Source organism: Talpa europaea (assembly GCF_964194135.1).
Source record: "Talpa europaea genome assembly, chromosome: X".
Taxonomy (NCBI): domain Eukaryota; kingdom Metazoa; phylum Chordata; class Mammalia; order Eulipotyphla; family Talpidae; genus Talpa; species Talpa europaea.
The window spans coordinates 2,647,186-2,708,133 of NC_140081.1; the positions used below are offsets into that span (position 1 = coordinate 2,647,186).

The following is a 60,948-nucleotide window of genomic DNA, read 5'->3' on the forward strand; positions in this document are numbered from 1 at the left end:
CCTTGGTGTCGCTGGCACGCGTGCCGTGGTTCTCCCGCCCATAAGTGCTTTAGGGTCTAAATCTGAAAGGATTCCTGTATTTACGTGCAGGATCTGCTCGGCATCGGCCTTTCTGCGGGTTGCCTGGATGCCTTTGTTACCCTGTGTGAGTTTCTTCTGGCTGCTGTAACGAATGTCCACAGTTGGGTGGATTAAGATGAGAAATTTAGTTTCTGGGTTCACGAGGTCAGGATTCTGAAATCGGGGTGTTGCCAAGGTTCGTTCCTCCGGGAGGGTCCCAGGGTGTCTAGTCCAGGCCTCTCCGCCAGCTCCAGGCCCCCAGGTGTCCCTCGGCTCGCGCGCCATTCCCCTGGGTCTCGGCCTCCGCCCCCACGGGGCTTCTGTCTTTGAGGCCCGCTTTGGGCGTCTCCTTTGTGTCACAGAGATGCCAGCCACTGGCTTTAGGGCTTAGGGCTCTCTCTGATCTGCCGTGGTCTCCTCCTGACCCCACCACACAGACCTCAGATCTCCATTCCCCAGTAGAACAGTCACCGAGGTTGTGCAGGCACAGCTCAAGCCGGTGGTGACTGTGCTTTCTCCCCAGAGTCAGCTGTTCGTGTTACTGTCATCAGACTTTGGTTCTGTTTCTCTGAAAGTATCATCAGGTGGAAATAGGTCCATGCAGAGTGGGAACTATCGAAACATAGTTGTTTCTCTGTTAAAAAAAAAAAAAAAAATGCCCTGAAATCCGTCTTCACGCAACATCTTACTTTGATCCCAACGGGACGGGCTAGAACTTGTTTCCCGCTGGAATCTTGTTTTTTTTTTTTTTAAGGAATTTCATGTTGCCGAGCTCTCCTTAAAAGGAAGACCAGCCCCATTCAGAACCCACTCTCCTTTGAGTGCGTTGGAGCTTGTGCAGCTTTTTTTCAAAAAAGATTTATTTTACGTATGTGTGCATGCAAGAGCTGGGGTGCAGGCAAAAGGTGCGGGGGTGAGAGGATCCACCAGAGAGAGTGGGGAGCAGAACAGGCGGATCCACTGAAATCCACTGCTGAGGGGAGCAGCGGGGAGACAGGAGAGGTCTGCTGCGTCCTGTGGGTCAGCCCCTGGCCGGGGATGGAACTCGTGCTGCGGTGGCTGCGGACAGCTTCGTAGATTGCGTCTTAACCCCTTGCGCCCCAGGGAGGCCCGGTGATGGGCATTGGTGACCCCTGGGAAGCACTTGTTCCCAGCCTCCCAAAATGGCTCACCGCTACCCCCCAGCGTCATGGGGCTGGATGAACGCTGGTTGGTGTGACCCGCTGGGCTAGGGCCTGAGCTCAGCCCACCTTTGCACGTAGTATCTGCAGGGAGAAAGAGCCGGCCTGGCCTGGACCTGCAAGAGGCTTGGGGACGGCGCTGACGCTTCAGCTGGGCCTTCAGGGAGAATGCACTTTGTCCAGAGAGAAGGGGGGGCCCTCTTGGGGCAGAACAGAATGGTGTGATGCATCCGGGTTTGGGTTGTTCCTTTGTCTGTGGTGGGTCTCTGCAGTGAACTAATCAGAGACAGAGTGGTGGAACTCCGGTGGGTTCAGAGCCTTGGAGGGGCCACCTCTGTGCCCACCGTCGGCCACCACCACTGCCTGTCCACCCGGTGAGGCTGCACAGACATGTGGGCATAGCGTTGGGATGCTCGTGACCTTAAAATGGGGTGAGGGTAGGCGTTTCCAGGTAGGAAGAAGCACCTGGTACCGGGTCCAGCAGCAGTTGAACCCCTGAATTACCGAGATACGGGGATGGCTGCCCGCTTTGGGCGTCTCTCAAAGGTAGAACTTGCTTCTAGAAGCGCGTCTGCTCCCGCTGGTGCTGGAGTACATAGAAGCAGCGGGTGTGTCCACAGGAGACCGGCGCCGTAACTCCAGCTGACCTCTCGGTGTTCCTTCGTGTCATTTCACGCGGGTGCTCCTTGCAGAGGGCAGGGCCTGTTCCGTTTACAGAATGAATGCTCCAGCATGGCGCAGGTGGCTGTTGGCGCTCAGCGAGAGGACTTGGGCTCTGCAGCTGGCAGTGGCCCTTCAGCATGATGGTGCCTTCAGCTTCCTCCTATCTTGTAGACCCACAGCATTTCACCCACAGCTCAGCAGACACCAGTTTTCTCGTTTCCTGGCCAGGGGGCGGCATCTTCTGCTGCAGCTCGCGCCCCTCCCTCCGGGTTCCGAGAACTCCCGGCTTGGGAAGCTTTGCTGTGAAATCGAAGCCTCGGCAGAGACAGGCCCGCAGGTGGACGTCATCTGTTTCCAGTGTCTGGCTTTGGAGTTGAGCGTCAGCGTTTAAGTTTTTAAACGGTTCTTGAATAGTTAGACAAAGTCAGGACGCAGGTGATTTCTGTCACGCCGGGTGGGTGCTAAGTGTCGGGGTTGACTAGCTGTCTCCTCTGTGGGTGCACGGAATTTCAGTTCTCGTGGGATCAGAGCTGTTGGAGACTCTTCTCCTGCTGGCAGGTCTCAGGGATGTTCAGTCTCTGGTAGTTGCTAATAATCGGTGCTGGTGGATCCAGAAATGGAGCAATAGAGACTCGGGAAGATCTAAAACCAGGCTCGGATCTTGATTCACCAGGAGACATTTGTCCCTGGCCCACGAGAGGTTGACACGCGTGTTCTTGAGAAGCCCTCTGCTTAGTCCTCGGACAAAGTCCTGGAGCCGTGGCAGAGTGAGTGGGGCTCCCTTCAATGCAGAGCTCCCCAACGGTGAGGCTGCAATCTGAACCTGGTGAGGGCCCGCGCCCCAGAGGGGGCTGCTTACTCCCTTCTGGAGAAACTGCCGTCTGTCCTGTAAGGGAGCCAGTGCCAGAGGCCTCCCAGGGATGAAGAGCGAGCAGGACAATGGCAGTTGTTGCTCGTCTGCTCTGTGGTTTGGCCGCCCTGCCTGGGGCCTGGCCAACTGGAAGTCCAGGGAGTCTCGCTGGTCTGAGGCCCACACACCTCCTTTGTGTTTGGAATAACCATGCAGCGGTGGGAGACGCTACCAAAGGGCGCTGTCTTAAAAGACCTCAGTGCTTTGTGACCACGTCATGCGTCCAGGTCTCAGGAGCAAGTGTTGGTGTGTGTGTGTGTGCGTGCGTGTGGACAGCGCTTCGTGACCTTAAGGTATCAGGTCCGTCCTCTGGGGTCTCAGCATCTTCCCCGCCGCCCCGCCCTGCACCCCGGTTTCTCCCAGGACGCAGAGGAACAGGACGGAGGCCCGTGTGAGCGAGGCTGGGCTGGGCTGGGCAGCCCGGAAGCTGCGGGCCGGGGCTTTATCCTCCCCCGGGGACCCCGGGAGCCCACTGGCCTGTGTCCCTGGCTCTCGACCTTCCTGTGAGTGACTGTGCACGGGCAGGTCTCGGAGCTCAGACAGTGTGTGTCTGCGCGCCCCACGGCGGGCTGGTGACGCTGACCTTGGCGTTTCCTCCCCGCTTCGCTGGCGTCAGGAGAGAACCAGGAGCCCCCTGGGTGTCCTGTCGCCAGGCGGGGCTCGGAGCCCCCGAGTCGGCTTCGGGGCGGCAGGGGATGCAATGCCGCGTGCTCACAGCCCGGGGGACCGGCTGCAGCGCGTGGCCCTGGGCTCGGGTGTGAGGCTCCTGACCGCAGCCCGGGACTTGCCTGGAGGCGGCTTGTACTCGCCGCGTTTGACGCTTTCAGAGCCAACCACTGACCACGAAGGCCCTTCCTCTGGGCAGGCGTCCGTCCGGCCCCCACGGTGATTTGGCCCCGCGTCCCGGGGCCTCTCCTGGGCTGTGACCCATGTGTGGGGTCCCTTGGCTCCGTGTGTGGGTTGGTCGTCCCAGGACCCTCGTCAGCCCTGGGGTGGGAGGGCCTCGGGCGGACCCAGACCACAGAGGTCAGAGCCTCTGAGCCCTTGGTGTGAAGGACACACGCGGTCCCTGTGCCTCATGGGATGCCCTCACGGCCCACGTCGGCTGGGGTCCCTCGTCCTCCCCCACCCCCGCTGCACGTGTCGGCGCTCGAGCTGGTGACACCACTGTGCCCACGTCTGCCGAGATGTGACTCTGCCTGCGGCTTCTTGGGGCCGCCTGTCAGGAGACTGTTTTTCTAGAACAACACTTGCAGGGAAAGCACAGCTACGTACGTCAGCCAGCGAGAGACTTTTCAACAGAACGGTCAGTTGGCAGGCCTGCCCGCTTGCCTCCACGTAGGAGAGTGTGCTAGCAGAGTGCGTGCTCCCCCAGGGGGTGCGAGTCTGAGCCTGCGTGTGGGGGGGACACCTGTTTCCCTGGCAGGGGAGTTCCCTGGCCGTTCCCTCGGGCCAGGACGCGCCGTCCAGCTGCCGTGTGTCCTGCGCTCCCGCAGCTTCCTGACCCCGCGCGGGGAGCTTCCGAGTGTCCGCGTCTCCTTTAGCGCTTGGTTTCTGTTTTGATTCTTTTACAAAAACTTTCCAAACCTTGAAAGGAAACTCATGAACGGGGAGGAAGTGATGATTCAGACATTCTACCGACATTGCTAAAAACAAACACTGTGATAACTTGGGGGGCAGCGTCTGCCTCGCCGCAGCCGAGCGAGCGGAGCCCCTCGGTGGTGTTTGCACTGCTTGCCGGCCAGCGTGTCAGCAGGCCGCGGGCAGGCGCCAGTGACGCCCTCCTGCCAGATTCCAGCAGGTGATGAACTCGCGGTGCGCGTGCGGCTGCCGGGCACGCGGCCTTCGGGCGCCTGGGGTGCCGAGGCTCAGCGGGGTGTGTGCTGGCAGAGCCGGGCAGGTGGGTCTGCCTTCCCAGCGCCTCATCCCCGAGCTCCTGCCGCCGTGGCCAGCGTGTGTGCAGCAGGACTTGAGTTTCCGAATCGCGGCGCGTGTCTCAGCTGGAGAACGCGAGGCTGCGCAGGAGGCGGCCAGGGAGGTCTCAGTTAACACTTGCGTGGGGAGCGTGTTGCGGTGATGCTGCCGGAGCGATACCTGGCCGGACTGACGTGTGCCCGGCGCTTCATCCGCTGGTCTCCGCGATTTCTTGCCTTGTGCTTGGTGGACAGCACGGATCTGCTCAGCGAGGGGAGCAGCGGGCGAAGGGACAGCCTGGCCTTGTGGCGCGTCCTCTCTCAGCCTCTTGAAGCACCTTGTACGCGCACGCGCCAGTGAGCCGACGTGTACGCCCCGGGGAGCTCTTTCCAAGCTTTGCCTGGCCTCTGCCGGGGCCTCTGGGGTGAAGCCAGAGCCGGCCCTGACAAGGCAAGACTCCCTCGCTGCTGGGGGGCAGCCCCCGGTCTGTGCCGTTTTTCTCGTCCCCGTAGCATTCGCCTGGGATATGTGGTTGTCCCCACGGGCGCGTGAGGGGAGGGTGTCCACGGCTGGAGTCATGGCCACGGCGCAGGGACAGGCGCCGCCAGTCCTGGGTCCAGTGGATGGCGCCTCTGACAGAGCGGCTTTCTCGAAGCCTTGGCGATGTGGTAAAAGCCTCACCGGGCGGCACAATGGAAATTTGGCTCCAAATCCAGAAAAGTTACGTGACAAAGTGGAGCAGCAGGTGACGCGTGCTGGAATGCGAGCAGGCAGCTCACATACACGGGTTCTGACCAGAAGCATCATTTCCACTCCGTTCACCCCGCCCCCTGCCCTCCAGGAAGCCCTGTGTTGTGTGAGGTTAGTCACAGGTTGTCACCTTCCTCGAGGGAGCCCTTGGCAGCTGACGGCTGAATTAGTTCCGCCAGCTCGTGGCCTGGGGTGTGACTTTCTGTAGCTTGGACGGTAGAGGATGAGGGACCCCGCCTCACGGGGGGGGGGGGGGGCGGCACCCAGTGTCTGTCCTGTGTCAGAACGGCTGCTGCAGCTCCTGCCATCACGCCACCTTCCAGCCCGAGAGGACCGGTGGGTGGGCAGGGGGTGGCAGCTTCATTCCCTTGCAGAGAAGGGTCGTGAACCTTTCTGTCTGACCTCTGCTCACAGCTCGCTGGCCAGAAGTGCCCCATGTGGAGGACTTGCGTCGGGGGATGGTGCAGCCGTGTGCCCCCATAGGATTCAGGTGTCCTGTTCTGCAGGATGAAGACGGGGAGGGGATGAGCACCCTGGTCCCTCCCGGCCCTCCCTGCGGCCGGAAGGTGGTCGTGGTGAGACTCTCCCACGGACACACGGAATTCTAGATGGAGGGAGAACCAGCCGCGTACGGTGCGTCGAGAGCTTCCCCGAAGGACATCTTGTCCCGTCTTTTCAAGCCCCCGGCTGTAGGCCCTTCATATCTCACCCCCTTTCTTCCTCGAGTCTTGGCGGGGTGACAGTGGCTTCTTTCTTGTCCTCAAAGCAAGACGAGATGACCTCATTGGCTGTTGGAAGTTTCCCGGGAAAGCACTTGGTCTTGGCCTTCTGTCTGCATGCCCCTCCTCACGGTGCAGCGCGGTGCCTAGTATCTGCACAGTGAAGCTCATGGTAAACACTTTGTTTTTCCATCGTAGCCATTCACGTCATCTGTGGGTGCGACAGACTCCGCTAACTCAGCACGTACCGTGGTGTCAGAAATGATTTTAGAGGCAGGGAACGTAGCTGTAAACAACCCCAAAAATCCGTTCTAGTATATTTTAAAAATGCGTATTACAAAGCTTCCAGCAAGAGCGTAGGGAGTTACTGTGGTATTTGCATTTGTGTTGCATTTGGTGGCAGATTGTAACAATCACTCACACACACATACGCAGACACACACCAGAAAAATACAGTGAAAGCACTGAAGAATTTGCGGAGTGTTTTTATTTTTTATTTATTTTTAATTCTTTTTTTTTTTAATATTTTTTTTTCTTTTTAAGATTTATTTATTTTATTTATACAAGCACTGGGTACAGTCAGAAGCGCGGGAGGGTGAGAGAATCCACCAGAGCCAGAGCGGGGAGCAGAGCAGGCAGAAGGACCGAAGGACACTGCTGAGGGGAGCAGCGGGCGGCAGGAGAGGTCTGTGCGCCATGCGGGACCCTCCTCCGGTGGCCGGGGAGCAGCCGGGGATCAAACCGGCGCTGCAGAGGCCGCAGGCAGCTTCGCAAGCCAGCGCTCAACCGCTGCGCCCCCGGGGAGGCCCTCGCGGAGTGTTTTTAAATGTCAGCGTGGTATACATTTAAATTATTTTGTAAAGTCATTTTCAAGCATGCAACTGGAAAACCAAAGTTCAATTAAATTCCTGTTTTCAAGAAAGAGTGGTAAATGCCGTGTCCCTTTACATAATCATAGTCCTTTTTTGGAAAAAGTCTCTGTTGGCATACTTCTGCCAATTAATTGCAAGAGAACTTGGTATCCCCTGGGGTTGCCGTAGAAATTAGCAAGCAGGATGCTTCTCCCATTTCAGCTGCGGAGGACGTTCTAATCCTGCAGCTTGAGTGGGGTGAAGAGTGATTTAGGGGAGAATGGAGCTGATTAATAAGAAGCCCTGGTCCTGTTTTAATAACACGTTCTGACCCAATGAAGAGATGTCAAACTCGGTTTTCTCAGCCATGCTGTTAAATTATGCAGACGGAACACTTGACTCCGACTGAGGCCGTCATGGGATTCTGCTTTCCAGGGAGCTGTGTGCCTCGGCGTGGTTGTTTCCACCCAGTGTGCTGGTGCTCGGCCCCGGTGAATTTCCATGAAGCGAGAATCACCTTGCTAAATGGAGGGTTTGCCCCGCAGATGACGGAGTGATGAACGCGGAGAGCAGGGCCCCGGGCTCCCACGCGTGGCGATTCACTGCCCTTCCGCCCACACCCCGCCCGTGGGGGCACAGCCGTTCAGACGAGTGCTTACCCGCAGACTCCCGCAGCTACAGCTCTGTAGCCGAACAGAGGCCCTGCGGGCGGAGCAGAGGTCCAGTTGGCTGTGACCTGGGACTCTCACCTGCCCGCGCCCCGCGCAGTCCCAGTGTTCTTGGCCGCGCTGCTCACAGCTAACCCCACCTTTGTTAACACGACTGCCCCAGCTGGAAAGCACTGGGCTCCATTCCCACTTACAGTTACCCCAATAAACCAGTACCTGCCCTGCGTGCCACTGCTTCCTCGCCGGCTGCAGCCCTGGGATGTCTGAGCTGGCCGCTCCAGGGCAGGGGCAGCAGTTCAGGGACCCCCGCATCTAGGTGTGTGTCAGACCGGCTCGGCTGCAGGATTGTTTTTTGTTTTTTTTTTTAAGATTTATTTATTTATAGAAGAACCGGGGTACAGACTCAATGTGAGGGAGGGTAAGAGGATTCAGCAGAGACAGAGCGGGGAACAGAACAGGCAGACTGACGAAATACACTGCTGAGGGGAGCAGCGGGCGAGGCTGGACAGGTGTGCCGCGCCACATGGGACCCTCGCTGGCTGGCAGGGATCGAACCCGCGCTGCAGAGGCTGCGGACCACCAGGGAGGCGCCTCAGCTGCAGGTTTTATGTCAGGGTGACTCAGAAGTCTCTGTGCAGCTGGCTTGGCAGCGCCATCTGCTCATGACTGTAAATTCGGGGGGGGATGCTCCGTCTCAGCTTCCACGCCCACCCTCCCCACTTCGTGGCCGCAATTAATGCTTATTGTGAAAGACCTGCCAGAGAGCTGGCTGCTGGGTGGAGGCGTGGGGCGTGGGGCTCCCCTAGGGCCCCAGGCAGGGAGGCATGTCGTCCACACTGGCCTAGCGCTGAGCTGGGAAGGAAAGCACAGGTTGTCCGTGGACAGCTCCGGCGGCCCACATGTGTCCTGGCCGGAGGGGGCAGGGGAGCCTGCTTACTGCTTGGGAGGCGGGCGGGGGGTGTCCTTCTCGGCGGCGTGGCAGGTAGCCTGGAGACTGGTGCGTTGGTGTGAGTTGTCCCCACTAGCAGTACCTGCGGACGTGACCCCGCAGCTGAGAGCCGCGTCCAGGCCCCTCCACGAGCACTCACTGATCACTCCCGTAAACCAAGGGCATTAGCAAGCCTCCCCAGGGAGTCAGAAGCTTGCATGCCCCCAGACACCTGCCTCGGCGTGTTCACGGCAGCTGTAGTCTTCGTTGCCACAACGTGGAGGCCACGGAGATGCCTTTGGTGGCTGAGTGCCCATCGGACAGCACAGGGTGTTCCATCGGAACACGTTACTTGTAGGATAACTTAAGACATCATGTTATGAATTGGACACTAAATGAAAGCTAAACTCACTTTGCGGAATGATGATCAAAATCACTGTTTTAGGGGTTTGTGGGGTTTTTTTGTGTGTTTGCAGCTCCCTGGGATTTCTTGGACCAGGAGGAACTGGAGGCCTTACTTGCTAGTGGGGAGCGTGTGGAGACCTTGTTAGCGTGTGGTGTGGCGTGGGCAGTGGCTGGCTAGCTGCCAGCTTCCTGGGCACGCTGCAGCGTAGCCCTGTGCCCGTCTCAGACCATCCTTTCACATCTCACGCAGTAATAACCCATTGCACGTCTGTGCAGCGTCAAGGAAAATGGATGGACACGTAAGGTTCCTGCCCACAGATAAGCAGCACTGACGGGTTAATTCCCAAAAACAACAGTTCCAAGCAGAAGTCCCGTAGGCATCGGACAACACATCTTCCCACCTCGGCGGCACAGGCGGCTTTACGAGAAGAATCCTGAGATGTACCTTATTTTTCCTTTCGGCTTTTTGGTGTGTTTCTCTCTCTTGAAAGCACAGTAGAGGTTGGGCCCTCGGAACTTTGTGTAAGATCAGCCTCCAAGACTCCTCTACGCATGCAGGTTGGGGGTATAGCGAAGGTGGATTCTTGTGAAGAGGTGAGGCGTTCCGAGGAAGCAGCGCTGTCACCTTCCACGCGGGGTTCCCGCTCTCCTGGGGGTGAGCAGGCCAGAAAGGAGGACGTGGCGTGATTCTCACCGCCGGTGGATGGAGGCCCGTGCCAACGCCCTGCTTTCTGACGCTGCCATGGTAGCCAAGTAACATTCGTTTCTATCGGTCACGTGGCACACACGCGTTGGTCTTTGTCAGCAGAGACATCCTTGCATCCAGGCTTCCAGAGTCCGCCCCTCCACCCCCGTCCTCGGTACGTCTCCCCGGGAGAACAGTCTTCCTGCAGCGAGCCCTCTCCCGGGGCGACGTTTTCCAGCGCCGTCGGAAATGGGCCTTAAGGTGCTGACAGTGTTGAAAAGTCTGCCGGAGAGGGGTCTGGACGCGGGTGGGCCATCTCGTGCGCCCCTGGGCCCCGGGTGCGCTCCTAGCGTGTGCTCGCGGGCTTGCTGTCCTTGCGAGGACCGCTCAGCAGTGATGAGCCCTCCGAGGCTGCGCTCTCCTTCGTTTGGTGTGTGCAGCCGTGCACACAGCCATTGTGACACGTTGCGTCACGAGAATGGCGCGAGCCAGCTGTGCTTCCTATTTTCTTGGCTTCCATGACACCGATGATGCTCATTGTCGCTGCTGAGTCTCACAACATAGATGGGAGGTAATCTTCGCTTCTGAGGCTCTGGCTTGTAAGAGACTGTCAGTTCTGGAGCCGAGGAGGCGAGTTGGACTCTGAAGCTGCCTCGGAACAGCTTGGAATAAGAACTCTTTCTCTGTTGATCACTTACTGAATTATTGTGGATTTTAATGTTTTAATTTTCAAGCAATTTGGGGCTCTTTGTGGTGACATCTGCTCATATTTTGATATGGTATTTAGCGATTGCATCCTCAGACGATTGCCCCTGTGATTTACAAGCCAGTCCTGAGGACAGTCGTCTGCTCTCCGCTTGGGCTTACCACGAGGAGTATCGTTCGTTCACTTTCATCGCTGCTGCAGAATTTCTCTCATCACAGAATGTATTTTCATTTTATAAGCTAAATCACTACTCCCTTGTGCCTGCTTCACTCCGGTGCCCTTGAGTTTCTCTTCAAAGAGGTGTGGGCAAGTTTTGCTTAAATCTCATGATTTTTTTCCCAGTGGTTGATTTTTTTTTTAATTACTTGATTAATAAATTCTCTGTGTCCTCATGATTTTTAAAGATGCGCGGTAATGAAAGTTAGCCAGCTCTGCACCTGCAGAATCCTGGCCTGTCCTCTCTTCCAGCGGGGTAACCGCGGCAGGACTCTGGGGATAATTCACTTGAATTTCCTTGAAGCATTTCGTGAGGTTTTGTAGAAATGGACGTATAAGGAAGATCCCCTCCCGGCCGCGCGTGTGGACGTGAGCTGTGGTCCCTCTGCCACCCTCTGATCCTCTCCCACGACTGTCGATCCAGGCTTTAGAGAAAAGGACGGTGTGGCCTCCTCCGTTCTTGAGTTGCTCGATGATAATTTCAGCTCTGTGGGAGGCTGGATTCATTCGCCGCCAAGGAGATTTACCGGGAAGGAGGTGTAAATAGCATTAAGCCGCTGCTGGTCGGTTAATTAGTGTATCCAGTGGCAGAAAAATCAAATTAAAAGTTGGGCGAGGAAGGGTTGTCTTCCGAGATGCAAGCCGGACAGCCGAGATGAGAGCCAATGGCCCTCCCGGCAGGCGGACATCAGGGCGGCCTTGAGCTCCCGGGGCTCTCTTGGGGATGCTGAAGGGTGGGGTGGGGCAGGTGGTTGTGTGTCTGCTGTTACGGGCTCCGCGCAGGTGTGCGTGAGGACTGAACATGGCCTTTCAGCTGTCTCAGGAGCAGGTTCTCTTGCCCTGTTTAATGCATCTGGGAGACGTGCGTGTGCGTGTGCGTGTGCGTGTAAAATCCTTAAAACGAAGGTAGGCCACTCGGGACCTGGTTTGTGATGAGAGGCATCAACAGTATCTCCACCAAGATGATCCTCCTGAGAGCTTCCAGAGTCAAGCCCGCTGACCCTTGTCACTCCCCCTTTTCAGTTTGCAAATAAAGCCGCAGAGGTGCCGTCCAGGGCGGACACGAAGCAGCAGTGTTGGGTTTGACTTGGGATGAGGCGTGACAGTGTCGTGGGCTAGATGGTGCGGTGACTGTCACTGACCAAGTAGCGGGGGTGGGGGGAGGTGTTGCGCCCCCAAAGGTCTCTAAGGTTCTTTTCAAAGCGCCTGTTTCTCACCAGGCAGGTCTCCGGCGCCCCCCTGGCGGAGTCTGTGACTGGATGCTGGGGAGCCTGCTGGTCCGACGGTGTGCGCATGCAGTCGCCATAAAGGTAAGCGCCCGCCTGCCGGGGCTCCGGCCTCGCCCCACCCCCACCCCAGTTTTATAAAAGTTGCCTTTCAGGAGATGGCATTTTAAGGTTTTATTTTAGTGCTTTTTGCTATTTTTCTTTAATGCTTTTTTAGGGGAAAAGTGCAGAAGGTTTATCCTTTGAAAACATGAAAATTTGAGGAGGGTTTTTGCTTCACTGTTATGAAAGACCAGAACAGAATGTAACTAAAGTCAGACCCGTTTACGTGAGGTTTTTTGTTTAAAGCCAGTTATATACAGATTGCTTTAGCCGGTAAATATGCATAGGTGTTTTAGTGCTTTACTCAAATATTTGGGACAGTGCAGTAAGGAAAACAGTAGTTTAGAAGTTGTCAAGTAGTTGAATATGGGATTGCTTTGACTTGGCTTAATATTTTTAAGACTTCTATGTTGTCGCATGAGGTTTTTTTTAAGATTTTTATTTATTTATACACGCACTGGGGTACAGGCCAGATGTGTAGGAGGGTGAGAGCGTTCACCAGAGACAGAGCGGGGAACAGAACAGGCAGATCCACTGAAATCCACTGCTGAGAGGCACAGCGGGCGAGACAGGAGAGGTCTGCTGCGCCCTGTGGGACCCTCGCCAGCCAGCCGGCCGGAATCGAACCCACACCGCAGAGGCTGTGAATAGCTTCACAGGCTGCGCTCAACCCCCTGCGCCACCAGGGAGGCCCAGCATGAGTGATTTTTAACGGCCGAATCATATTCCATCCTACGGAAAGACCCACATTACTATATCGATGCAGGAACTGGTGGGCACCTGAGTTGCGGCCACCTTCTGGTGGTTACACTAGATCTTGTGAGAACTGCATGTTTGGCATTTGCGGGACTGTCAGACTTGACCGTGGTGGCTTCAGTCGGTAGTTTGGGGGATGCAGTTTAATCAGCTTCTGAAGGCCACAGGGAAGGTGGGGGCTGAGACAGGCTGCTCACCACGGGTGACTTACAGAACCCCAGCTTCCGTTTCACCGACCTGACTGCAGACTGCGTCCCCTCTGTGCGTGAGGCCTGGGTGTTCACTTGGCTGTAGTGGTGGCTTTCGCTGTCTTTCGAGCTTTCGATAGAGGATGGCCGTGGGGTCGTGCGAGATGGACACGGCTGCCGACCGGGGACGGCACAGGTGGTGCAGTGCTGTGGCTTGGGGGCTGCCTGTCGGGAAGCAAGGGCCGCTCGCTGTTCTGTGAGCTGGCGGAGCTAGCACGGCATATCCTGGGCACCGGGACAGCCGCTCGGAGCAGACCGTGGCGGCTGCACCGTCGTGGGTCAAGGTTGAAAAGTTGTGGGGTCACGGTGAACATCTTGGGGTACAGTACAGCTTTATCCAAGTTTCTCGGCTACCCTGTCCCGTTTGCCCAGTTCACGCGGCCCTCCCCGCAGCTGCTTCCTCTGGCTCCCCCTAATTGACTAGTCATAGAGCCTGAGCGATTATTTCTTCCAATTAGGTTTTTTTTTTTTAATCTCTACATCCCACGGGTGTTTCTGTTTCTCTGCCTTACTCCGCGGAGCATCATGTGCTCCGGTTGTGTCCATGCTCTTGCAGCCCACGGGCCTCCATCTTTTTCACGGCTGAGCAGACGCCATCGTGGCTCTAGGCCACATCTTCTGTCTCTCGTCATCGGTCCGTGGCTCTCGGGGTGTTTCCAGTGCTCACCTGTCGTGAGCAGTGCCGCGGTCGACGTGGGGGGCTTTGAGTTGGTGTTTTGCATTTTGGGATAAATCCCGAAGCGGGATCACTGGGTGTGGCTTGGTTTCTCATTGGTTGAGGCTCCTCCTTGTTCAGGCGGGAATATTTCAAGTAGGCAGCCCGGCGGAAATGGAGGTTTCAGGCGAGCTGGGAAGGCGCTGAGCAGGCTTGGCACATGGATTCCGTGAAGGCGGAGAGTCGGGCTTGGCCCGTGGCTGGGCTCCGCCGCTGCCGTGGACAAGCCTCTGCTGGCTGCGTGGACGCTGAGCGTGGCTGCGTGCCGATGAGGCTTTATTTGCACACGCTGGAAACGGCGTGGCGTATTAATTTTGTGGGTCACAAAGCAGGACTGTGGATTTTGTTTCCAGCCCTTTAAAAATGTCAAAACCATGGCTTTGCACAGGCCTTGAGGAGGCCGCAGCGGCGGGGAGTCATCCTGCGGGGCTGCTGGTGGCTCGTCCCGACCTAGTGTCATTTCTGCCGCTTCTTCCTGGCACCTTTTCGGCAGGACGGCGTCTGGGGGTGCGGCTAGGGAGCCCCATGGTGTGGTCGAGACAGAACCCCTGTCGTGGGTAGTTCACGCAGGTGCTCGGGACCCGAGCTTCTCGGGCGTTTGAGGGCTTCCCGCCACGGACTGGGCATCTCTGGACCTGAGGATTGGCCCCAGCACAGTCAGTCCTGTCCCAGAAGACATTCGGCCACATCAGGGGGCTCCCCAGGGAGGGCTGCGCGGGGCAGGAGCGGTGCCAAGACCCGCCCTCCTGAGACTTCAGGGTCTCCCTCCATCAGGAGGGGCCGTTGTGGCATTTAAGCAGGAGCATCGCCGGGTGTGGGGACACTGAGGGTTATGTGAGACCCCCTTGGAGGCGGAGGCCGAGCCACAGGGTTCCTCTGTCAGGACTCCAGAGACGTCTGCTGTGACTGGACGACCTCCCTAGGTCCCCCCACCCTTGGAGGTGACCAGACGCCTTTCCAGTCACGCTGGCACCTGCCGCTGACAGCTCCAGGGCTGGCTGGAGGCCCGGCCAGCTAGTAATGGACCCAGAGGGCAGCCCACAGGAAGGGCCTCTGTGGCCTCCCCAGGGGAGGCTTCTCCCGCCTCTCCATCCCTGCAGCTCATTTCCCACTTGGAGTGCTGAGTCACTCGCCCGCTGATTATTTCTGAAGGCGCTGCCAGCTCTGAATTACACGCTAATGAACGTGCAGACAGTTCGCAGGAGGAAATCTGGAAAACACAGAACGGCACACGAACGCGAGTCTAAGTGCCACATAAGAGCCCCCCAGAGAGGCATGAGTGTGTTTGGGGGCACCTTCCATCCCCCCCCACCCCCACGTAAAACAAAATTTGCCCTCAAGCACATCTACGCGGAGAGCCGCTTCCCACAGCGTTAGCGCGTGGCCGCCCGTCACCAGGCCGTCTTCTAAGGGCCGCTGCGGTTTCACTGCACGTGTGAACGCTGGCGGCTCCTCACAGCAGTGCCGCGGGTCTGTTGATGAACAGGAGCCGCTGGCGTGCGCGTCAGTGCACACAGCCGCGACACGAGGGAGAGTCTGGTCTCGAAGGGGAGGCTGTGAGTGCGAAGAGACACGCGTGTCTGGCTGTAAACGTGGACTCTGGTGGCTGCTGCGGGGTCTGCGGGAGAGCCGCACGCCCGGGCACCCCCACATCCTCACGCCCGTCTGCCCGGCCTTGGCGGCGGCGGGACGCTACTCCCGCGTCCTGGCCGTGATGGACACCAGCCCCGAGGCCCCAGCCCGCTCCAGAAGGGGTGGGTCGGCGCACAAGCTGGTGGCCACGGCCGGGAAGGGGCACACGGGGCCCTCTATCCCCGGGAAGCCGAGGGCTCCTGGAGTGTCTGACGCCCTTTCACCCTGGGGTGGTCAGTGAGGACGTCAGAGCTGACATGAGCCTGCCCCCTCCCTGGGCTGGTGCCCTGCGGGCGAGCAGCATCCCTCAGCCTCCAGGGCTTAGTTCAGGCTGGGCTGGGCATCCCCAGGGGAGCAGTTCTCCGTAAGAGGTGCCGGTGAGGACTTCACAGGTGCCCAGTGAGGTGGCACCTGGTGGTCTTGGTGACGCAGATGTCTGGGGGCGGCTTGAGGACCTGGTCTCTCTCTCGTGGGCGTGTCTGGCTCTGCTGCAGCGGAGAGGCCTGAGGGCGGCCGGTCCCTTCTTGTGCCTCTGGCCGTGGACTCCAGGACCACCTGAGGGTTCAGCCAGCGCATGGATCGTCCGTGGTGCCATACACGGTGCTGGCCGGTGGTTGGCTGTGTGTGAGCAGTTCCCAAGGATTGGCACCGCACCATCCCCGCCGTGGGCTGGACGTCTCTCTTCTGGGGCACGAAGCCCTGGCTCACGCGTCCCGGGGCGGAAATCGGGGAAGGACTGGACAGGACGTGGCTGTGCCCGAGCAGGCCCAGCCAGGAGCGCCCAGCCAGCTCCTGCTCACAAACCCACGGTCAAGGTCCAGAATGTTCTCCCAACACCTGTGCATCGTGGGTCTTGGCAACCAGCCGGGTGACTCTGTCCAGCGAGATGGGTAGATTTCGGGGGAGTTTGTCTGAATCAGCTCTTGCCCCGGGGCTGTTGCGTGGGGCAACGTTTCCGGGCGAGCTCCCCCAGGCTTTGTAGCCTCACGAGTGGAGATCGCCTCGGACTCGGCCTGCAGGCTTCCTCCGAGCGCTCCCGTCGCCCCTAATATTTGGGAGGGTTTTGTCCGCCTGCCGCGGGGTGTGCTGGCGGGACGCACGCATGCTTTTCGTGGACTCAGAACCCAGCTTGAGCTTTTCGCCGCCTGTGGCCCCCGAGTCTGCCTTCTGGGTGTCGTCCGCACCTTAAGAACTTGGGGGTGGGGGTGGGAGCGTGCTCCCGGGCGTGCGTCTACACACCGAGGGCGAGTCCCCGCGGCGTCCTCACACCCTGTGGTCGGGCCGGGCGTCAGGCCTCCCCATCGGGTATTTTTCTCCCGTTTGTTTCTAAAAGAACGTGGCGGCGTGGAGAGACTGTCGGGCAGCGTCTCAAAACTCTTTGCACTTTCTCCTCTCGCCTTTCTGACAGAGGGTGGCTGCTGCTTCGTCAGGACCTCATCGCCGGAGGTGAGGGTAAGATGAGCATCACCAGTGACGAGGTGAACTTTCTGGTGTATCGTTACCTCCAGGAGTCAGGTAAGGGCGCTGCTCGCCGGCGGAAACTCGCCTCCGCCGTGGGGGCCGAGGAGGCCTCTGTCACCCCCAAGGTCTGGGCCCCACCGCACGCTGGGGAGGCCGACCCCCGAGCCCTGGGCCTCGCTGCACTCTGTGGACACTGCCCTGGCACCCCCAGGGCAGACCAGACAGTCAGGGGATGCTCGTGGTGCCGTGAAGCAGTCTTGGCGCTTCTTAGCCGTTAAGATCGGCCTTTTCAGCCGCTGGCTTGCTCCTCTGGCTCTGTACGTGGCTCCAGGGTCACCTGCTGATTCTCTTCAGTCAGTCCTGACTGAAGAGATGGTCTGAAATTCGTGCGGTTTTCCTGTGACGGTCTCCTGGGGGACTTCGCTATTGTGTTGGTTTTCTCCGTACAGGGAGCCCGTGTGGGCGAGACTCTCTCTGCATCTTGCAAGGATCCACACGCTGGCTGGCGCGTAGGGCCGCCCGGGACTCGGCTGTCCGGCTCCGCGGGGGCCACGCCATCATTTCCCCAGCCCAGGGCACGGGGGATCCCTGATGCTCTTTCCCTTGGTGTCGAGGGCAAAACTGTTTTTCTAATAATTGAAAGACATTGTCGAGACGCTGCTGGCGTGCGGCACGGCATGGGACGCTTGGAACAGATGAGAACAGCGAACTCTGTCATTAATGGGGCCTTCAAAAATGTGACCGCGTGCCGCTCTTGCTCAGGATTTCATTGTCTTAAAGTATGTTATCTTGTTGCATTAATCTGATCTCCCACCATCTCTTTCCCTCCCCTTCCCTCAGAACGTCAGAGTGTTTTGGTTTTTGAAAGTGCTTTTGTTACCAAATTGTCTGCTACGGAAATGCCCAGGAAATGCCCAACGTTTGCTTTTAATCCTTCTGACTTGGCTGACTTTGGGGTACATGATAATCTCAGATCCCTCCATTTTGTTGAAAATGGCAGCATTTCGTCCTTGTTAGTGACTGCATAGTACTCCACGCCGTGCACATACCACATCTTCTTGATCTGGTTGCTCGCTGACAGGCATTGAGGCTGCTTCCGCGTCCCCGCTACCGTAGACCGTAGAACCACAAGGTTTTGCGTTAATGGCTTTGTGTTCTGTGGTTAGATGCCCAGAGGGAGTGCTGGGTCAGACCGTATTCCCATTTTTAGATTTTTGAGGTAAATCCCGATTGCTTTCCATAAAGGTTGCCCTGGTTGCTTTCCCACCAACGGTGTAATGGGGTCCTTTTTCTCCACGTCCTCCCCAGCACTTGTTCTGGGGGATTCTTCTAATACGTGACATTTTCACAGGTGTATTTTAATTGTTGAATTGAAAGAGTTTTTTACTCTGTGTGGATTATTAATCCCTTGTCAGTTGTGTGTTGTATGAGTGTTTTCTACCGCGTCTGTTCAATCACCTTGTATTTCCTTTCGCTGGGCAGCTTTTGACTTGAGGTCATCCCGATTGTTTGTTTTTATTTCTCTTGCCATAGGGGTCGAGTTACCAAAAATACCTTTGTTGTTGATATTTAGAACACATCACCAGCGCTTTCCTCTGGGTGTTTCATTGCTGCGCGTTTTATATCTGAATCTGGAATCCATTTGGAATCACTGTTGGTGGGTGGAGTCCGTGATCCAGCTTCCATCCCGCGCGCGTGTGGCTTTCCCATGTGCCCAGCACCGGTTGTGAAAGAGGCTCTTTTCCCATTTTGTGGTCTTGGCTGCCTCGTCGTGGATTAGGTGCTGCTGTGCATGTGGCTTCATTTCTGGGCTTCTGATTCTCCGCCTTTGGTCCACGTGTCTGTTTTTGTGCCACGGCCGTGTAGTTTGCGGTGCTACTGCTGTGTGGGGAAGGCTGAGGGCCGGGTAGCAGACCACCTCCACGTCTCGCCTTTCGCCCGAGGGTTGACTCTGCAGTTTCAGGCCTTTCGTGCTTCCGTATAACCTTAGTATGTTCTTCTTCAGTTTCTTTGAAAAACTCTGCTGGTATTTTGATGGATATTGCGTTCAGTTTGGTTATCATTTCCAGCCCATATCGTCAAGCAGGGGATGTCCTCCCTATGCCACGGGGTCCTTTAATGACATCTATTGTTTTTAGATGTAGTTCCTACCCAGTAGATCTTTTTACTCTTTCATTAGGTTGATTCTTGATGCAATTACAAGTGGGGTTATTGTTTCCCTTTCTTCTGCTTTTTGCTTGTTCTAGTGTAAGCTGGCTGGGGGATGTTGCATGTTATTTTGTGACCTGTTTCATTCATTTTTTATTTCTAGTACGGTTTTTGACGGGGTCTGTAGGATCTTCTATCTGTGCTATTTCGACTGCCAGTAGCGATAGTTTCACTTCTTTTACCGTTTGGAGTCCCTTTGTGTCCTGTGTGCGGCTGATAGCTCTGGCCAAAACTCAAGTGCCAAGTGAAACACGAGGGGCGGCAAGGGGCCGCCTCCTCTTGTGCCGGATCTTCGGGGGAAGCTCTCGGCCTTTGACGCTGGGTATTCTATTTATTGGCTGTTGGTTCGCGATGTGCAGCCTTTATTATATCGCAACAGGTTCCTTCTGTCCCCATCTTGTTTCGAGTTTATCACAAATGGTGCTGAATCTTGTCGAGTGCTTCCCCTGCCTCTGATGCTGCATAACTTTTGCCGTGTTGATGTGAGTTAGCACACTGACTGGCTTCATGCACAGTGAGCCATTCTGGCATGCCCGGGACGAATCCCATTTGAGCGTGGTGTAAAACACTGGTAGTAAAATGTTCATTTCACTTTGTTACGGCATCATAAAATGCATTGAGGCGCTTCCCTTCCTGCATTTTCTTCCGAAGATTGATTGATTTATGCATACAAGATCTGGGGTACAGCGAGCCAGGCGGGCAGTGGTTTTCTCTAAAAGTTTGATAACATTCGTGTGTAAAGGCATCTGCTCCTGGGCTCTTGTCCTTGGGAAATTTTCGTCACCATTTCTGTTTCCGTGTCTGAGGCTCCGGCTGAGGCTGGTGGTACATGGCGGACTCTCTGTGTGACCCTCTGGAGGGTCTGGTCTCCGCTGGTTTTGTAGGGACACGGTCCGTGTTGGGTCTGGGGCTCAGCAAACTCCACCATGTCCTCGACTGATTACATCTGTGGTGACCCTCTTTCCAGTTAAGTCACATTCTGAGGTGTGCTGGGCGTTGGGCTTCACCTTGAGCGTTTGGGGGAGACAGTCCAAGCTGGAACGGTTGGTTCGTGTGTGTTTAAGCATCGCACACGTGATTGGACATCACACGTGTTGTTCAAATTGATACTTCAAGACGGAATCCAGGCCCCCACCTCCCAAAGGTGCTAGGATGGGGAACCAGCTGTGAGCCCCCGAATCTGGACGCTCTCAGAGCAGCTGGGAAGGGGCGAAGGTCGGGTATTGCAGGCGACCCCCGGACTCTGGTCCTGAGCAGGTTATTTGCCCCACGAGCCTCGTCTTTTGCTGCGTGGTGTTCTCTCCCACCAGCACCCCAGTCGCCATGCCCTAGAAGCTCTGTCTACATTAGATCCTGTGGATTAGCTGTCGCCAGAACAAGCCAGAGAAAAATGGATACACCATGCCCTGCCTCACCGCGGTAAACCCGAGAAACAGCAGTGATGTTCTCGCACCTGCACCCAGCGCCTGGGGCCCGCTTGCCCGGAGCACAGGTGTCCCCCTGACCTGTCACAGAACAGGTAGATTCCTGGAGATGTTTGCACATGAGAGGGCCCGTGTTCCAGGCTCTGCTCTCCGCGGACCTCAGCCTGGTGGTTGGGGTGCTTCTCGGTGGTTGGGGTGCTTCCGGTTCAGAGACAACTGAGGTGCAGAGCCAGGTGCAGGCCAAATGAGGAACCATCTCCAGCTGAGCTGGCCGCCCCCCCCGTGTTTCTGGGGATAAATAAAAGTTTCTGTGTGAGGGGAAGGCTTGGGAGCACCCCTGGGGCCCTGGGCCTTATTGAATAAACACAGAAATCGCTTTCCCTCCCAGAAAGACGCAGCTCCTTATTCAGTGTTTGTTTATACTCGTCTCCCTGCGTTTGATCGGGTTTCCGTAACCAGGCAACCGAGCCGGGCGCTGGGGAAGAGCAAGGTGTAGAATTCCAGCGGTGTGGACTCAGATTTTACGCAGCATCTACACTGCGTGTCCAACGAGGTCACTGCTGGTGCCCCCGCAGGACGTACAGGAGGAGGGAGGAGAAATGTGCAGCAGGCGTTCGTCTGTGATGGTGGAAACTTCCCCAGTGCCCTTCTGTGGGAGTCGGCGCCCCTGTGGTCTGTCTGCGCCCCAAGTCCCGCTGAGCGGGGACAGGAGGGAGCTCGCGGGGTGCCTGAGCGCTGGGAGAGATGCGGCATGGACCCGGGGAGGCGGCCGGGACCTGTCGATGAGATCGGGCAGCTCGCGCGCCATCCGGTGGGCCTTGGTTTCGATGGGGGCGTTGTTTTGTTGAAGGGGCTTGAGTTCCAGTCATACTGTACTGACCCAGAAGTGGGGGCCGCACCAGCTGCCGGGGCTTAGGACACCAGTGGGGCATCCTGCCACCTGCCTCAGTGAGTCTGAATTGTTTCCGAAGCATCCCTTATGACGGGGCTTGAAGGACTCTGTGGCAAGGGGGCTGCCCCTAGGATGCCGGCTGGCTGAACGCCTGGACTCAGAACCAGTGCCCGACTCGATGTTCTGCTTGGGTTTTTGATGGTGCCGGGCTTGGGGCTTGGCCGGAGGTCGACCTGAGAGGCGGGCACAGCCGAGGACCCTTCACCCCTGGGCATGTTCTGAGCGTCTGTGGCGTCTTGCAAGCGGCTCCACCCTCTTAGTAAGACAGGCCGGTGAACCCAGCCCTGCTGGTTGCCTTTGGGCCGGAGCCGGTCCTGGTTGGGAGGTGCAGCCGTCCCCCGTGGGCTCGGCCGGGTCTCCGGGCACCGGGAACTCATCCCGCGACTCGGGAAGTGGCTGGGGCGCCGAGCTGTCCCGGCAGAAGCAGCCGTTCGGGCTTATTGTTCAGCCGAGTGTCTAAAATGCACTTGGGCTGCCGTGGCTCTCTGCGCTGCCCGTCCATGCCGCCGTTTGACAGCAGCTTTGTGAGCTAACAGCGGCCGCGTGCTTGGGCGTGGCGCTGCCGGTGCTCGAGATCCGGCATGAAAAGGAGAGTAACGTCGCGTCGTGGCTGAGGCGGGCCTGGGTGGCCTGTGCACGTCGCTGGAGAGCGAGGCTGACATCTGCTGAAGAGCGTTGTGCGAGGGGTGCATTTGCGGAGACATGACGGGGGCCCCCAAAACCCCCATCGGGTGATTTGCTACAAGAGTCACAGCTCCCATCAGAGGTCGGCAGAACCCCCGGATTGCAAGGTCCGGCGCGGGGGCTGGAGTGAACGGTAATGGTTTGTGCAAAGTCTTGAGGTTGCTCAGCCAGGAGGTGGCGAAAGTTCTCCACGCACAGGAGAGCCAGGGGACGGAGACTCCCGCGCACCTGCGGGCGTGATGCAACGTGCGTGCGCACATGGGCGTGCACGGTCAGGCTGTGTGTCTGGAACTTGCACAGGGCACACAGCAGGTACAGCTCAGCACAGCTGTGGGGGGAGGGGGAACCCGTAAAAATCGGCAGAGGACAGCTGCCCCGTGCCCGGTCCAGGAGAAACCAGGGTCCCCTCCCCAGGCCAGACGCTGCGGGGGAGCCCTGTTTCTCTGGGGCCCCTCCCTGCTATTCCTCCGGGTGTGCCCAGCAGCTCCCTCCGAGCTCAGTCCCTCGCTCCAGCAGGCCTGGGGGTCCCCCACCCGGCTTCTGCAGTGAGCTGTGGACAGTGCGCTGGGCGAGGAGGGCCAGAATGTTGATGGGGGCCCGGGGTCACGCCGCCTCTTCCCTTCTGGAGGCCCCTCGCGTCCTCAGTCGCTCACCCGGTCCCCCTTTGCGCGGCCCGGAGGGGTCAGCCTCGTCCCTGGCCCCCACGCCGGAGGCCGCGTGTGCTGACGGGAGCGGTGGGTGCTGGGGCGCTGCTGACGGGCAATTTACTGCCTCTTCTCCTGGGGATGCTGTTGGGGATAAATCTGGGGCGTGTGTGCCATGGGGTTGAGAGGTGGCTCTCGGGTCAGCCGCTGGGCCCCCAGGGCGTCGCTGGCTTGCTTCGTGACTCGGTTTCCCCGGTAGTGACGGGTCAGCTCTGGCTTGTCCGTGGCGGGGCCGGCTCACGCCTGGTGTGGCGGCCGCACGGTGAGGATTTCCCGCAACGCGGGCGCCTTCCGTGTGGCCCGGGGACACGGGCCTGTGGGGCGGTCGCGCTTCCCCGTGCTCTGCGGCCCCGCAGCCGCCGTGTTCTCGCCCACTTCCCCTCGGTCCCCCGTCACCGCCCCGTCCCAGTTCCCAGTGACCCGTGGGCCACCTCCCTGGGGCTCTGCCCGGCTCGTGTATCGCGTGAGGACCCCAGTCTTTCAGCTTGGCCCCCCAAAGCGTGGTCCTTGTTTTAAACCCGGTTTATGGTGCTTGTCACCCCTCTCTCCCTGGAGTCTTTTCCTCTCAACTGATTTAGAGTCCGGATCCCGGCCCAGCCCTTTGGCAGGGGCTTGGGCCTGCGGGCACCTCCCAGAGGAACAGGGGGACATGTGTGGGGCCGGGGAGGCTCAGGGAAGTCCTTGCAGCACGGCCTGGCTCTGCAGGTGCCCTGGGGGCGGCGGGGGTGCAGAGGGAGGGTACGGCCTGGAGAAGGTGGCTCGGCCTCAAGGGCCTTTGCCCGTGTCCCTCCACGCCCGGACGGTGGCCTCTGGGGCTCGTAGGCAAACTAGTTAGGCCCACGTGGGTCTGTGAAGCCTCGGCGAGGCCGGCTGGCTCTAAGCTGCCCCGCGCGGGCCTGTGGCTGGCTGCTCTGAGGTCTCCGCGCGGAGCGGACCACGCTCTGTGCTTGTGCCCGGTCCCGGGGCCTTTCACGGAGGGACGCTGCCCCCTGCTGGCCGCCGCGCCCACTGCGGCTGCTCGTCTTGGGTCCCTGCCAGGCGCAGCCGTGTGGTCAAGCCCCGTGCAGCCCCGCACACCGGGGAGCCTGCAGTGGGTGCTTCTTGCAGAGGAGGTGCCTCAGGGCTGGGCTCACCGGGACCCCCCAGGCGAGGGACTAAAGAGCAGGAGGGAGATTCGTTCCCATTCCACACCGTAGACTCCTTCCACCGCACCCCGCCTGCCAGAGAGCCAGGCACGGGGGTCCTGGTTACCCCCAGGGCCCCTCAGCCCGACCCTGAGGAGTCCCTGCTCCGGTGCACCCCGGGCAAGCCCAGAACCAGGCAGGGGGACACTGAGCCTCCGGGCTGGGCTGGCAGTGGGTGACCCTCAGAGGCTCCTGTCACACTGGGAGCCCCTGGGGACCCCCAGTGCCCCCGGCCCAGCTCTGTCGCCTTTTCTGCAAACATGTTTTCTTTCCGCCTGAACCACCTGTTCTCCCTCCATCCAACCTGCCGCAGGGCCCCTTTCAGTCACGGTCTCGGTCACCAGCTTCTGAGGCGGGGGAGGCAGGGAGACGCCAGCGTCTCTTAGGAAAAGGCCCGTTTTCTCGGTGAAGGGGGTGGGTGGGTCCAGAACAGCCTCTTGCTTCCACTGCTGTGCTTGTCTGTCGCCCCCGGGGGAAGAGGCTTCTGCAGGGACCGATACGAACCCAGGCCCAGCAGGGCACCAGGTCCGTAACAGGTGGTGCTGCGACGGTGCCGCCTCGAGAGCCGTCTGCGCCCGTGCGGACTTGGGTTGGCCTCGTCTGTCTCAGGGCCTGGCCCCCGGGGCTCTCACGCGCCCCCTGGACTTCCCTCCTTGCTCAGGTTTCTCCCACTCGGCCTTCACGTTCGGGATCGAGAGCCACATCAGCCAGTCCAACATCAACGGGACGCTGGTGCCGCCCGCCGCGCTCATCTCTATCCTGCAGAAGGGGCTGCAGTATGTGGAGGCTGAGATCAGCATCAACGAGGTGGGGCCCAGCTCAGCAATCCCCCCTGCCTTTGCCCTTCCTGGACACAGGGCCTGTTTTGCCCGCAGGTCCCCACCCCAGGGGAAGTGCAGTCCCACCTGGCTCATGCCCTGCAGAGCCAGGGTGTGAGGAGAGGGGCCGCGCCCCCCAGGGGCCCCGCCAGCTGCAGACCCTATGGAGCCTGGCTTCCACGCACGCCCCGTGTGGCTTTCTAGTGTGGCTGACCGCAGATCTCCGGGGAGGCATCCCCCAGACACGTCCTGGTTCCTGGCGTCATTCAGGGAGCCCAGCGTGTCCGCACCCCTCTAAGTCAGGGGTCGGCTCGTGTGCCCCTAACGCCTGGGTTGAGCTGGCTGGGGTTCCCGGGGTCCCCTGAGGTTCCTGCACAGCTGACACCGCCCCTCCCCCAGGACGGCACGGTGTTCGACGGCCGCCCCATAGAGTCCCTGTCACTGATCGATGCTGTGATGCCCGACGTGGTGCAGACGCGGCAGCAGGCCTTCCGGGAGAAGCTGGCCCAGCAGCAGGCCGCGGCGGCCGCAGCAGTAGCAGCCACAGCGGCCGCGGCCACCCCAGCAGCTGTTTCCCAGCAGAACCCACCAAAGAACGGAGAGGCCACCGTGAACGGGGAGGAGAACGGAGCCCACGCCATGAGTGAGTGCGGCCACGGCCCCGTGGGCGTCGGCTGGTGCCCGGCCAGGGACGACAGCAGAGAAGCGTCCGTGTCCCTCGGTCGGGGCCCCTGGGAGGGCGGGGAATGCGGCAGCTGCTGTCCTTCGGGCCCAGAGGGGCCTCTTGCCTCTCCTGCTCCTCAGCTCCGCCTCCTCCCGACAGATAATCACTCGAAGCCGATGGAGATCGACGGGGACGTTGAGATCCCGGCCAGCAAGGCCACGGTCCTGCGCGGGCACGAGTCCGAGGTCTTCATTTGTGCCTGGAACCCCATCAGCGACCTGCTTGCTTCGGGGTAAGGCAGGAGGGCCGGGGCCGTGACCCTCACCCCAGCCTGGGGGGCGCCTTGTCCCCTCCTGGGTGGGTGGGCGGCCCCCGGGCTGCCGGGACTGACCGCCAGTTGCGGCTCCCCCCGCAGGTCCGGGGACTCGACGGCCAGGATCTGGAACCTCAACGAGAACAGCAGCGGGGACTCGAGCCAGCTGGTGCTGCGGCACTGCATCCGGGAGGGCGGCCACGACGTGCCCAGCAACAAGGACGTCACCTCGCTGGACTGGAACGTAAGTGCGGGCGCGCCCCCCCCCCCCCACCACGGTGGTCGGTGGCACCTGCTTGTGACCCTGCGTGCTCCAGGCAGCCCGAGGAGGGGGTGCCGCGCCTGAGCCGCTTTCTGTCCCTCCTGCCGCAGAGCGACGGGACGCTGCTGGCCACGGGCTCCTACGACGGCTTCGCGAGGATATGGACGGAGGACGGTAGGTGTGCCCCGGGCCGGGGGGAGGCGGCGCGCGGGCCTGGGCACCAACGCGTGCTGTTGCTCTTCCCCAGGCAACCTGGCCAGCACCTTAGGCCAGCATAAAGGGCCCATCTTTGCCTTGAAGTGGAATAAGAAGGGGAATTACATTCTGAGCGCCGGTGTAGACAAAGTGAGTATTGGCTTAAAATCCCCGCCGTGTCTCCAGACGGCGCCTCTTTCGTCCCCACATAAATCCGTGGCGGCTTCGCGTTCCGGGAGACGTCAAAGGGGGGTTTGGGCCCCGTTTGCGTTCCTGGTTTGGATGCCGCGAGCGCACAGCAGCTCGCGCTGGGTGGTGCCAAGCTTCCCCCCTCCCCTGAGGCCGAGCGTTCCGCGGGAAGAGGCATCTCCAAGCGCGGGGAGGTGCTCGGCGCGGACTCTCACCCGCCGGAGGGAGACGAGATCCTTGGCTAACATCCCGCCGGCGCTGGCCCGGGAGTCGGTGCCCGCGGCCCGCGCGGCGGCGACTGACTCCCCTTTCTGCTTGTGGAGCGCAGACGACCATCATCTGGGACGCCCACACCGGGGAGGCCAAGCAGCAGTTTCCTTTCCATTCCGGTGAGCGTCTTGACTTGTCTTTTCTCCTGGTAGCGAGACGAGACCCAGAAGCCCGGGAAACACTTCCCAGCGTCGCCGGAAAGGCGGCCCTGGGCGCGAGAGGGCAGCCCGGCGCACGCGGCCCTCGCTCCAGATTTGCAAAACCTGGCTTCGCTCGGACCTTCCGCAGCAAGGCCGGGAGCCAGCCACAGGGGCGGGGGCGCCTTCCCCCAAGAGGGCGGCGGTGGGGGCGTGACCCAGGTGACATGGTTCTCGGAGGCTTTGAAGCCGTCCGCAGCGTGGGGGTCCCTTGGCAGAAAAGGCGGGGTCCTTGCCGCCCCGCACCCGCGCCAGTCTCCTGAAAGGGGCCAGGTGGAAGCAGGTGGGAGGCGGGACGGGGTGGCGGCTGAGCTGGCGGAGTCACCAGGGGCGCGGCCTACAGGCAGTGAGTGAGTGTTGGGCGAGCGCAGGGCCTGGGGTGAGCGTGGGGAGCAGCTCTCCCACTGGGGTGGCTCCCCAGGCCGTGGGACTCGGGGACACATGCTGGTGCAGAGCGGCCACCCCCGCGCAGCCCCTGACCGCCGCCGCCCGCTCTCCCCCCAGCGCCCGCGCTCGACGTGGACTGGCAGAACAACACTACCTTCGCCTCCTGCAGCACGGACATGTGCATCCACGTGTGCAGGCTGGGCTGCGACCGCCCCGTCAAGACCTTCCAGGGACACACGGTAAGTGCGGCCGTTGGGCCTGCGTGGCTGACCGGGCTGGTGGCTGCATCCTGCGGCGGGAGCAGCCCGTCGTGGCCAGAGTAAGAAAAACACGGCTGGGGTGACGGATCGTGCCGCGACTACTGTGAGAAAGCAGATGAGGACAGGAAGGGAAGGGCGACAGCGAGCGAGCAGACGGCTGGACGGGCCTGAGACACCAAGACTTACTGCCCGGGGCCCCGGGAAGCCGCCTAGCAGGGGTCGGGGACGGGAGCCCACGGTGGAGAAGTTCCTGTGTGGCCAGGCTCTCCCACACGTGCTGGGAAACGTCCGCATCCAGTGCAGGGAGCTGCTCTGTCCCGTTTTCCCTCCGAGCCTGGCTACCTCACTCTGGCCGTCCAGTAGCAGCGTGGCCAGTCCATCTGCTCAGTCCCCTCCTGCGAGGCTGCCCAGGGTCTCTGGCCGGCTTCAGCACCCGCCAGCTGCAGGCACACCTGTTCTTGACCCAGTCCCCTCCCGTGGGCACCGAGGGGGTCCCGTGCCAGCTGTCGGCCGCCGCCAGCACCGGTGCGCGTGGCGTGTTGACTTAATGGTCTCGTGTTCTGGGGTCGAGGCCCACGAGGGGTGGCCAAGTCGGGGGGTGTTTCCAGTCTGATTTGAAGGCGAGCGCGGGTCACTCACCGTGGCAGCTAGGTCGGCCGCCCTCCCGCGAGGTCTCGGGTCCGAGGGGGCGTCTCCGTCTCGTCCCCAGAAGCCCCTGGCTGTCCCGCTCGGACAGGCTTGAGGGGGCAGCCTGCTGGAAGCCCTTGGAGCCGCCCCAGCCCGGCTCTGTCCCCACCTGACCTGCTCAGCCCTCCGGCCTCCCCCGCAGCAGCCCCGGCACTTCTCTGCCCCCCGTACTCGCAGCTCCGGGTAGTGGTTGCTGCCCCTTCTCCATCCACGCTCCCCACCCCCCAGACAGCCGTCCACGGGCAGGAAAGTCAGTTTCCAAGCCCGTTGTGACCCTCCTGTGGCCTCCAGTGCTGCATTTCCGTGGCAGGGAAACTCATTTCTGCCCTGGGAGAAAGAGCCGGAGGGGAAATAACCAGGCGGCACCTGTTTGCAGCGAGGACGGGGCGCTGCTGCCCCCTGGTGGACGCTGTCCACGGCGGGCGCTGCTGCCCTCCGGTGGCTGCCGTGTGAACGGCAGGCCTCTGCTGCCACCTGGTGGATTCTGTGCCCAACTGCATCCCAACGCTTTCTTCTCCGCAGAACGAGGTGAACGCCATCAAATGGGACCCCTCCGGGATGCTGCTGGCATCCTGCTCGGATGACATGACCTTAAAGGTAGCCGGGCTCAGCGGGCGGGCGGTTCCCTGGTGCTCACGGTCACTGCCCGGACGTGAGCCCCCTTCCCGGCCCCGGCAGTCTCCCCAGCGCCAGCCCACGGCTGGCTGTGTTACCCAGTGGGCAGCCAGGGTCCTGCTGGATCCCTCCCAGGGCTGTTCTCACCGACACCCCCTGGCCGTGACAGCCCTGTCCAGCACAGCCTGGCCGGCCAGCCCCCAGCCAGCAGGTGGTGGAGGGGAGCTTGAGGGGCCCCCGGGCGGGGGAGCGAGGCTTGCTCACACTCGCGACGTGTGCCCTAGATCTGGAGTATGAAGCAGGACACGTGTGTGCACGACCTGCAGGCCCACAGCAAGGAGATCTACACCATCAAGTGGGGCCCCAGCGGGCCAGCCACCAGCAACCCCAACTCCAGCATCATGCTCGCCAGGTACAGCCGCCCCGCCTGCCCCCACTCCCAGGGCGGCCGAGCTCCCCGGCCGAGCGCTGCCAGGGCCGACACGCTCACGTGCAGACGCCGGCTGCTTTGTCCGTGGCTCCGACGCCGCCGGCCTCGGGGTTGAGTGGGTTGTCAGGGGAGCAGGTGTCTGCACGCAGCTGGCAGGAAGGATCTGTGGGGAGTCCGGCTTCGAACACATGACACTGGGAAGGTCTTGCTTGGGCCTTGCTTGGTTTACAAGGCTAACCTGGAGCTCCAGGGGGAGGGTCTGGACTTTGGTCACCCCACACACCTGCTTGGCAGGAGGGGAAACTGCCGGCCAGCCCCGTCCCACTGCTGACGGTCACGCTGGGCGGGTTCTGAGAGTGGACACCAGGCTGCCCAGGGCTCGGAGGCCAGTCCAGGGAACCGTGAGCGGGAGAAGGTGGGGTGTGGGGCTGGAGCCGCTCGGCTGTGAGACCCCACAGAAGCTGGGGAAGGGATGGGAGTGTAAGACCCTTCAGGTCAGTAGAAAATGCAGGTGCTGATCGATCTGACTCCCTAACCACAGCCAGAGAGGAGCAGAGGGCTGCCGCGGGGGTCCCGCCTTACAGGAGAAGCCCCAGTTCCTTGTCTGGGAGGCTGGGGCGGGCGGCGGCCGTCCCGTGACACCCTGTGTCCGCCTCTGTCCTCCCAGCGCCTCCTTCGACTCAACGGTGCGGCTATGGGACGTGGAACGGGGTGTGTGCACCCACACGCTCACCAAGCACCAGGAGCCCGTGTACAGTGTGGCCTTCAGCCCCGACGGGAAGTACCTGGCCAGCGGCTCCTTCGACAAGTGTGTGCACATCTGGAACACGCAGGTGAATGCAGGGCCCCGGCCCCTGGCGTGGGACAGCGTCCTCTGGGGGGACAGCACTGGCCATCAGAGCAGCCCTGGGAGTATGGGGCACCGTCTGGCTTCAGATCCCCGGCAGCAGGCACATAGTGGGCAGGTGGGCAGTGCAGGGCCAGGAGAGCACGCACAGCTGCCGCCAGGTTCTGGGAAGGAAGGGAGGCTGCAGAGGGGGCTCGAAGCCAACCAGGTCTCAAATTCCCGCAAAGCCCTGACGGGGCGTTCTGGAACCCACCTTCCCCCCGGGGAGCCTGCATCTCGTGGCACCGCTTCATCAGTCCTGGCACGCGTGGGCCAATCTTGGGGGAGCAGGTGGGGACAGCCCGCGCCCCACAGCCATGTGACGGCGGCTTTGCTTTGCAGAGCGGGAGTCTCGTCCACAGCTACCGAGGCACCGGGGGCATCTTCGAGGTGTGCTGGAACGCCCGAGGGGACAAAGTGGGGGCCAGTGCATCCGACGGCTCTGTAAGCAGCTCCTGGGGGCAGGGAGGGAGGGAGGGTACTCCCGTCCTCCGGGGTAGCACACCCCCAGCATGTGCGTGTCAGGGAAGGGACCAGTCCTCACGTTTCGGGGCCATCCCACTGGCCTGTCTGGGCTCCATGGTGGTGCCCAGTTTGGTGATACAGGCACAGCTTCCCTCTCCACGCCTGCGTGTCCCATCCGTGAGTGGTCAGCCCGGCCCTGTGTGTCCTGGGCCGTGCGGGAGGAGGGTCCAGCAGTGCCCGGCGCCTACCTTTCGCGCGGTCAACCTCCAGCTGACGGAGCCCTCCCCCCCAGGTGTGCGTGTTAGACCTGCGGAAGTAAGGCGGCCAGAGGACCAAGAGCCGGACGGGACCAGCAGCCCACGTGTGCGGCCCCACGCCACCGTCCGCTCCCCCCCCCCGCACCCCCCCCCCACGCCCCACGTGATCGGAGCGGACTCTGGATCTGCCCCCGGCCGCGGGAGTCTTACCTTTTCTTGTAACCGTCGTCCAGGGGTTTAGAACGGAAGCATCCAGTCCCATCCGAGGGGGGAGGGCGCTTCCCCCCCCCCGGGACCTCCACTGGCACGAAGCCCCCGGCTGGACGGCGCGGGTCGCTCTGCGGACAGGCTCTGACGAGTGGCAGGAGAGCAGGAAGCAAACAGACGCTGTGCCAAAAACAAGGAGACAAATGCTGTGATAAACCAAAGGGGGCTCCCCCTCCGCCATGGGCTCCTGTCTCCCCTCAACTTGGACACCACGGCGGGTCCCGCCCAGGGTGTCCAGAGACCCGCGTGCGCCGCAGCAGGGGGTGGCGGTGTAACCCCACGCCTGTTGTCTAGCAGCCTCTCCGCCGCCGGTGGCTTTGTGTCGGCTGCAATCCTGGGGCCTGAGGTCTTCCGTCTGGGATGGAAACTGGTTTCGAGGTGTTGCTTCTTCCCCTGCCCCGAGCGCCGCCTCCTCCGTCGGGCGTGGGCCCGGGGGCGGCAGCCTGGGGACCCGACGTGCGTGCGTCTCGGCCGGACGCCTCCCTGCCGCCCTCCCGGCCGCTGCGGATGCCGGGTCTCGAGGGCGCCGTCGGCGCTTCGTAAGTGCTTTAGGTAGGAAGGCAGCGCAGGGGAACTTTTTACAGGAGAAAAAAGAAAAATGACTTATAAGAGAAAGAACCCGGAGTATTTTTGGAAAAAAAAATATTTTTATGTTGACACAGTTCTAAAATGCTAAAGTGGCCATCAGCGTAGCGCTTCGTGTGACTCGTACCCTAAGCAGATCGCGGGAAGGCAGAGGCGGGCCCCGGGGAGGGCTGTGGGGACGCTGCGGCAAGGCGGGCCCCGCAGGGCTTCTCCGCGGCCAGAGAAGAAGCCGGCGCCCGGGGCGCCCCGGGGAGGCTTCCTGGGTGGACCGTCCACCTTGCTTCTGCCGCCTTCGTTTCTTTCTCTCACCGGAAATTTTTTTTACGGCTGGATCTTTTTACTGTTTTTTAAAAAATTAAATCTGCTGTGTCCTCGCACCAGGTGACCCTTCTCAGCGTGTAGATTCGCAGGCACCAGAAGACGGGGCTGCTGTTCCCGCAGGTCAGCCAGCGCGGGCAGCTGCAGCGGGCCGCGTCCCAGCTGCCACGTAGCACACCGGGGCAGGGAGGGCCTCCCGCAGAGCTGGGCCAGGTGCAGAGACCCAAGACGCTCGCGTCTCGCCGTCGCCGGCTGGCTGGGGTGGCGAATCCCTCACGCCCCCCTCTCCCCCGAGACCAAAGCGGGGTCTGGAAACGGGGGGGGGGAGGGGGGTCTCGTTTTGCTACAAAGAACAAGGTCTGTGGGCCCACCACCCCGAGATGCACCGCATATTTTCTGCCCCAAGAAACAAGCGGGCTCATGCTGCACTTGGGGTGGGGTCAAGATGGCCCCCACTAACTGGGTTGGCTGCTGAGGGAGCCTCAGCCCACGTCCAGCCTGAAGCTGCTGTCAGGAAGGGTCTGGCAGACGATCTTCGATGAAGGCGCAGCCAGGGTGTCACTGAAGGGCTGGCTTCAGCCTCGTCAGTCTGCACCCCAGGGGGGCCGCTGGCTGGGGGTAGGGCTGACAGAGCAGACAACGCAGCACCCACATGGGAGACTCACCCTGAAGACGGAACCTGGTCCAGCCGTGGGGAAGAGCGTCCCTGGCCAGGTGGGAGGCCGAGCACGGATCCTGCAGAGCAAGGCGGGACACGTCCCTGCTGGCCCGCTTGTGCTCTCAGCGGTCATGAGACACGCTGAAGCCGCAGTGGCGACAGGTAACTGGGATCCGGAAAACGCCTGCTCCCTCCTGGAGCGCTCGCAGCTGTGAGGTGACGACTCCCCAGCCGCGCACGGCAGCTCGCCCCGACGGTCCTGGCGTCTCTGTAAAACACATCACGGAGCCCAGTGATAGGCACTTGGTCAAAGTGAAGGGTCTGCTTGTTCCTTCCTGTGTTTCTCTCAACCTTGTGTTCCACCTGTTTTTTAATTTCCCCTCTTAACCGTGTCCCTTTTTAATTTCCCCTCTTAACCCTCGTTGCACCCACAAACGGTCCCCCAGCCGCTCCCTGGTCTTGCCTTCTGCCTTCCGCAGTTTTTATTGTCTGTGTCAGACGTAAACAGCCAGACGTGGGTCTCCGTCAGCGTCGTCAGAAAGAGCATTCCACCCCGTCCCCTCGCTGTTGCCCTCCACCCCCACCCTCACGCTCCGAGATACAAAGGATCACCTCGTGTGTCGTAGCTCATTTGTTCGAAGAGAGAATCAACAAATCATATTCAATGTCTGGAATAAATTGCTCTATTTTGATATGACAAAACCCGGTGCGTCTGCTTTCTTCCCTGCTCGGTCTGGAGACGGGGCTGCTGGTGCCGCTGCTGCTGCTAAGGAGAAAAAGGACACGGTGAGTCTTCGTAGGGCTTGGGGGTTGACTTGGGGAAGGGGCCTGATGGGGGCGTGGGGGGACAGTGGCCTACGCTGGTTGCAGCAGGTGCCTGGATGAAAGGGGGGGTGTTTCTGAGTGGCTGCCATGGGTTGTGCTCGGGCTGTTTTTGCAGAGATGAAATGCGTCTCCTCACCACGGGTGGGTGGGTTGGGAGTCGGGGCGGCGTCATGACTCACTGTCGTCAGACCCCATGGGTGACAGTGACGAGATGACACGGGCACCTGGCAGGTGGCGTCCACGTCAGCTTGGTGCCTGGGCACACGGGTGGCTGTCGGGTCCTTCTCTTCAAGGCAGTGATGCCGCGTTCTGTATCGCCCCAAAGCTAAGGGGAAAATGAGTTTTACAGAAGCATTGTGTGGAATGATACACGCGACCCGACCGACGTCTCATTTTTACGTAGCCCAGGCCAGCCGGCCAGGCGTCTCAACATGGAGCCGAGTTCCCACACCTTCTTACACACCACCATCATCACCTCCATCACCACCTCCATCGTCATCACTGTCACCACCTCCCTCATCACCTCCAGCACCACCTCTATCACCACTATGACCATTCAAGGGCTGTGAAGCACATGCACCGATGGGGAGACCGGGGGTGGGGGGGGCGGGGGGGCGGTGCAGGAGACTGGTCACCGCGTACGGGGCGGAAAGACACAGAGAGGGGAACACAGGGAAATGGAGTATCGTGCAAAAATGAAAATGCACACGGGGTAGGGTAAGGCGGGCAATGAGGGAAGAGAATTGCAAGAACAGGAGTCAGCCGACCACGGAACCGTGCCGACACAGTATTTGTGGGGCCCCAGAAAGAGGGGAGAGGCGGGACGGAGGGGACCAGAAGGTGTGATGGGCAGGATGGGAAGTAATGGGAGTCGGGGGTTGTGGGAGCAAAACCATGACGGCGGAGACAACATGGGAGAAGGCCTCAAGGGGAAGACTAGAAAGGTCAGGCTGGATGGAACAGGTTTCAGAAGGAAAGGCATCCCAGGGGAGAGGGATTTGTTATGCGAGGAGCAAGGGAGTCTGTGTTACCAAGGCAACGTGGGGAAGCAAGGGATCATGGGAGAAGGCATGCAAGAAGCAAGGGATCAAGGGAGGAGCAAGGACTCATGGGAGAAGGAAGGCATCACAGGAGAAGGAAGGCCTCATGGGAGGAGCAAGGGCTCACGGGAGAAGCAAGGGATTACGGGAGAAGTAAAGGATCATGGGAGAAGTAAGGCCTCATGGGAGAAGCAAGGGCTCAAGGGAGAAGTAAAATAAGGGGAGAAGAAAGCATCACTGGAGGAGCAAGGGCTCATGGGAGAAGGAAGGAAAGGATCATGGGAGAAGGCATCACGGGAGAAGGCAGGCATCATGGAAGGAGCAAGGGATCACAGGAGCAGCAAGGACTTATGGGAGGAGTAAAGGCTCATGGGAGAAGCAAGGGATCACGGGAGGAGTAAGGGATCGCAGGAGGAGTAAAGGATCATGGGAGAAGTAAGGCATCACAGGAGAAGCAAGGGATCATGGGAGAAATAAAGGTTCACGGGAGGAGCAAGGGATTATGGGAGGAGTAAAGGCTCATTGGAGAAGTAAGGCATCACGGGAGGAGCAAGGGATCACTGGAGAAGTAAAGGATCACGGGAGAAGGAAGGCCTCACGGGAGGAGCAAGGGATCACGGGAGAAGTAAAGGCTCACGGGACAAGGAAGGCATCACGGGAGGAGCAAGGGATCACTGGAGAAGTAAAGGATCACGGGAGAAGGAAGGCCTCACGGGAGGAGCAAGGGATCACGGGAGGAGCAAGGGATCATGGGAGAAGGCATCACGGGAGAAGTAAAGAATCACGGGAGAAGGAAGGCATTATGGGCGGAGCAAGGGCTCACGGGAGCAGCCAGGGATTATGGGAGGAGTAAAGGCTCATGGGAGAAGTAAGGGATCGCAGGAGAAGTAAAGGATCACGGGAGAAGGAAGGCATCACTGGATGAGCAAGGGTTCACGGGAGAAGGAAGGCATCACTGGATGAGCAAGGGTTCACAGGAGAAGGAAGGCATCAAGGGAGGAACAAGGGCTCACGGGAGAAGGAAGGCATTGAGGGAGGAACAAGGGCTCACGGGAGGAGCAAGGGATCACGGGAGGAGTAAAGGCTCACGGGAGAAGTAAGGGATCATGGGAGAAGAAAGGGATCACGGGAGAAGAAAGGCACCATGGGAGAAGCATGGACGGTCCTAACACAGGCATCTTGGTCGAAAACAGGACTTGGCAAAAGCGGCATCAAGGAGAGCCATGGGATAATGGAGAACAAAGGCATCATGGGAGGCGAAGACTGTGGGATAAGGAGACATCGTGGAGGGACAGATCTCATGAGAACAGGGCACCATGCAAGAAGCAAGCGTTGCAGTAAAAAAGCCGCTATGGGCGTGATAGGGACAATACTCGCTTGGGAAAGAAAGATGAGAACGAAGGAACCACGGGGCAGGCCGGGTACAGTGGGGGCAGCAAGTGCTTATGGGAACAAAAGTGTGATGAGCAAACACGTAGGCATCATGGGAAAAGTGGGGAAGGTAGTAAACACGAGGCGATGGCGATGTGGGGTTGAGGGAAACGCGCATCATGGGAATGACTTGGAACTGCGGGACAGAAGGTGAGAAGCGGGGAATGACGACGCCATGGGCTGACCGCAAGGCAGACTGGGCACTGTGGGCTGAGGGAGGCACCACGAGGGAGCAGGGCATTGTGGCCACAAAAGAGAATCTTTCCAAGGCAGGGAAGGGGGACACATTAATGGTGGGAACCCAGCGGCATCATGGGAGAGGAGGAATGCTGGGAGACCGATGGAATTGGGGGAACAGAGAAAATTGCTGGGAGAAGAATGGAATTTTGGGACACTAGGCAACATGGGAGAAGTATGGATTGTGGGAACAGATGGAATTCTGGTGAAGTATGGATTTGTGTAAACTGGAAATCAACATTAAGTGAATGAGAATTGTGGGAACAAGGAAGACTGCTGGGAGCACTACGGAATTGTGGGAATGGGAGGCATGCTGGGAGAAGTATGCAATTGTGGGAACAAGGAGGAATGAATGCTGGGTGATGTGTGGAATTGTGGGAACAATAGCCATCATGGGAGAGGCATGGAATTGTGGAAATAATAAGCATCATCAACAAAGAACAGAATTGAGGGAACAGGAAGTCAATACCCAGTGAATGGGAATTGTGGGAACCTCAAGCATCCAGAGAAGTACAGAATTGTGGGAACGGGAGGAATGCTGGGAGAAGTATGGAATCATGGGAGTAGGAGGAATGCTGGGAGTGGCACGGAATTGTGGGAACAGGAGGAATGCTGGGAGCATTATGGAATTATGGGAATAAGGAGGAATGCCGGGAGAAGGATGGAATTGTGGGACAACAGGCATCATGGGAGAAGTATGGAATTGTGGGAACTAAGACTGCTGGGAGCAGTATGGAACTGTGGGAATGATGGGCATCATGGGAGCATTATGGAATGATGGGAACAGGAGGAATGCTAGGAGCACTGCAGACTTGTGGGAACAAGGAGGAATGCTGGGAGAAGTATGGAATTGTGGGAAAATGAGGATGGCTGGGAATATTATGGAATTATGGGAACAAGGAGGAACGCTGGGAGAATTATGGAAGAAGTATGGAATCATGGAAGAAGTATGGAATGGTGGGAACAATAGGAATCATGGGAGAAGTATGGAATGGTGGGAACAGGAGGAATGCTGGGAGCAGTATGGAATTATGGGAACAGGAAGTCAACATTGGATGAATGGGAAAGGTGGGAACAAGAAAGAATGCTGGAAGAAATATGGAATTGTGGGAACAAGGAGGTATGCTGGAAGTATGGAATTACGGGAACATGCATCATGGAAGAAGTATGGAATTGTGGGACCAATAGGCATCATGGTAGAACAATGGAATCGTGTGAACAGGGAGTCAACACGCAGTAAATGGGAACTGTGGAAACAATAAGCATCATGGGAGAAGTACAGAATTGTGGGAACAGGAGGAATGCTGGGAGCAGTATGGAATTGTTGGAACAAGGAGGAATGCGTAGAGCAATATGGACTTGTGGAAACAGGAAGTCAACACTCAGTGAATGGGAATTGTGGGAGCAGTAGGCATCATGGGAGATGTATGGAATTTTGGGAACAGGAAGGCAACAGTCAGTAAATGTGAATTATGGGAATAAGTCAATCAACTTTTGGGAACAAGGAATTGTGGGAACAAGAAGGAATGATGGGAGGCTGGAATTAGGGGAACAAGAAGGAATGCTGGGGGCTATGAGTGAATTGCGGGAACAAGGAGGAATGCTGGGAGGAGTATGGAATTCTGGGAACAAGGAGGAATACTGGGAATACGACAGAATTGTGGGAACATGGAGGATGACTGGGAATATGGAATTGTGGGAACACGGAGGGAAAGCTGAGAGAATGCTGGAATTATGGGAACAAGGAGGAATGCTGGGAGAAGTATGGAATTGTGGGAAGAGTGAGGAATGCTGGGAGCAGTATGGAATTGTGGGAGCAGAGGGGAATGCTGGGAGCAGTATGGAATTGTGGGATAAGGAGAAATGCTGGGAGAATATTGAATTGTGGGAACAGGAATGCTGGGAGCATTATGGAATTATGGGAATAAGGAGGAATACTGGGAGTAGTATGGAATTATGGGAATAAGGAGGAATACTGGGAGCAGTATGGAATTGTGGGAGCAGAGGGGAATGCTGGGAGCAGTGTGGAATTGTGGGAACAGAGAGGACTGCTGGGAGCAATATGGAATTGTGGGAACAGAGAAGAATGCTGGGAGCACTATGGAATTGTGGGACAAGGAGGAATGGGGAGAATGATGGAATTCTGGGAACATTAAATCAACATTGGGTGAATGGGAATTGCAGGAACAAGGGGGAATGCTGGAAGGATGGAATTATGGGAAAAAGGAGGAATGCTGGAAGAATGATCAAATTGTGGGAACACAGGAATGCTGAAAGATGGAATTCAGGGAACATTAAATCAACATACGATGAATGGGAATTGTGGGACGGAGGAGGGAATGCTGGGAGCACTATGGCCTTGTGAGAACAAGGAAGAATGTTTGGAGAAGTATGGAATTTTGGGAACAAGGGAATGGAATTCTGGGAACAAGGAGGAATGCTGGGAAACGTATGGAATTTTGGGAACAAGGGAATGCTGGGAGAATGTTGGAATTGTGGGAACAGGAGGAAACCCAGAAGAAGATGGAACAAGAGGGATGCTGGGAGAAAGTCACGGTGAGGCACGATGTTGGGAGAAGTATGGAATTCTGGAAACAAAAAGGAATGCTGGGTAAACGACAGTATTGTGGGAACACGGAGGACCTCTGGGAAGTATGGCATTGTGGGAACACGAAGGGAATGTTGAGAGAATGATGGAATTGTGGGGACAAGAAGGAATGCTGGGAACAATATGGAATTGTGGGACCAAGGAGGTAGTGAACGATGGAATTTGGGAACAAGGAGGAATGCTGGGAGAAGTATGGAATTATAAAAACAAGGAGGAATGCTGGGAGAATTCAACAGAATTGTGGGAACAGAGGGGAATGCTGGGAGCAGTATGGAATTGTGGGAACAAGGAGGAATGCTGAGAAAAGTATAGAATTGTGGGAACAGAGAGGACTGCTGGAAGCAGTATGGAATTCTGGGAAGGAATGATGGGAGCAGTATGGAATTGTGGGCGCAGAGAGGAATGCTGGGAGCAGTAAGGAATTGTGGGAACAAAGAAGAATGCTGGGAGCAGTATGGAATTCTGGGAACAAGGGGAATGCTGGGAGAAGGATGAAATGCTGAGAACAGGAAGTCAACATTGGGTGAATGGGAATTATGGGAACAAGGAGGAATGCTGAAAGAAGGATGGAATTGTGGGAACAAGGAAGGATGCTGGGAAAAGTATGGAATTGTGGGAACGAGGGAATGCTAGGAGAATGACAGAACTGTGGGGACAAGAAGGAATCCTGGGAGAAGATGGAATTGTGGGAACATGAGGATGGCTGGGAGAATGATGCAATTGTAGAACAGGAAGTCAACATCAGATGAACGGGAATTTTGGGAACAATAAGTCAATATTGGATGAATGGGAATTGTGGGAGCAATGGGCATCATGGGAGAAGTACAGAATTCATGGAACAGGACGTTAAATTTGGATTAATGGGGACTGTGGGAATAAGAAGCAGCATGGGAAACAAGAAGAATTGTGGGAACAGGAAGTCAACAGTGGATGAATGGGAGTTGTGGGTACAAGGTGGGATCTTGGGATAAGTACAGAATTGTGAGAATGGGAGGTCAACATGGATGATTTGAAATTGTGGGTACGGAAGTCAACATGGGATGAATGGGAATTGTGGGGATAATAGCACGGGAAAAGAAAGGAATTGTGGGAACAGGAACTCAACAGTGGAGTAATGGGAACTGTGTGAAAAGGGAGGGATCCTGGAAGAGGTCTGGAATTGTGGGAACAGGAAAGCAACATTGGAAGAACAGGAATTGTGGGAACAAGGTGTGCTCACGGGAGAGGTACAGGCTGTAAGAACAAGATATCACATGGATGAATGGGAATTGTGGCAACAACAGGCATCATGGGAAAAGTAAAGTACTGTGGGAACAGGAAGGCAACATTGGGTGAATGGGAATTGTGGGAACAAGGAGGACTGCTGGGAAGATGGAATTGTGGAGCCAGAGAGGAATGTTGGGAATAGCATGGAATTCTAGGAATAAGCGGAGATCACAGTAGAAGTATGGAATTGTGGGAACAGGAAGACAACATCAGTGAATGAGAATTGTGGGGACAATAAGCATCATGGGAGAAGTATGGAATGGTGGGAACAGGAGGAATGCTGGGAGCAGTATGGAATTCTGGGAACAGGAAATCACCATTGGATGAATGGGAATGGTGGGAACAAGAAAGAATGCTGGAAGAACTATGGAATTGTGGGAACTAGGAGGCATGCTGGAAGTGTGGAATTACGGGAAAAGGCATCATGTAAAAAGTATGGAATTGTGGGACCAACAGGCATCCTGGTAGAAGAATGGAATCGTGTGAACAGGGAGTCAACACGCAGTGAATGGGAACTGTGGAAACAATAAGCATCATGGGAGAAGTACAGAATTGTGGGAACAGGAGGAATGCTGGGAGCAGTATGGAATTGTTGGAACAAGGAGGAGTGCGTACAGCAATATGGACTTGTGGAAACAGGAAGTCAACACCCAGTGAATGGGAATTGTGGGAGCAGTAGGCATCATGGGAGATGTATGGAATTTTTGGAACAGGAAGTCAACAGTTGGTGAATGGGAATTATGGGAATAGTAAATCAACATTGGATGAATGGTTATTGTGGAAAATAGGAGGAATGCTGGGAATAGTATGGAATTGTGGGTATAGTGGGCATCATGGAGAAGTACAGAATTGTGGGAACAGGAAGTCAACACTCAGTGAATAGAAATTGTGGCAACAATAAGCATCATGGAGGGCCTCCCTGGTAGCACAAGGGTTAAACACAGCACTATGAAGCAATCCGCAGCCTCTGCAGCATGAGTTCGATCCCCGGCCAGCCAGGGAACAACTCACCTGTCTCGCCTGCTGCTCCCGTCAGCAGTGTATTTCAGTCATTCTGCCTGTTCTGTTCCCTGCTCTGTCTCTGGTGAATCCTCTCACCCACACATCTGGCCTGTACTCCGGTTCTTGTATAAATAAATCAATCTTAAAAAAGAACAAACAATAAACATCATAGAAGAAGTATGGAATTGTGGAAACAAGGAGGAATGGTTGAAGCAGTATGTAATTGTGGGTACAATAGGCATCATGGGAGAAGTATTGAATCCTGGGAACAGGAAGTCAACACTCAGTGAATGGGAACTGTGGGAACAACAGGCATCATGGGAGAAGTATGGAATTGTGGGGGCAAGGAAGGATGCTGGGAGCAGTATGGAATTGTGGGAACAATAGGCATCATGGTAGCAGTACGGAATTATGGGAACAGGAGGAATGCTGGGAACATTAGGGAATTATGGGAGCAAGGTAGAATGCTGGGAGAAGTATATAGACTTGTGGGAACAACAGGCATCATGGGAGAAGTATGTAATTGTGGGAACAGGAGGAATGCTGGGAGCACAATGGACTTGCGGGAACAAGGAGGACTGCTGGGAGAATATTGAATTGTGGGAACAGGAGGAATGCTGGGAGCATTATGGGAATAAGGAGGAATGCTGGGAGAAGTATGGAATTGTGGGAACAAGAGGCATCATGGGAGATGTATGGAAATCGTGGAACAGGAAGTCAACACTCAGGGAATGGGAATTATGGGAATAGTAAGTCAACATTGGGTGAATGGGAATTGTGGGAACAAAGAGGAATTATAGGAGAAGTATGGAATTCTGGGAACAGAAGTCAACATTGCATGAATGGGAACTGTGGGAACAAGGAAGCATGCTGGGAAAAATATGTAATCGTGAAAAGGATGTGCGTTCATTCAAGTTCAACAGCTGTAGCAGGAATCTTTCTCATTTACTTCCATCCACGGACAACAATGACACTCCAGACATTATCACCACGACCAGACCTGCCCTTCCTCACAGGGTTGGATTCCAAGGATCTAATCCTTAAAGCGTCAAGGCATCTCATTCCAAATCTGAGCCCTATAATCACGCCATTGCTATGCTACTCACATCCTCTGCCGTTAAGAGGCCATTAAACAAACATAATCCTTGAATTAAAGCAACGTTTGCCAACACCTGCGACATAGTAATCCCCCTCACTGCTAACTTGCTAAGAGATTTTGCCAAATGTAAATCATCTACCTCTCACTGCTTATTTCTACCACACCCAATAAAACTAATCCCCTCCATAGCTAATCTATCAAATGCCTCTTGATTGAGAGCATTTTTGCCAAATGTACTATTTCCAACAACCTAACCCCACAACCACCTCACAGGCGAGTCTGCCTGTTATCCGAAATGAAGGGGCCCGTTTCTCTAACAGGTTTCATGGTGACACTAGAACTTACCCTAATAATACAAAACCTAGGGGCCACCCTGGTCACGCAAGGGTTAAGACACAGCCTGTGAAGCTGTCCGCAATCTCTGCAGCATGAGTTCATCCCCGGTCCGTCAGGGAGCAACCCACATGGCGCACAGACCTCTCCTGTCTCGCCCGCTGCTCCCCTCAGCAGTGTATTTCAGTCAGTCCGCCTGTTCTGTTCCCCGCTCTGTCTCTGGTGAGACACGCCCCCCCCAAACCTCTGGCCTACACCTGAGTTCTTGTATGCATAAATAAATCTTAAAAAATATATATATACACTCTAACATTCCCTCTCCTGCAACATCCACAAATTTCAAACCTGTCAGGATATTTCCTGACCATCATACACCACCTACCATCTCCAATCACACTGTCCCTCAAAAGCCAGCATCAACGCTGTGGCACTGAGCATGGATGGAAAATGTTTACCCAAAACTAGTAGTTCCCAATTCAAAAGGACGTGTCCATACTCCTTTCTCACCAAAAAAGGCCTAATTAAGCTGCATCTTCTTTTACACAGCACATGGATCTTGAGCCTCGTACAACTGTCTCCACGAGCAACTTCTGTTACAACGGGTCACGACTCCCTGCAGCACCAACCACCACAGCCGGCTGGGCCCACAGTGTGGCCCGCGGCCTTCTCACTTGCGCACCCGGCACCTGCAGGACCCGGAGCGTCCCCTTTTCCACCCAGCATGACAATTCCTAACTGTCATCATTTCACGCGAACCCCCCCTCACAGGACCTTTCTTACTAACCCTGAAAGATACAGCCCCAATACACCTGTACGAGAGACGCGGATCTCAAGGTGTCCATGTCCACAGCCCTTGCGCAGCCAGACACGCCCGCACGCACCCGGAGCAGACTAAAAAGGCCATGAAAGCCACAGACAACCCACTACTATTTCATACAATTCCACACCCAGCCCCAGCGCTCAGAATGAACCCCAAACCTGGACTGGGGAGAGGGGAGGTATTTCAAAAAAGAAAAAATTTAACCCCAAACCACCATAAATTGCAGTTTTTGTAGAAAAACCCAAGTAAGTATCAAAGCAACACTGAAAACGTAACTTGTGACAGCTTGAGGAACAGCAGAAAAAGGAGGGAAGTGGACCTACCTCCTGGCGGAAGCGTCAGGGTCGTCTGAGGGGTGAGGCCGGTCACCTCTCTCGGGGTCTGGACCCCCGGCAGGCCAGCCAGGCGACGGCACGCCGCATGCCTACGGGGGGGCAATGGGGAGGGGAGGACAGGTTACGCTCCAGGAAAGCCTGAGGCCAGTGCGTGCTCCAAACAGTGGGGGATCTGAGGGGGAACAGGTGACCCTCAAGCCAAAGGGAGCAACAGGGCCGTGACCCCCCCACACACATACACACAACCCTCGAGCCAAAGTGAGCCCCTCCGTGCGCGTTTACGGCGCGGCTGTCACAGGCCGCAAGGCAACAGCAAATGCACACCGCCAGGCGGGCAGGGTCTCACCTTGCACCCGGACTGCACGCCATACACCCCTGCAGCCAGCCAAGCCCGGCTCCGGCACGTGGAGCCCAATTTCCTCACCTTCCACCAACGTCCTCCCGTAGTTGATCCACCCCCCATCACCACCTTCTCGCCCCCAGGCGGGTCCCCTGTCAACCCCCACAGGCCAGGGTCACGAGCCGGGAACAGCTGCAGAACAATCACAAGACAACACCCAGCAGCCTCCAGGGCAACCACGTGAAGCCAAGCTCGCCCGGCCCCTCCCGCATCGCTCTCCTTTCCTCTCTGCTACACTCCGAAGGCCTGACGCCACGGCCGGCTCACTGGCGCGTCACAGTGTCTCGGGGATGCCTGCGGGCCTGGGTCACGCCGGTGTCCATCGGCTCACCTCTTCTTGCCACTGTCCTCAGTCAGAAGATGTGCCCATTGGGGAGACCGGCTCCCCCTCCAGAGTCCTCCTCAACCCAAGGGCCAGAGCTGGCACGGTGCTTATCCGCAAGCCTCTGAAACAAAGCTGGCTGCCGTGAGTCCAAAACACGGCTGAGAAGAGGACCAGGCAGCTCTGAAGAAAGTGTAGCCAGGCTAGAGGGCGTCCAGGCAAGGCCAGCCAGGGCGGGACTAGGCAGGGAGCACCCCCAACGTGGACAGAGGCTGGTGCTCACAGACTGAAACCCCAGGGCCCACCAGAGCTTCCTCCCACAGCTGAGGCACCTGCTCCCCAAGGCCACTCCCAGGCTGCTGCCCAACGCAGAGGCCAGGAGACATCCCTTCAGCTCTGGCAAAGACCGACCCGTCTCTCGCTGCCTGGGGGCCAGACAAGCAGAAGTTGGCATCTTTGCCTGGAGAGTGGGGTGGACAGGACGCTGCAGGGGTGCGGAGTGTGCATGTGGTGCTGGACATGGGGGAACGCACGCCCCACCTAGAAAAGCTGAAACGACACATCTCTTTGGCTCTTGGCATCAAGGTGGGGGCTGCTATCTCGGGGCATCCTCAAGGAAGCGAAGCAGCTTCCCCACAGTGCCCCCTTGTGGTCCCGCCCATGCCTGTGGAGCCACAGGAAGCCCAAAACACAAAAGCAGGAGGTCCTGGCCAACTATCCCAAGTGGAAGCACACCCCACTCTTGCTGGGAAGGGGGCGGCACTCAGCAGGGCTCTCTGCACCATGCCGGGAAAGGCCCGGACCTTCCGACGGGCCTGCACGCCAGCCACAACCTGCACGCCCGCCCTGTCTGCAAACCGAATCTTCTTCTCGAAATACACTTGGCCTTGTTTGAGCTGGCAGAGCTGGACACATGGCCGATGACCAGTGCACCGGCCAGGACCCATCACCCCGTGTCCCTGCCCAGATCTGCCCTGGCCAGGGTGGGACTTGGCCCCGGCCCTTGCCTTGGCCCCTCCTGCTGCCGTCTCCGAGCCGGCCACGGCCCTGCTCCTGCCTCGCGCCCTCCGCCGCGGCCGCGCCTCCCCCACGCATGTTCACGAGCTGCGCAGAGTCCGAGGCGGGCCGGGGGCTCGGTCACAACGACTTTATTGCATTTACTTCTGGGCGACGCGGTGGGACGCACTCCCCCCACGGCCAGCCCCGGGCCGGGGGGTAACGGAGAGGGCGCAGGTTTGCTCCCCACGGAGTTCTCCTGCCTGTCCCACGCCCAGGGCGCTCCTCTCACCAGCAAGCGCGGCCCGGGGAAACTCCAGCAGGTGAGGAGAGGAAGACCCGGGGGGATGCGAAAGGGCAGAGATGCGGGGTGGGAAGGTTTCACAGGAAGACGAAGGTGGGGTGGAGGGAAGGGCAGGCTGGGGGCCCCGCCGCGCCCCTCACAGGTCTCCGTGCAGCTGCGGCCCAGAGTCGACCTGCGTCCCACCGCGGGGCGGGCTGGCCACGCGGATCTCCACGGTGCTGGCGTCAGAGCCTGAGGAGGGAAGGACAGAAGAGCTCGCTGGTGTGTTCCGGGCTCCCGGCGGTGTCTGCGAGGGGCAAAGGGACGTCAGCCCACGACACCGATGACCCTGGTGCGAAACGTCCTACAGAACCAGCCAGGGCCGCGGGTGGAAGCCACAGACTGTTTCCACGCCGTCCTCTCTTGCCTGGGGAGAAGGTGCGGGGCCGGGAGGAAGAGGCAGGAGAGGGACTCCTGAGGCCAGCTGCTCACGCGTCCTGGGGGGACGGGGCCGGGGCTGGCACTGAGCCCTCCACGCTCCTGGACAGGAAACAGCACCCCCTGAAGGTTTCCGGGGGTTCCCAAGATGACAACCAGCCAGGTTTTCCTTCGTCGTTCTGTGAGGACCATTTCTCTTGACTTTTAGTCCCGAGGGAAATTCTACTTCCTTATAAAGATGGTGTTTTGGACAAAGTCATCCTAAGAAATTCCACACGGTCCCGTCTCAGTCAACTCTTGCCCCAGAGGCAAACCAGGACGCACCAGCCAACTCTCCCACCCCCGTGTGTGGTGGGGGGGCCATGGAAACCTTCAGCGCCTCCCCATGCTCACCACATCAAGCGCCAACAGCCGGGTACAACGGCATCCGGCCCCACGCCGCGCCCCCCGCGCCCCTCGAGCCCTCCGCCCGTCCCCGCCGCGGCACCCGCAGACTCTCATTGGCCGTCGCAGCCTCGTCTGCGGGGTGATCTTCCCCGGCTCCCCCCGCCTGCTCAGCGGCCCCCAGCCCTTCCCCGCTTCTCCCAAGCCCCAGCACAGCCCCCGCGGTTTCTGTTCCCACGAGCAGGGCCAACGAGCTCAGCAGGCCCACTAAGGCTCTAGGACTCTCTTCAGCTGTCCCCCCCATTGACAAAGAACCTGCCCCTGCCTGCTGGCACCAGACTGCATCACCCGGTGTTAGAAATAAAGACAAGATGGGGTTTTACACACACTTCTCAAGTTTGGTGGCAGGGGTTAAACACAGCGCCGTCAAGCTGTCTGCAGCCTCTGCAGCACAAGTTGGGTCCCCGGCCAGGGAGCTACCCACAGGGCGCAGCAGACCTCTCCTGTCTCCCCGCTGCTCCCCTCAGCAGCGGATTTCAGTGGATCCGCCTGTTCTGCTCCGCACTCTGTCTCTGGGGAGTGCTCTCACCCCACCCCCGGCATCTCTGGCCTGCACCCCAGCTCTTGCATGCATAAATAAATCCTTAAAAAACAAAAATGCCATCCAAGCCAAGAGGGACCCGGTTAGCATCAATACCAAGCAACTGTGCTTAATAACCCAGGGAAGGCACGTGACAATACGCAAGAGGGTGACGAGATGCAAAGCAGCTACTGCACGTATCCACTGCCCCACATGCAGCGTTCTAGAGATTCCTCGAACTGCCCCCTCCCGACCAGACCGCCCGGTTGTTGGGAAAGGATTTCCAGGGGAGGGCTGGGGCTGCTCTGTCTCACCACCTGTCTGGGCAGATGGCACATTACCTTCAGAGAGCAGGCTCAGGGCCTCGTCAGAAGCATGCCCCCTGCCGCAGACCTCCTTCCTGGAAGCGGGGCTCTGCCGGGGAGCACAGGAGCCCTCTGGGGACCCGTGAGCCTGCTCAGTGGCCGATGTCGTCAGGGATTGCCACTGGAGCTCCTTCCGGGAAGCCTGGGCGTTCAGGCCGCATCCTGTCCAGCCGTGGAAGGCCAGGGACAAGAGGAACCCTTGGGCTGGATTCAGGATTCCCTGGGAGGAGAGAAAGACAGTGGGTCAGCGTGAGTGGTGGCGAGCGCGGGGGCGGGGGCACTGGAGGAGCAAGAAGGGAGGAAGGAGGCCACAGAGGAGGGCTCAGGACGCGGGACAGGTGAGCGCAGCACCATCACCCTGGCCGAGCTTCCCAGCCTGCCAGTCAGGCTCTGGTTTCACACAGGTCTGTGCACTCCACTTGCGTGTGCTGGAGGGCAGTGAAGCCATCAGGCTTCTGGCGCCACTGGCCTCTGCAGTGCCACCTGCGGCCTTGATCGTGCTAATGCAGAAGGCTCTCGGGAGCACGTATACACGTGAAGCCGAGCAGGGGGGCCCGGCCAGACTCCACGCAAAGCTGGGGTGGGGCAGTTACTGGGTGGGGCAGTTACACTGGCCGTATCTGGACGTACCCACGGTGTTCCCACATCATTTTGTGCATTTCTTTGCAATATATTTTTCATACGTGTTATGTGGTTGGCATTAGTGTAATTTCACATTCTGCGTTTTTCACTTGCATAATTGTCATTTTTGGCACCTGCATGCCTTCCAGACAAAAGGCCAGATTTACTTCCTAGTGGCCCTTTCTCGCTTTCATCTGGGCTGCCCACGTGCTCGACAGTTACTCTACAGGGGATGCCTTCATTTCCGTGCCGTTTTGTTCGAGCCAAGTTCCTTCAAGCTCAATCCCTGCCTCTCTGGGTCCGCCTGAAAGGTCCCCCACGGGCCACAGCCCACCTCAGCGACCCTGAGCGGCACCATTTGCTGACAACCCACCGGAGCAGGACCAGCCAGTGCTTTAAGTCCAAATGTCAGGAACCAGTGACAGGTTTAAGTAGCAACACATAGACTTCAGTGAGGTATTTTCTCCTTCCGGTGTTTTCAAGAAAACACAACAAAATATCTCAGGCTCTGAGAAAATAATGGTGCTTTCCCGAGGGGAAGGGACAGGAGGAATGGGTAGAGGGTCACATGACGGTGTGACTAGGACTTGGAGGGCGATGAAGTGTGGCCTCTACATACACTGAGGCACGAAGGTGTGCACCCAACACTTACACGGTACCTGAGCAAATGGCAAGTTGAAAGAACAAGCGTGTGGGCCTCCCTGGTGGCGCAGGGATTAAAGAAAGCTCTATCAAGCTATCGCCAACCCTTGCAGCGTAAGTTTGATCCCCGGCCAGCCAGAAAGCTACCCACATGGCGCAGCAGACCTCTCCTATCTCCCCGCTGCCCCCCTCAGCAGTGGATTTCAGTCTGTCTGATCTGTTGCCCACTCTGTCTCTGGTGAATCCTCTCACCCCCCCCCCCACCCCACACCTCTGCCCTGTACCCCAGTTCCTGTGTGCATAAATAAATAAATCTTTAAAAATTAAAAAAAAAAAAAGAAAAGCCTGGGCCTACCAGAATACACCACGTGGTCTTGGCTGCATTTCTCACATGCTTTAAAGAGCCTGCGTGGATGTCCGGTTGCATTTCAAGATAGAGTAAAAGGCTTTCGTTGATGATATTTGACAACCAGCTGTGAAAGAGAAGACGGCCCAGTGTGAAAGGACAAGCAGCAGAATTAGTTTTCAAATGTCGAGGTTCAGGGCATGTGTCCAAGACCTCAAAGTCCTGGAGGGGTGGCCAATCAGCAGCAAGGAGGAAGGCACACACCGAGGATTTCGGGTAAGGATGTCCTCCTGCCGGAGAGGAGCAGGGCCCTCCCACCGCCTAAGGGACTAGGGCCCCGCACAACAGCAGGTAACCCGGCGCGTGTTCTTTCTTTTGATGGAGACCCCAAAAATCTCATTGTGACATGTCGTGTTGAATTTTGTTACGGCTGCTAGACCTGCGAGGTTGGGAATGGCGAGCCCAGTGTGTATTTAGAGGCAGGGCGTTGACAGCTCTCCCAGGAAACTGTCCCAACAAGCCTCCTTGCACCAGCCATGTGCACCACCGAGGCATGCTCTGTCTTGCAAAGTATCGCTTCACGGCAGCCAAGGGTTTTCTGATCCAGTCTGTTTAGCACTGATGACGTATCTAGTCTCGATTACAGATCTAGCCTTGAAACATCCACCTGAAATAAGCAGGCAGGTACCAGAGCCAGGGCAAACTGCGGCGAGAAGTATAGCTTGGCCTGCTGTCCGTCTTTCTGGACTGAGCAAGGAGTCATCACACCACAGATGTGCCCTTGCCCTCCTGTCTCCTCAGGAGACAGATACGGGACCCTGGCGTCTAGTGCAGGCCCGTGGTTGGGGTGGAAGGCGTGGGCAAGCACTGCAGGTCGGCACTGACCCTAGCAACGGCCCCGTTCTCAAGGCACATGGCTGGGATGCTCAAAACTTAAGTGGGGACATCTTGTTCTAGCTTTCTGTCGCTAGTTTGAGGAGACCTGAGGACCTTTCCAGAAGTCAAGATGGAATTCGTTTCCATCTTGATGCATTTCCTTAAAGGGCACCAAGCACATTTCCAAGGATTTCCTTACCAAAGACTCTCCCCTTGGGAATGGTGGGATCGCACAGAGCAAGACAAAACACCAGTGTTTGTACGTCCCTCCCCATGCATCAAGAAAAACAGAAGAAAGTTACCAAATGACTAAAACCAGCATGATTTTGAAAAATCGGATCTTGACCCCGGCTCCCATCCGTCTCTCGTTGTCTGTGTAGACGCCTTGCCTTCCTTTCAGTAACGAGGTCACTGTGGACAGACGGAGGAGAACCACATGGGTGGCCAAAGTTTGTTTCTTGAGCGCCGGGAGGACATGGAGCCAGAAGGGAGCCCATAACAGCAGGCAAAGCCGGGCACTACCAAGTGTCCCCCATCTTCCCGGTTGGTGCTCGTGGAGTCCGGGGAACAGAGGCCTGAAGACTTCATTCTGAAGTCAGTTTAGATTTACCTACAATCTGCAAATGTAGTAGAGAGTTCTGGCAGCCCTATGCTAGCCCCGCCCAGCGCCGACACTTTCCACACCGTGGGCACACGTGTCGTAACTATGGAATCTACACAGCTACACTGCCTGACTGAACTCGGGTTTCTGGGGCCTCCCTGGTGGCGCAAGGGGTTAAGCGTCAGCGCTGTGAAGGTATCCGCAGCCTCTGCAGCATGAGTTTGATCCCTGGCCGGCCAGGGAGCAACCCACATGGCATAGCAGACCTCTGCTGTCTCACCCGCTGCTCCCCTCAGCAGTGGATTTCAGTCGGTCGGCCTGTTCTGCTCCCCACTCTGTCTCTGGTGAATCCTCTCACCCCCTGCATCTCCACCCTTACCCCAGCTCTTGTATGCATAAATAATGAATAAATCTTTAAAAAATAAATCAATAAACTCGGGTTTGTGGCCTTCATGGGCTCAGGAACTGCATTTTTAAAGGTTTGTATTTGCTATGCAAAGGTAATTTACACTTGCTATATTAAAATGTTCAAAATTATTCCTTATCAATAAGCTGGAAAATCTAAAAAAAAAAACCCAGAGAAAAATTAATGACCAAGGTTCTACTTGTCAGTACATTTCTTCCCTGTCTTTTTCCTTTGGATCATTTTATTTTGATGTCATTGAAAGGCTAAATTTTTTGCAGTAAGAAAAACAGCTCCTTTTAAGACATTATTCTAAGTGTGTGAACCATTCCCAGTGGCTGCGAACTAACTATTGACGAGTCCCACAGCGAGGGCTGAGGTGCAGAGACCCCCTGGGAGGGGCACGTGCTGACTCTCATCCTGCACTAACACTCCAGAGGCAGGCGGCTGGAAAGCAGCTCCAGGCCCACACCCCTGGGGGTGCGAGGGGCGGGACACCGGTCCCAGCTCAGCCCAGAGGCCTCTCCCCACCACCACCCTTACCCACATTCACCCCACTTCCTGTGCGCTACTCCCCATCTCCTGCCCGACTGAGGAAAGACCCGGTCATCACAAGAGCCCGTGGCAAGGGCCATGCTGGTGGCCCCGCACCGGACGCCCCTGTCACCCACCTGCAGTCACTGTCTTGTGGAACAGGATGGGGTTGACCGCCAGGACCAGCAGCAGCGGCAGGTAGGTGGTGACGTAGTGCGGGATGGCATGCTCCAGACCCCGCTCACACCTGGGGGAAGCTGAGTCACTCTCAAAAGCGCCACCTGACCTCAATGAGGCCTGCGTAGCCGAACGCCAGGAGAGCAGACAGAGCAAAGTGGGACGCACAGTGCCTGACGCTGGCCGAGGGGAGCCTGTGACTCACTTCTCCCGCTGGGAATGGCGGGACCAGGAGACTCCTGGGCTCCTTAGAGAGGCACCAAGGCCCCTGCTGGGAAGACATGGAGGAAGGGGCTGCTGGACGCCCCCCACCGGGCACTCAGGGACCAGTGAGGTCTGGGCAAAGGCGGGCTGGCACCAGGCCAGATCCTGCCCCGCCCAAGGAGCAACTCAAGTCCCCCAGTTCGCACGTCAAAGGACATCTGTTCTCGGGGTGATGAAGGACACTCACTCCAGGGGGTCTTTCCAGGGAGAAGCACCAGAGCTTTTACTGACGGGGTCCTCGGGCACCCCGGGGCATGGTGCAGGGCACACAGGTGTCACTGAGGTGTCACACACAGGTGCGGCATCAGGAAGAGACGCGTAATGTGGAAGAAAATGGTACCAGGGAGAGGGGACAGGCAGGCAGAGCGGACAGAGGAAGGCTTGAAAGGACGGGCCGCGTGGAAACCCTGGGGCCGGGCAGCTCTCGTGAACCCAGCGGCGCCGGCTCCCTTGGGTCAGACACCATGTCCCCAGGGCCCCCAGGTGAAGGAGGATGGTACAAACCCCCTCACAGCTGAGTTCAAACCGCCCCCCACCACCACTTATCCCTCTTAAAGTTCCTCGGGATCGACGCACGCTGTGCGCACCAGGGCGACTGGAGACGTCCAGCTGAGTGGCCGCCGAGTGGAGAGAAGGGGTGGGGGGCCACCCCCCAGCAGAGTTTCTGTCAGGGAAGAGCTAGTATTGATGCTTCATGGGCTGCACAGCCTCTGAGGAAACTACTCAGCGGCACAGGCCAGGCGCCAACAAGACTCTACTTATACCAGCAGCAGGCAGCAGGGTCTGCCCCCAGGGCTGTGCTGACCCTGGTCCACAGGCCACCTCTATTTTTCAGATTCTATTGGCCGTTACAGCCTGTGTCCTTGCAGGTACACGGAGGCTTCTCCCATGGGGGCAATGATGAGACTGATCCTCGAAAGACAACGTGGCTCTAGCTCAGAGGCCACCGTCCGTCAGCCCGTGTCCAGGAAGGCCAAGAGCACAGCCTGGAAGCGGCAGCCACAGAGCAGAGATTTAGAATTAGCTCTGCTGAGTGAGCCTGATCCTCCCACATCATCTCAAACTCACTCTCGAATGCCAAACTCCCCTGCTCAGCCAGAGAGTCGATTAGAGCAAAGGAACGGGTCTGGGAAGCTGCATCCATCCAGAGGGCACAGCGTGTGCACTCAGAGGACACAGCTAGAGCGCTGCATCTACACGCACAAAAGGGTCACACCTAGAGCTCCACACACAAACTTGTGTGCAGAGGCACACGCCACACAGCGTGTAAAGACGGGTAGGAGAGCCAGCCTGGGGTCACGGGCAGGTCGAGGACAGGCACTGGGGCAGGTCACCTGGGCGCGGCTCACCTGGCGCAGCTTACCTGGACACGGAGGGCGAGTAGAGCATGAGGACGCCCTCCACACAGAGCAGGCCGGCCAGGCCCCAGGCCATGATGTGGTAGAGCAGAAGGGTGCTAGGACAGAGGCAGAGGCGCTGCCTGAGAACACGGCAGGAGGCCGGGGTGGAAACTCCCCAACAACCCGGCACCGTGAACCAGGACCGCAAACCGCAGCCAGCAGCTAGAGACCCGTTTTGGGTTTTCCCCTAATTGTGAAATTCATACAACACAAAACTCACCTTTGAAGAGAAGCACCCAGAAGTAAAGGGGACAACTCAGAAATAAACAAGGTGAACAAGTCCATGTGCCGAGGATAGTCACGGGCTGTGCACGCTCCACCTGGCTCCATCCACACAGTCCCCTCACCCCAAAGGAAGCCACACCTATGCTAAGCACCCACGCCCCATCCCGCCTCCCGGGGGAGCCCTCCTCTGACCGCTGTCTCTGTGGATGGGCCTCTTCTGGACACTTCTCCCCAGGGCGCCATGTCGCCCCTTTGCCTGGGCTTCCCTGCCACAGCATCACCTGGCGAGGGCTGGCGGTCACCCAGCAGGGCCTGCTACCCCGAGCGGAGCCCCATCCCTGCTCTCCTGGACTTAATGAGGGGTCTCTGAGCTCAAGACAGAGGTGATTGTTGCTGCACCACCTGAGCAGAACCAGTTCCTTCTTCGCTGCCCACCTGTGTCCACTCCCCTGTGTCCCCTGAAGAGCTACAAGCCTGGACAGGACTGGTATTTAAAAAAAAAAAAAAAAAGATTTAGAGTCTGCCTTTAGCCTTTTATAAAAAGGAGCTGCCCTCCACAGTTCCTGGGGGAGATGCAGCCAACGGGTTCTGATCAACTGTCATTCTGGGAAATGCTCTGGGGGTTCAGTGGCAGCCCCAGCCTCCCCTCACACGACCACAGCACGCTGGTTCCCTCAGCCAGCACCTCAGTCCTGCAGACCTCCGGACCACCAGATAGGCGTCGACAGCGTAGCAGAACAGCCACCAGAAGCAGGCGCTGTACAACAGCTGGATCCACATCTGCAACAGGGATAGCCTGGCGTCAGAGCTCTTGCAAACGAGACCCAGACTGCCCCAGCCGTGAAATGAGCTGGCGGCCGCGGGCTTCCTCTGACGTCCAGGGTCGGCACATGAAAGGCTGGAGGACACAGGGAAAGCCGGCAGCCCAGGTGGAGGGGCGCCGGCCGCAGGGGGCCTGTCTCAGCTGCTCAGCTGGATGGCAGCCACTGCCCTGCCTGGCGGCCATGGAGCTCTGTGCACTGCCTCAGCCCAGAGGACTCCTGGGCTCTCTGTCCCAGAGGCTCTTTTGCTACAAATGAGTGAGTGTGGGCAGGAAGACTCGCAAGTCAGTCCCAGCAGAAGGGGACCATCTGATGGGGGCACAAGGTGGCTGGATCCCTGGCTTGGGCTGAGTGAGAACGGCTCCCTGGCCCATGGAGCAGGGCTGAGAGGCATGGGGAGGGCTGGGCAGAGAGGCTGGCAATTCTGCGGGGGGCGTCACACAGCACCAGGGGCTGGGCTGGGCAGGGAGGCTGGCAATTGTGCCCAGCATCAGGCACATGGAGCTCCTGCACTGGATGGCAACTCAGCATGCTGAGCATTACAGATGTATGCAGTCACAGCTTTTTCTGCAAATGTGCACATATCACGTTCACTAGATACAGAAATACAGGTGCCAAGCATGCATCTGACCACATACATGACTGTGCACCCCCCAACACATCAACAACCTCCCTGGCCCTTTCTCCTTTTCCCTGCCATGCAATGTAAGGACTTGGGAGGGGGAGGGACAGCCCACAGCAGAGGGGCTGCTCTGAACAGGACAGTGCCCCGGGAGGGGCTCTGCACCAACCCAGGGCTGGCCCCGCTCAGCTTCCAGAGCCAGAGGTGTAGGCAGGGGATGTGCCCTGTGGAGCTGCATTTCCACACACCCCAGGGAGCGCACCCAGGGCAAAGGAGGGCCTACTCACCGCAGTGCCCACGCAGAAGGCCACAGGCCCAATGGCGGTGCCATTCACCTCAACGAAATCTGGGAATCCCAACCACACGGCAGAGCGGACGGCGATGCCTGAGGGAAAACCAGAGGCTGTCAGTTGTCTGGTCCTGACCCAGATCTGAAGCTGACTTGCTGCTTCATGAAGATGGCGGCGGGCCAGGAGAACGGAAGAATAGGCAGACGCTGGGGGAAAGGTCAGGAAGGGAAAAGCACACACATTGGTGCGGGGAGGGAGGGCGAGGCTGAGGCTGAGCTACTCAGAAAGTAGCCATTCCTGGCCAACAAACCGCACTCGAACCTCCTCAGCCACGGCTGAGTCCCTACCTCGCTGGTTTGTTCGGCATTAAGAAGCAGGGATGTAAATATCTCTTGGCCATATTTTTCATGCCCATGGTAACTCACCCCGACACGAAAATGCATTCCTGGAAAAGCACAACTGTGAGGTGTAAGGAGTTCTATCATTCTTTAAAAAAAAAAATGCATTTTGCACAAATTAGCTCACTGTAACTTGCTATTTATTTAATAACAAATAACTTATTTGAGAGTTTTTCGTGTTATTATACCCAAATATCTAACTGTCCTCAAAATAGCATATACCTAAAGTAAACATTATGGTTCTTTATGTAATACTTGGAAAAGGGCACAGAGTCACATGCTGCCTGCCTGTGCACGGATGTACGAATGCCCGGCAGGTACAACCCTGTAACGTGCTACCTACACGCACCTACATCCATGTAACACACTACCCCGTGGACACATGCAGTCCACTACCCGACAGCACTGTGAAGGTACTGGGACGTGCTGGGACACCCCCCCTCCCCAGGTCTAAAAGCCACTTCCCAGACTGAAGTCTGAACCGTGATACCACCCAGCAGCTTCTGCAAGACTCTGCAGCCTGAAGGTAAAGCAGGTCTTTTCACCCCCACTGATGACAGGGTGTGGGGGGGGGGGACCAGATCAAAATTGAACAATGGGGGAGGCAGCATTTGCTTCTCTGCAGGGCATTCTTCTAGAGAGGAAGCGATTAAATCCTGCACAGCCTTCCTTCAACATTAACTTAGCTTGAGGCTGGGACAATGGACAAGCAGAAGCCCCTGGGGTCAAAAATAACTACGTTCTGTCTGTGACTCACTGCTCCCACCTACTGAAACTAAACTCAGAATGGTGTTTACTGACCAGTCCCTGCATCCCAGTATCTGCCGGACGCTTCCGGGTTCCAACCCTCACACTGATTACCTAACAGAGTCTTATTGCTGAGACGTGACGTCATGCGGCCTGCAGCCAGGTACATGCTCTGTGGAACACAACTAAGGGGACTATGAAACATCAAAAAGCTTAAGGTAAACCCCACTATCCAGTCACAGCTAACAAAGCCACTGCTATCAAAACCACCACTTCGGGCCTCCCTGCTGGCGCAAGGGGGAAAGCACAGCACGATGAAGCAATCCCCGGGCGGCCAGGGAGCTACCCACATGGCGCAGCAGACCTCTGCTGGCTCGCCCGCTGCTCCCCTCAGCAGTGGATTTCAGTCTGTCTGCCTGTTCTGCTCCCCGCTGTCTCTGGTGAATCCTCTCACTGCACCCCACCCCAGACCTCTGGCCTGTACCCCAGCTCTTGTATGCATAAAAATTTTTAAAAAACACACACTGCTTCTCTTCTGCGTGCTCCTTAGTGTTTTCAGCATTCAGCATCTTCTGAGCTCCGTAAACGCCCAGCGAGTTAGGTGCCCACATCCTCATCTTTCAGCCAGATGGTCAGCTGCCCAAGTCTTCCCCTCACTTTTGCTTCTGCTCATTTTGTTAACGTGCAGACGGAGGGGTCCTCCAGAGCCCCTAAATTTGCACGCTCTAAATGGGTTCTGCCATTCGATGCATACAGACAAAGCATATTCTTAGTATCTAAGACTTTTTAAAAAGAAGAACTTTAACAGGATTTGTGTGCACAGAGAAAAGAAAGAATAATAACAGTTTCCCCATCCTCTCGTGGGTTAATGTCCAGCCAAACAGGGTTGGCCCAAAAGCTGCCACACATCTAAGGCACCATAGGAACCCCCGGGAAGGGGCAGAGGGGGCCAGGCAAGGCTGGAAGGAAAGGAGCAAAATCAAAGCACAAGTCAAGGTAACGGCTGCCATTGCCAGCCTCCCTCGGGGTCTCTCGTCCAAGTCCCCTGAGCCCCCGAGGGCAAGCAAGCATGCCTCCCCCCTCTTTCCTCCAAGGCCCCCCTCCCACGTCTTCCCTAGCTTCCCCCCGCGCGCAGCTCCAACATGGACAGACCCTCCAGGGAGCTGTGTGGACAAAGTGCCGGGGGTCTGAGGTCGGCAAGGGCTGGGGTTGCAGGTGAAGCCAGGACTTGGGTCCGTGCCAGTCTCCCTACACTCGTATGTGAGACAACTTCCAAACTGAGACGTGAACCCAAAAGGCCAGCATGATCTAGCTCAGGAGTCTGCCAAAGGCGACCGCGGGCTTGGCAAAGTTTCTGCGAAGGGCAGATCGTAATGACTGGAGGCTTCGTGGGCCAGTTTCTCTCTCCGGTTTCCCTCCACCCGGGCAAAAGTGGCCCCACCCGGCAGCCAGGGCGGGAGCCTGGTCCCCCAAAACCACACTAAGGGATGCTAATGCTCACATGCCAGGGGATATTACTTTGATTTTGAAAAAAGGCTTTTTTTGTTCATAATCACCTGCCTATTTTATTCATAAAATTTCACATTTCTTATTTGATAACATTTCCCAAACAGAATAAAACGCACTTTAAAAAGTAAAACCACTCAGTCCTGGCGGGGGGAGGGGGCGGCAGCGGGCAGGGTCTGCAGCCCTGGGGAAGCCGGTTGCAGCCCAGCCCCGCTGGGGAGGGGGCCACACACAGGACACTGGCCCGGCCTGCCCCTGCTGGCACAGTTAGTGGACGCGGAGACTCCCGGGTGCCGCTGCGGGGCCCTGCCTAAATCACAGCCAACTCTCTCATTCAGCGCAAGCGCCTCAGGACTTCATCTTCACCGACTGTCTCAGTGTTGTTTTTTTTTTAGGGTCCCGTCTCACAAGCGCCTCCTCCAGCTCCTCTCCTGTCTGTGCTAAGCCGTGTAGGGTACCGCGCATCGTCAGGCTTTCCTGCCCCCCGCCGTGCATGGCTGCTGGATCCCGCGGTCCCCAAGGCACGCCCGATGGCGGCACCTGGAGGGGTGCGGGCATGCGTAAGTGGGTGCACCTGGGCCCCGGCTGGGCTGATAAGGGTGGTGCCAGGGAGACGCCAGCAGAAGCAGAACCAGCAGAAGCTGAACCACGAGCAGCAGAGGGAACGCGGGAGAGCCCAGAAAGAGTGGAGACTCGCAGGGGGCTGGGAGGCCCGCCTCCTCCCGGCTCCGGCCTGCCGTGTACCTGGTAAATCCCAATAAAAGCCTGCAGAAGCCCCGCGGGCTCCAGGACTCCCCCTTGACCCCGCCGGCCCGGATCACACAGAGCCTGCCCTGTGCCCAAGCCCGCCGCCGCAGTCGGGAGACGCCCCGCCTTACCCAAGCTGCGGGCCCGGCGCCCTCGCCCGCGCGCCCACCGGGTCGCAGCCAGGCGCCGCCCCCCGGCAGCAGCAGGTCTGACCGCCGGCCGGTGGGCCCTCTGCGGGCCTCGGGCCAATCACACCCGCCGGGGCGAGCGCTTCGCCCAGCGCAGGGCGGAGCCAACCGCGCGCGCATCCTCACCCGCGTGCAGAGCAGGTCACAAGCCGCAGGTGTGCGCCCTCGCCGGCGTGCGGAGCAAGTCACAAGCCGCACGTGTGCGGAGCAAGTCACAGGCCGCAGGTGCGCGCCGTCACGCCAGCACCCCCCGGGTCCCAACGCGGGCCGCGCGCCCTCACCCGGGCATCTCCCGGGTCCCAACCCGGGCCAAGCACCGTCACCCCGGTACCCACCGTGTCCCAACCCGGGCCAACCGCCCTCACCCCACCACCCATCGCGTCCCAACCCGGGGCCGAGCGCCCTCACCCCGGCACCCCCGGGTCCCAGCCCGGGCCGCGCGCCCTCACCCCGGCACCCCCGGGTCCCTAGCGGGGCCGCGCGCCCTCACCCCGGCACCCCCGGGTCCCAAGCCGGGCTGCGCGCCCTCACCCCGGCACTCCCCGGGTCCCTAGCGGGGCCGCGCGCCCTCACCCCGGCACTCCCCGGGTCCCAGCCCGGGCCCGCGCCCTCACCCCGGCACCCCCCGGGTCCCTAGCGGGGCCGCGCGCCCTCACCCCGGCACTCCCCGGGTCCCAAGCCGGGCTGAGCGCCCTCACCCCGGCACTCCCCGGGTCCCTAGCGGGGCCGCGCGCCCTCACCCCGGCACCCCCGGGTCCCAAGCCGGGCTGCGCGCCCTCACCCCGGCACTCCCGGGTCCCAGCCCGGGCCCGCGCCCTCACGCCGGTACTCCCCCCCTCCCACCGGGTCCCTAGCGGGGCCGCGCGCCCTCACCCCGGCACTCCCCGGGTCCCAAGCCGGGGCCGCGCCCTCACCCCGGCACTCCCCGGGTCCCAAGCCGGGCTGCGCGCCCTCACCCCGGCACCCCCCGGGTCCCTAGCGGAGCCGCGCGCCCTCACCCCGGCACCCCCGGGTCCCAGCCCGGGCCGCGCGCTCTCACCCCGGCACCCCCGCCCCCGCGGGTCCCAGCCCGGGCCGCGCGCTCTCACCCCGGCACCCCCGGGTCCCAGCCCGGGCCGCGCGCTCTCACCCCGGCACTCCCGGGTCCCAGCCCGGGCCCGCGCCCTCACGCCGGTACTCCCCCCCCACACCGGGTCCCTAGCGGGGCCGCGCGCCCTCACCCAGGCACCCCCCGGGTCCCAGCCCGGGCCGCGCGCTCTCACCCCGGCACCCCCCCCCCGCGGGTCCCGGCCCGGGCCCGCGCCTCACCCAGGCAGCCGAGCAGGTCGCAGGCGGAGGCGGCGCGCAGGATGCGGGCCGAGGCGGCCGGGGACGCGGGGGGCGCGCGGGGGCCCGCGGGCCGGCGCCCGGGCAGCAGCGGCAGGAGGCCGAGCGCCAGGCGGAGCGCGCCGCTGCCCAGGCACAGCGCGTGGACCGCCCGCGGCTGGAAGCTCAGCACGAGCTGCGTGGCGGCGTCGCGCGCGGGGCAGCAGGAGGCGCCCAGGCGCGGGGAGGCCATGGCCGCGCTGGCGGCCGCCGCTCGCGAGTGCCGGGACCCCGCCGGCCGCGCCAGGGGCCGCGCGGGCCGCGAGGGCGTCATGTGCCCGGCCCGCCCCGGCCGGCGGGCGCCGCGAGGCCTCACGAGGGGGCGGCCGGCGGGGGCCGCGGGCGGGGAGGGAGCGGGGGAGGGGCCGGCGGCGGGGCCGCGGGGAGGGGAGGCGCGGCCGGGCCCCCCAGGTCCGCTTTCCGGCGGACCCCGGCCTCGGGGCGGCGCGGCCCCTCCCCGCTCCGCCGGCGCGCGCGGGCCGCGCGCTCCACACGCGCCCGGGGCTCGGCGGGCGGCTCCGGGCACCCGAACGCGGCCCCACACGGCCCCAGGGCGAAGAGAGCCTGTTTCTGGGCCCTCTCCGCCATGGGGGAATCCCACGGAGGCCGGATTTGCTTTAAAATCAACACATCAAGGCTAAAGAAAGGGGAAACTAGGGCCCCCAACTGGACCCGCACACACTTTTGCACCTTCACTTCGGCGCTGTCCCATTTTTATTCGACAGCACTACAGTTG

At 58.7% G+C, this 60,948-nt stretch overlaps 2 protein-coding genes across 3 annotated transcripts; one reads left to right on the forward strand and one right to left on the reverse strand.

Annotated features, from left to right (window-relative positions):
• Positions 1–16,792: 16,792 nt before the first annotated feature.
• TBL1X (transducin beta like 1 X-linked) lies at positions 16,793–30,909 on the forward strand (the record flags this gene model as incomplete). 2 transcript variants are annotated; one of them, XM_084258421.1, is made up of 14 exons in its annotated part: positions 16,793–16,850; positions 24,578–24,759; positions 25,170–25,413; positions 25,594–25,726; positions 25,850–25,991; positions 26,120–26,183; positions 26,257–26,354; positions 26,722–26,782; positions 27,365–27,486; positions 28,717–28,791; positions 29,094–29,221; positions 29,907–30,072; positions 30,468–30,569; positions 30,883–30,909. In XM_084258421.1, the coding sequence occupies 14 exons, from the start codon at positions 16,793–16,795 to the stop codon at positions 30,907–30,909; spliced, it is 1,602 nt and encodes a 533-aa protein (XP_084114547.1). The 2 variants fall into 2 exon arrangements, with proteins under 2 accessions (XP_084114547.1, XP_084114548.1); XM_084258422.1 differs by having other exon boundaries at positions 24,614–24,759.
• A 14,920-nt stretch (positions 30,910–45,829) lies between these two features.
• GPR143 (G protein-coupled receptor 143) lies at positions 45,830–60,405 on the reverse strand (the record flags this gene model as incomplete). Its single annotated transcript, XM_084258178.1, has 9 exons — positions 45,830–45,924; positions 47,416–47,659; positions 49,058–49,175; positions 50,227–50,335; positions 51,600–51,709; positions 53,267–53,359; positions 54,214–54,308; positions 55,259–55,356; positions 60,156–60,405. 9 exons carry the CDS (start codon positions 60,403–60,405, stop codon positions 45,830–45,832), a joined length of 1,212 nt encoding a protein of 403 aa, XP_084114304.1.
• Positions 60,406–60,948: the final 543 nt, after the last annotated feature.